This window comes from Erithacus rubecula, assembly GCF_903797595.1.
Source record: "Erithacus rubecula genome assembly, chromosome: 16".
NCBI classification, from domain to species: Eukaryota; Metazoa; Chordata; class Aves; order Passeriformes; family Muscicapidae; genus Erithacus; species Erithacus rubecula.
In genome coordinates, this window is record NC_136668.1 from 3231969 (window position 1) to 3304057 (window position 72089).

General features: G+C 37.2%; 1 protein-coding gene across 2 annotated transcripts; it reads left to right on the forward strand.

The window, feature by feature from the left end:
* Positions 1–1071: 1071 nt before the first annotated feature.
* GABRA1 (gamma-aminobutyric acid type A receptor subunit alpha1) lies at positions 1072–39946 on the forward strand. Of its 2 annotated transcripts, none has more exons than XM_079320041.1 (10): positions 1072–1467; positions 3713–3800; positions 7452–7564; positions 16743–16810; positions 20947–21167; positions 22726–22808; positions 27090–27233; positions 30766–30918; positions 33774–33976; positions 37094–39946. In XM_079320041.1, the coding sequence occupies exons 2-10, from the start codon at positions 3727–3729 to the stop codon at positions 37400–37402; spliced, it is 1368 nt and encodes a 455-aa protein (XP_079176167.1). In that variant the 5' UTR covers positions 1072–1467; positions 3713–3726; the 3' UTR covers positions 37403–39946. The 2 variants fall into 2 exon arrangements, with proteins under 2 accessions (XP_079176167.1, XP_079176168.1); XM_079320042.1 differs by lacking the exon at positions 1072–1467 and adding an exon at positions 1468–1594.
* The last annotated feature ends 32143 nt before the right edge of the window (positions 39947–72089 follow it).

The window sequence follows — 72089 nt, forward strand, 5'->3', positions numbered from 1 at the left end:
AAGCAGATGGTATTTCAAATCCTGTAGGTGCATATGATATAAGGAAATTTTTACCCCACAGATGCTGGTAGTGCTTTCTAAGGAAGAGATAGTGTTGGCGAAGGACTTCATGTTATCTGTAAGCAGAGCAAGGGCAGCTGACACGCTGTGCTGGAGGCAGCAGCGCTGGTGTCTCTGCAGAAGGCTCGGAGCTGGTGGCAGCGCCTCGGGCTCAAGGCGGCCGCCTGGGCAGGGCAGGTGAGCGCTGCCTGCGCTCCCGCACTGACACTCCCCGGACCTGATGCGTCCAACTTCGCGCTTGTTCCTCCGCAGAGCTGCCGGCGCCCGCCGGGCTCGTCCCCGTCTGAGCGGAGCGGGTCTGGGCAGGGGCTGCAGTGACGCGGCTGCGGGGCAGCTCTGTGCCCCTGGCTGGCAGGGGTGGGGCGGGCAGGGCAGGGCAGGGCAGGGCAGGGCAGGGCAGGGCAGGGCAGGGCAGGCAGGGCAGGGCACCGCGTGTCCGGGAGTGGCCGCAGCCCCCCCTCCCCTCCCGCCGCGGACCGAGCCGGGCGCGGGTCTGCGGGACCGGGACCGTCCCGGCTGCTGTCCGGCAGCGGGGCAGGGGCTGTCAGCCCGGCACAGCCCCCGGCTGAGCCCGAGTGCAGCGGGCAGACGCGGCACCTGCCCGGCACCAGTGGGGGAGAGCCGCCTGCTCCCGGAGCTGAGCTCCTGCAGGTCTCACCCAAAATGCGCGCTACCTGCGTTTAATTAGTATTGCACAGCATCCCTGTCCCCGTCTGCTTACAGCCTTGGTCTGCCGGCAGGTCCCTATAGGTGCACACACTCTATAGGCACACGAGCGTAGTGCTGAATCCTCTACACCCCTGGCCAGCCTTCATTCATATTTATGCCGCGACTAAATAAATATTCGATCAAAGATTGAACGCTAACGCCGATAGGTTATATTTTTAATGTACGAGCCTTAAAATAGACTGTTTTGTAAACTGCTGGTGTGTAAAGATGCTCGGCACAGCCTCCCCCGGCCGCACAGCCTCCCCCCCAGTAATAATAATGCTGCGGATTGTAGAAGGATTTGAGTCTGCAGCCAGAGAGAAAGGGATTAGGGCGAGAGCACTGGAAGTTAAATTGTGCTGCATATAAAAAATGGGCGGATTGGTCTCTAGATGAGAGCTTGGTACCACCTTCCTTTCTAAAATAAAATCTCTCTGGCATGAAGTCACAGCCTATTTCACATCCGGTTTACCCTGGGACGTATTACTACTGTCTTGGTAAAGAGAAAGCTTTTGTTGTATAGCGGCGGTCGGAATATCGGGAAGAGAAATTTGGGTGTCGAGCGCGGAGCAGCGGAGCAGCGGCGGCGATGGCCGAGGCGGAGTGAGCGGCGGAGCCGGAGCCGCGCAGCCTCCGCGCCGGCGGGCGGGCACCGGCAGGGCAGCGCCGGTCCGAGCCTCGGTAAGGGCGGCTGGGCTCGCACCCGGCACACACGGACACACGGACACACACACGGACACACGGACCCACGCCCGCACCCTCCGGGCGCTCCCGCCTGCGGGCACCGCGTCCGGGCGCGGGCGGCTCCTCTCCTCTCTTTCCGCAGGTACCGCCGGATCGGGGGGATTTTTTTTTTTTTTTCCCCTCTCTATCCCTCCAGCTTGAAAATCCGCAGCGATCGATGGGCATTGTCAATTATGCTATTTATTTATTTTTTTAGCGCGCACTGGTTTCCGCCGGTCCCTGGTAGAAGGGGTTTGGGTTTGGGTTTTTCCCTCCCGCGGGCGCGGTGGGAGGGGAGGGGTGGCTGCTCCGGGCCGGGGGATGCAAAGTTGAAATGCCGGGAGGAAAACAAGTCTCGATTCGAGCCTCAGAGAGGAGCACATCTCTCACAGGGAGTCAAAATGCATCAAAAGCCCACCCCCACCTTTATCCCCTATTTTTGTTTTTACTTCCCCCCTCCTTTTTTTTTTTTCTTTTTTTTTTTTCTTTTTTCCCTTCCAGTGGGCGCTGCTGAAGCACTCCCAGAAGCGCGGCTCTTGCTCCCATTTTGAATGGGAGAGCCGCCGCTGGTTTCTCAGGCAGTGCAGGTGGGGGAGGCCGGGGGCTGCTGGGCTTTCACGCTCATTCAAAGTCTTCATTAACATTTGCTTTTTCCAGCTGCAAGAAACTTTCCTTCTTCGGGATTTATAAACCTGGATGGGTTTATCGAAGCAGGGGGTGGTGTTGGGAGAAAGGGGGCGAGTGTGGAGCTCAACAGATAGAATAGTTCAGAATAATCCACTTTCCGTTCTTCATCCCGAGGAGCCTTTTGCAAAGGAAGAAGTTGGCAGGACCGGGAGAAGGTGATTTTTTAAGCCACAGATGTTGTCTTTCCCCTTGTAAAGGGGCTGATTGCAGGGCAAGTTAGGATGCAGTCTCGTCCCTGAAGATCTTTATCCACACTTTCCTGCCACATCCAGCTCCTTCCTATCCAGTTAGATTAGCTCAGCCCCTTCAGTGCATATCTGCCCATCATTTGGCTATAAATGCATTAATTATATCTCATTGCTTACATGCTGCTTTGTAGTGCTATTTTATTGATTTAAATTGTTCCTGAGAGTGTGCAGTGAATTGGGGGAGCTTTATTTAAAGCTACAACAACATTTCTATGTACAGTGCTTCATTTTCTCAGGCACATAAAAACCCCTCTAATTCACTGTTGGGGGAAAACACAGGCATCCTATTTGTTAATCCTATTTACGTAATGAATCCTAAAAATCGAATGTATTCCAGCACACATTGAATTGCTATGGAAAGGGACCTGCAACATCTCCTGGACAATTAGTTGAATCTGCAACACTGATTCCACAAATATCAGCTAACTTTTGATTTTATGGTTTATTAGAAAATAGAAGAAACTTTCTGAGTTGTGTTACTTTTTACTTAAATGTAAACTGAGAGTAACTCAGTGAAGTCTGGAGAGAGTATAGGAGATGCTTGGAGAGGAGGAGAAGGCTGCTAATACAAAAAACATTTCCTAGCATCATTCAGAGACTGGTAGAGATTCTGGAGGTGCTGTATAGGTTGTCAGCATGTGGTTTCATTATGAAATGTGCCCTTTAGCCCTAAAGTGTGCCTGTGTAGCAGCAAATCATAGAGTTAGAATCTGCTCATTTTAGTCCTTTTCTGATGCTGTACTGCAGGGGAGAGGAGGATTGTTGTATCTCTAGAATAAAGTTGCTTCCATCAAATCACAGCAAAACTGGTTGTGAGGAAAGCATCCCTGTCCTCAGCCACACTTCCACACACTGACACCTGCCCAGAGGTTGGGAAGGGCTCAGGCTGGTCCAAGTCAAAGGAAAAGCAATTACACTTGGTTATCTGGAAATGCAGTGGAGGTGCCTTGACACATTTTCAGCACAGGGGAAAACTGAATAAGAATTCTCACAGAGTCTGGGGACAGCAGCTTTTGCTTGTAATTGTTTTTGCCCAAGTTCAAGAGCAATGTATGAAGAGTACACCCTTACCAGAAAATAAACCCCATCCTGGGTCTGTGGGTCTAAAAGTAAAATGTAACCAGAACAGCCAAGGCCATGCACCCTTATCTGAGTGGCATCAGCTCTGCTGTTGTGAGGTCATTGCCTGACATCAAATTATTCTGCACAAGTTGCCAATGTCAGATTTTTTTTCCCTCTAAGACCTGTTTTAATGTGGGGGATATTAATGGTTATTTTCTTTCTAGTTCCAGAGTCCATCATGAAGAGATTCCTGGTGCTTTGTGACTGCCTCTGGGCCTGGAGCCTCCTCCTGAATGCACTCACTGAAAGAAGGTGGGGAGGTGTTTTTTAATGCCCCAACACATTTTAGGAACCTTTAATTTACATAGCAACATAAGACAAATACTGCACTACCACTAAGGGTATTGGGGGAAGTTAATCCCTGTTCAAGTCCCACCTAAATCTAAGTGAAGTTTAAAAGAAAACTATGATTTGTTTGCAAGAAACTTTTTTGTTCAAAATGGTGAAGAAAATAAGCAAAAGCTTTCTGAAACAAATTGAAACTAATCTACCTCTTAAACACCTGTGCAATTTCTTTCTATTCTTATATAATCACTACTCAGAAGTACAAATTCCTTCAGAGGGGAAAAAAGTATAATGAAGGGTTATTTTTAATCTTGTTTAAGTGCTTCCAGTAACTTTATTGTGCTTGCAAGCAAAGGCATAATTTAACTTCTTTGTTGGACAGGACTTTGTGCTAGCTTAGTAGTTGTATTGCAAATCTGAAGTAGACCTTCCAGGAGAAGGGAGAATGCTTGCAAGAAGAAGAATTTGTAAGATCAAAGCCCATGACAGTTGTGTTTGAAAGTTCTGCACTGAGTGTTTGTGGAATATTTTTGAAATCATAATCTAAAAACAACAGTAGTATTGAGAAAAATATGTAATCATACAACACCTCATCAAACAACTAGTAGCTAAACTAAAGACTATATAGCAGTTTAGAGTATGCTTGAAGTACTGTCTGCAATTCAAAATTCAGAGAAGACATTTAAGACTCCCAGATGTATTTTTGTATTATAAAAGACATTAATGTGCTTGTTGTTACCTAATGACCAGAAAGCAGTAAAAATATTTTTATTGTCAATAGTGAACCCTAAAAGGTCTATTTGTGCCTTGATTTCTACAGTGTCTTCTTAAGCATTTACAGTTCTAGAGGAACTTACTTTTTGACTGCCTTGAAGATTTTAAATTTGTGTGGACTGGTGATGGGCAAAGGTTCATCTGCACAAGCATTTCCTTTAAAAAAAATAAAATAACAGTGGATGATTCATGTAACAGCTGTTGTATCAAATAATGTTTTAAAAAAATACCCCTTAGTTTTTATAATACATTAAGGCAAGATTTGAAGTATTCCTGAAGTGCTCCATCTGACTTAGCTAGATAATTTTGTGAAAACATATTTATTCTATAGAGATTTGCTCATCTATCTATGCACATGTATTTATTGTGGCTGTAATGGGTGCATGTGCATTCTTCACGTGAAAATTAAAATGCATTGGAGCAGAGTTTAAAAGTCTGATGGTGTGTCAGGAATATAATGACCTGTAGATGGAGTCCGTGCACAGTTTTTTATGAGACTGGGGTTTAATGTAAAAACACAATTGCATGCAGTAATTTTTTCCTCAAAATGTACACACCTCACATGAAACAGATCTGGGTTTAAAAGCATTTTGTCATTGTTAGTTGCCTTGCTTTCCCTCTGGAGTGCTGTTAATGCTTTATGACAAAAAACAACTGGTAAATTAGATAATGTGTCTGTGATACAGACAGTCTTCCCATGTCCCTCCTGTTACCATAAAAAATCCCAGCAATAGGACTAGTTTGATATGTGTGCTTTGAATGAAAAATCACAATCACTCTGGAGTTAGAGTCTACTCTGTGTGTGCACACATGGTCAGAATCTTCCTGTTGTGACCATATGTTGGTTCAGCTTGGCCCTCACGGTGCTTTTTGTCTTTGCTGAAATGGTGGGAAGAGAGGTGGGGGCTGTGACAAATGTGATTTCAGCCTGGCAGTGGGGCACAGTGTCCAGCTGCTCTGCCTCCAGCCCACCTTCCTGAGGCCTCCTCACAAACATGCTCATTTATTCACCATCAGCATTTCTGAAGTGGTTTTGAATCCTTTTCCCACCTTATTACTGATGACCTTCTGCTATCCTTGAGGTATGCATGAAGAACAGCTTTTCTTTCTGACAATGAGTGTTAATATAAAATTTAATCCTGGTTGAAATTGAGGGGAAGGTATATGAGGCAAGATCCTTTAAAAGATAAAATGCTTGCTAGAGACAGCAGGAAAACTTGTTATTTGGTAACTTAGAGGAAGCACAAAAGATACTGTCTGTGATTTAGAATTCAATTGTAGGTATGTATGATCAAGAATTATAAAACAACCTATTTTTTATTAAATGAAGTTGTGTGACATGGTTAGAGGAAATTAATACTATTTTAAAAAAAACTGTTTGGTATTTTGTCTTTTCATTAGAAATAATGATTTATATGCATTAAAACCTCACACCATACAGAAATAAGCCAAAAAATACTAAATTTTCTGTGGATGTCAGTCCTGAAACCAATTTAAATTTGTAGTGTTAAATACTCAGACCTGTGCTACAAAATAAACTTGGAATCATTTCCAGAGTACCTATATACAGGATGTCCTTCCTCCTTCTCTCTGTGTTTGAAACAAGTGGAATGTAAGCCTGGCATGCACAAAGGATGTCTGACTGAAGCAGCTGACAGAAAAAAACAGGACCTGATAATTTCATTTAACATCATATTTCTCCTGAGAGGGTCTTTAGTGGTTAGAGCAGGAAAGACTGGCAGGGCACCAAGAACCCCAAATGGAAAACAGGCTGGCCAGTGGAAGAATCACTTCTGTCATTAGACCTGATCCTAAGGAAAGTTTTTGGTGCTGCACTGTCTCTCCAGTTCAGTAGTAATGTGTGCAACAGAATGATGTTTTGTAAAGCAGCACTTTTGCTTTTTTGCTTTTACCCCTGGTGACTCCATGTGTTTGTAATGGAAGTATTCTCAGCAGTGAATGAAAAACCACTACTGGGTTGGGGTTTAAGACAACTGTAATCTATGATTAAGGGAATCATCCACGACAGGGTATTAGGTAAAGGTCTCAGATTTAAGAAAAAGGTTGATTCTGGTGTCATCTATAGCAGACAGAAACCATTAAGCCTAAGGATTTCATTCTGATTTGTGTTGATGGAAGTAAGATTTTGGTAGCTGAGTTTGAAGAGCTTTAATTTTATCCTTCTTCAAGTAAAATTTCAGGACCTTTGAGTAAGAGATATACATAGGGATCTGCAAGGGAAGCTTTATAGACATGAGATTTTCATACCAACAGATGGTTTTGTTACACACTTGAAAGGCAAAGATGGAGATAGTCCTCCAAATCTAACTGTAATGGGAAAATGAGAAATAAAAGCAAAATTACATATCGATCTGTGAAAATATACACTCACTCAATCTACTTCTATATTTAAAAAGAAGATATTCTTTTTTTGTCAGTACTTGTCAGTTCTAAATTACTGTATCTTTCTTTGTATGCAAACAGTTTATAGCTATTATGAATTAAACACATTACTCTTTGCTGACAAATGAGCGTTTTCCCAAGGAAAACACATATTAGCACATTATAAACATTAAGGAGTAATGAGATAAACATTAAGGAACTGGCATTCTATTTGCTCACCATTTATAGAGGGGCACTGATTTTTCATGATTTTAAAATCTTACAATTTAAGGGAAAATGTAAGCATTCAAGAATTCTACAAAGCACTACAATCTTGTTATGTGGAGGAGGGCTATGTGACCATACACCACTATAATTGAGATTAAACAGATTTTGGAATTGCTGTTCTCTAAGATTATTGGTGGATTACTGTTTTTCAGTATTAACTGTTGTGTGTTTCAGCTATGGGCAAACCTCCTCACAAGATGAGCTCAAGGACAACACCACAGTGTTCACCAGAATATTGGATCGTCTTCTGGACGGATACGACAACCGCCTGAGACCAGGGCTGGGAGGTGTGTTGTGTTCTCATTTTCAATGTTGCACACTAGATAAAAAGCCAGTTAAAACATTATTATTTTTCTATAATATACTTGTTTCAATTCTGTTTATGTAGACACATAAAATAATGCTGATACATAACTTTTTTTGCTCCCAAAGCCATGCCTTCCTTGTCTTTTGCTTACTTGGTTTTCTCACTTATTTGTTTTTTTTTCTTTTGCCCAAAAGAAGAAGAAAATGGTTCACAATTCAAGACTAGCTCTGAATGTGTAGTAAAACTTTGAATGGATAAAGAATAAAAGATAAAAAAATGCAACCTGTGATCTGACAAGTGACAAGTTGATGAATGAGGCCTAAATAGCCCATATATCTATGACATTTCCATGAAGATTTGGGGTTTTTTTTAAAGTGGAAGTATCACTCTACCCTAGTAGATTGTCTCAGAGAAGTTTTTAAGATTTTTTTTTTTTTTTTTCTGGCATGTAAGGATTTGTTTGTGTAACGTTTTTTCTTTGGTTTGGTAAAAACTCTTTCTTCTTCTGCTCTCAGTGCTGAGTTCAGAAAAAGGCATAAAACCACCCAGCAATTTTGTCCTTATAAAAACATTGTTACAAAGCTTGGTCTTCATCAACATCTCTGTGTTCACTCTTTGATTTGTTCTACTGTGACATGATCCCAAAATTGGGTCTTAAAAGCTTACTGTTCACAAACATGGAAATTCTAAATGGATGAGCTCAAATCTATTCTTTCCAATGCATGGAAAGGTTGGCTTTAATTCTTTCAGATGTCTTTCTTCTTTTTTTCCTTTTGGACTCTTCAGATAAAATAAAACAGAGCAACCCACCCCACAAAAATGCAGTTCAGACTGTTTTCCTATAATCAATCTTAGAGGAACTGCAGTATAAGGGGGTATTACATGAGGAATTCTTATATCATCTCCTGTGGATGAAATGGAAGGGAATTGAGAGTGAGGTTATTTTGTGGTTTGAGGCTACCATCTTGCAAACTGTTCTTGAATTGTGAGCCAGGCTCTTTAAAAAATTGAGTTCACTGATTTTGAGGAATGGCTGAAGATGAAATTCTGATAAAAAGTATTAATTAACACATTTTAAATGTCTTGGTCTGCAAATCTTTGTGTGCAATTTCAGGTAATAGACAACAAAATAAGAGTAAATTTTTGCTTTTATTACCAGTATTATTGCCTGCTTTCTTGAACCCTTGACCTAGGGTAGATAAATGCTCCTTTATTCTTTGTTTTATGGAACTGTAGAGTTCAGTCAACTACACTATCACAGTAAATAAAGCACAGAAGGCAATAAATAAATGAGACTCTTTAAACTGAGTCTGGTCCATGTCTAAAAGAAAAATCTGAGCATATGATGATTTCTTGTATGAGTTTTACAGCAATCATGATTTTTCTAAGTGATACTAGAAGGGAAAACAAAGAGAGATGCAGGGAAAGGATTTTCACTCTCTGGATTGCAATTTAAGAGAACTAAGCATGTCAGTATCAACTCTTATGTCTGTGTCTTTACATTTGAGTTTCTGAATGCACACTTCAAAGGTGAACTCATGGAAGAATCATCTGGTCCAGTTTAAACTTACTCCTGACAGAAAGGAAATTAATCATTTCATAAAGTTAAATAGCATAAAGTTAAAAAGCAACAATGAATGATGGGTGATATAGGATGGAGGGAAGGAAGGACTGGAGTGGTTTCTCTAACTAAGGATTACAGAAATTTAAATAATCTTTGCATCCTTCCATTTTTGAATTGTGCTCCCTGTTCTTGCCTGTAACCAAGAACCTCAAATATCCAATTTTCCTTCTGCACAGTATATTATATTTTCATGGTGTCAGTTCAGCAAATTTCTCTCTTATGTTTGTCAGCTTTGAACACTAGAAATAAGAGTACCATGGCTTTAAAGAAAGAATCCCACATCAAATTAAATTGTGGGCAGTAAATTAATTTTTGAAATCAAGTATAGTAAGAAGCAAATATATTCTTTTGACTATTGAATAAAGCATTATTCAAAATATATAAATTACAGATTTCAAAAACTATGGACAAACACCTAGGCTGATGTTTTCAGTCCTGGTAGCAATTTACAATAAAGGGTGTGCTCAGGAATTTGGAAACTCACATCTTCAAACCCTTCTTCCTAAAGTATCTAAATCTGAGTGAAGCATCTCAGGACAACTCAATTTTGACAGTTGATTTAGATTCTTGGTATAATGGAGAAATGTATTCTGAATTGTTCCATGCATAAAAATATCCAGTAAGAAATCTAATTAAATATATAAAATATATAATGGGTTTTGGAGTTGGAAGTTCAGTAGCCTTCCATCATAGCATAACTTGATACTGGAAATTTTAAAATTTATGGAAAAGTAGTTGTTTCATTCTTCTTCCCAACATCAGTGATGGCTTCTTGTTAGATATTTTGATCAGAACACAATTTTTATCCACTTTGAAGCAAAAGTTAAGGAATTCTACCAATGTAACAATATTTTTAGATGCACAGAATTAGTTCTAAAACTGATTCCTTCCGTATTAGCAGTGATGTAGCTTTTGGAGAATTTAAGGGACCAGAGACCCTCATTACATGTCATGTTGGTAAACTTCATGCTATTAGGCACAGTAAACTGTGTATCACTGAGTGCATTGTAGCACTCTTCCCATCATCCCAAACTACCTATTCCATTCTTTCTGTGCCCTCTGAGAAAGAGCAGATGAGGTACAGTGATGGGCAGTGCAGTTACTTTGTCTTGCAGCAAAGGGCACATTGCAGAACTCTGGTTCTCCCAGTACAACCTCTCCTCCTGTAGTGCAGGATTCCAGATCCATACACCTGCAGGAACAGAACTGTGTGCATGAACAGAAACAGAAAAGACACCAATCTCTCTCTCTTACCTATGGAATAAAAGGGAGATGACAGTTTCTTCAGTAAGGTTTTTTTTTTTTCCTTTCTTGCTGTTATGTGTTTGCATGAAGAATTCAGTGATGAAAAGCTATCTTTAGTCACTGAAAAATTGCAATGAATTCTGAAAGGGGTTTAGAGGAGGAAATTCATCCTTTTTGAAATAAACACCATGATATTTCTCAGTCCCCAGTTTGCAGACATCCTGTTAGTGTGGGGAGCAGTTTTACTGTTTGGTAGAAATATTCTGGTGTGGCTGATGAAACACCATGAAGCCAAGAACAAACTTCTGGAGAAATCTCATTAAATATCAAATAAATAAATATTCATTGTAGCAGCTACACTGTGTATTCATGGGAAAGCCAGGGTAAAAGGAGGAGTATTAAGATAATGAAAAATTTCAAGGTATTTTGAATCACTTTGAGCATGCATAGAATAAGTGCTAGATTAAAATTAACTCTGCCCTTGCCTTTTTTATCTTCTTTTGAGGTATTACTTTAAAAGGAAAATGAAAAATTATATATGGTCCATAGTATGGGAATGGAAATTAACATCAGATAACCCAATAAGGCCATATCTGAAATTAAATGAGAACCTCTGAGCAGTTTGCCATTATACAAGGGGGAAAGAAAGAAAGAATTATTTCTCATTAACCAAAATATTAAACAGTAGGGTTGGTGACCCACAGGGAAAAATTAGAGTGATTGAATATGCTTGTTATTAAAAAAATGGCAAAGTTGACAAAATTAATCTGATTCTTTTTTTAAAATGCATTAGCACATTCTCACTTCTTATCAATTATTATTGATATAAATTATGTTATTTACTTGTTTTTCCTCCTTCATATGTGGGCTTAGTCACTTAGTCAGACACTGCTAGGAAATAGCATCTGTTGTACCCATCCATTAACATGAACAAATAGTTACATTTAGTTATTTATGCATGGAAAATAGAACTTCCAAAATGAATGTAAAAATGTTATGAATGATACTAGAGAACACCTATTGACTCTGTGAGAGGATTATAATTTACAAAAAGCAAGGAGAAGGATTTGCATAGACTAACATATTGAAGCTGAAAAAAGGAAATCATGTCAGACATTAGGGAAAAAAACCCCAGAGAAGTCATTGAGGTAATGGCATAATTTTCTGTGGAAACTACCTGGACTGTAGAACTAGAGGTGATCAAAAATGGCCTAAATAATAAAGATGCTAATCTCTATTCAAATACACAGTCCTGAAAAAAACCCCAAAGGATCAAACAGTGCTGGGAAGGAGTAAAATAAGAAGCAAAATTCACTGCAGTGCATAGTGATCTCTCTAGTGAAGAACTATGTCTAGAGTGGGAGTAAAAAAAAAATAAAAATGAAGTGCTATGAAGAAGAGTGGAAAAAATAAGTTCCTCAGGTAAATGGATACAGATAACCCTTTAGTTCAGGGTTATCTTCATGTGGGGCACAGAGATGATCCCTGGGTTGCCACCACAGCAGGTTTGAAGTGCCACAGTGGAGATGGGGAAAACTTGCTTAGAGCAGGTTGTAGTTGGTGATGGGATTCATCAACATGAAATCAAGGGCAGCTACAGGTTTTTTAAGACTTTCACCTTTGCACAGCACGTCTCATCTCCCTAAAACTAAAGGATACCACATGCCCTGGGACCTTTTAAATTAGAATAAAGGTAAATGTGGCTTATCCCTTTGAGAGGGATTTTGTAGTGAAAGGTTAATATTGAACAAATAACAATGGGTTTGATTTGACTGACCAGAATCTTCCTGAATTAAATTTGATTTTATTGTTGGATTGAATGCTCTGTAGATCACCCCAAGTAGATTATCAACTTCAGCATTGAACAGAATTATACTTATTTTATGCTGTCAGTAAGAGGTATTTGCTAATGTCTCCTGTGTGATATTTTGAGTGGGACTGTCCTTAAGTGGAAGATCAGTCAATCTCAGGCAATTTATTACATCCATGGAATGGAAGGGATGGGGAAATGAACCTCACAGTATTATCTTAATTAGATTTTAAGATTCAGTTGTATGAAAACATTATATATAAACATGATAAAATTTCTTCTTGTTTACTGAGGTCACAATTGAAATTGTTGGATTTTAACATATCTGAGCTAATATAAGGTTTAGGGAAAACAAGGGTTTTGTTTGTATGCATAATAAAAAGTTAGATTATTCTAGTCTAAATGAAAAGACCTCACCCCTACACATTATTCTGTAAGTAAAGAAGGACCAGGTGTTACACTTAACATTGTAAAAGTGAAGGGACTGATTTTCATCTTTTTTTTCCACTCTGTATGCACCAGATTAATTTAAAGACAACTGTAAAAAAGCCTTAGAAAATCCTAGGAAAGTTGATTTAATACAAGAGTAGGGAGGTAGGTAGGATGCGAGCAGCTTTGAGCCATTAAGTGGCATGTGCAAGTCCCAGTAACCTCATCACAGACTGCAGTGATGATCACAGGGCAGCTCACTCTTTTCCTTTTTGCTCTCTACTCTTACTAATGCAGCAGCACAAAATTCCTATGAGTGCATTTGTTGTGGCTCTTCAATCAAAATACTTCACAGGACACAGCTGGGCTGATTAGTCTAAGTGTACACTGTACAGGTATCAAAATTCCTTTAATTCAAAGCCAGAGGTAATGTCTCCTTCATATTAATAATTATAGCACAGATAGACATGAGACATACAGGAAGAACAAGTGCCTTATCAAAAAATAAAATTAACTTAAACCACCAAAATGTGCAATTCAAATAAACATTGCACTCAAATACTGACAGATCATAAAGGGAAATATTTAATGTATGGTCTCTCCTGATAAATAAGCTTATTTCCTGCTGTTTAAATAAATCTGTATTTATTTTGTTCTTAATTTATAATCCAATCACAATTCCAGCAATAATGAGATCCCTGGGACTTTAAACAAAAATATTTATTGTTACTAATTTTGAGTTTGTGCTAGTTTAGCATCATTAGCCAAACACAGTATTTGTAAATGGTGAAATTACAGTAGTTGAGGTTGAGTGATGCCTTCATAGCTGGAGGTGGATCATTTGCCCAAATCTGTGTCCCAGAGTGTCTGGCTGTGCTACTCAGCTCTTTTTTTTGCTGCTCAGTAACTACTTGCACCCTGTGGTTGCCTGTAGTCAAACCAGTAAGTCACTATCAGTTTCCTTAGGGCTTTTTACTGAAATTGTTACATGTTCCACAGATCTCCCTACATTACTCCTGGTTCATGAGATAGATGGCACAGTCAAGGGACACAGTTAATGCATCTTAAGGTCTGCTGGGTTTTTCTCCAGCAATCCACTCAGCTCCTTACCTGAGCCTGTTTTGGTCAATGACTGAGACTTTTCTCTATTTCTCAGGGATATTGGGAAGGTTTTGGATAGAGCTCAGGATCTGTGGTTCCTGAAAAAAGCATTCTGATCATTTGAAGCACAATTTAAGCCTTCCTGTGGTAATCAAGATGCAAATTGAACATGGGTAACTTTGATTCTAAATATATAGCTCCAACTGTATGAGTAAACACATGTCCTGTGCAGGAGTGACTCACAACTTCTGAAGCACTTAACAAAGCACAGTTGAATCATCTAATTAGTAAAACAGTAAACAAAAATTTCAAAACTTCCATATGGCTTTGGAGCAGCTAATCTTTTTCTCTGTTTTGGTGCACACTTTTTCATTGGTCTTGAAAGTGAGGTACACACCAAAGAAAAAAAAAATAATTTGATGGTCTGTACATTGGTTTATCTGCATTTCAAGGGATTAGGGGCACTGCTAAAGTGTGAAGATAACACAAGCTCTTCTGAGTTCACAATCTGACTTTTCTAATTTTCATGTGATTCATGTGCCACTTAAATTCTTTGCAACATTATACAGAAATAAAAAGTGTCACTTATTTTTTCATTCCCTTGGAAATCTTTCTTCTTGGTGCAGAAGTCTTAAGTACCCATTTTATGTCCTCAAGTGATTTCCTTAAGCCTCAACCTCTCTTCTATGACTGTCTCCCAAAGCCAGAATTGAGGATAGCACCACATGATATGGTGCTGATTCAAAGAGCATATTCTGTGTTTGTGCAAGGCAAATCAGCTGAATTATATTAAACAGAACCTTGCTCAGGACTCTTAAGGACCATCATTTTGTGTTTGAAGAGCTTCTAGAATCTTCTCTCTCCCAAAAGTCCAGAGAAAATGAGATGTCAGGAAAATACTTACATTTCTTTAAGTTAATTGAAAAGTTTGTAAGTAACAATGAGCTCATGTATTAATTCAGCTGGACATCTAAGGAGGAAATTTCACCTATTGAGTGCTTTTCTCAATAGCCACTGCATTTTGTACATCTCAGGCACAGATATCAAGAACAAAAGTAATATTAAGCAGTTCATCCACATCACAGTGTTTTACTTTCCTTGATTGTGAATAATACATTGGAAATGCCATCATTTTAATGAGTCCTGAAGATTACTTTTGATACCACCTAATTTTTGCATCAATTTATTAACAGGATATGGGTCATCAACTGCATTCCTAACAACAGTAGAACTTTTTGATTTTTGCTGTCTCACAAAAGGACATATTTTATTTTGTCAATACTAGGTATTTATAGGAAACTGTTTTCATTTTTATATATTTAGCAGTTGCACAGTTTTTTTTTGAATGAAAGACCATTGTGTAACATTGTTTCTCATTAGAGCTTTTGCACAGATACAGAAATGTATATTGTAATTGGCTGCATAACCCTGATTCCATATTTTACTTCCTTCCAGTGTGAATTTTCTTGTCAAATGGAACAAATTGTATTTAAACAGTCCAAAGTCTTTGTAAATCAGATGGTTGTATTAAATTAGGGGGGTTTCATTAGTTATTTTGCAATATTTAAATAACATTATACAGATCACTACATATATATTTCTTCATCTTAAGAAAATTTTTGTCTGCTGCATGTCTGCTTAATATACATGTACTATAGTATTTTCTTTAGGATTACTTTTAATATTCCAGCTTACTCAATTTATTTTTTTTTAACATTATTTCAGAAATGTTATCACTCATTCCATGTTTGAAACCTCTACCAAAATCACTATGCTCACTTGTGGAGCACAATATTAAATGCATTCAGCCTGACTTCACCATAACTTTGGAAAGCTGATGGGGTTAGCTGCACTCCACTCTGCTTGGATTCCTGCCTCCAGGTGGTGTTACTCCCTGCAGCTATATTTAATTCAACAGGGTTATTTTGATATCTGCCATCCTGGGTGAATATTTTCTGTGTGTGTGCCCTAGAAAACACCAGTATGTTCAGAAGGGGCTGATGCTCTGTGTGTGTGGAGAGGAGAGGAGAGGAGGGTGGGAAGTTCACTTGGGTGTTTCTCCAAGTGGCTTTTGCCAGTCCATCTACTAAAATCAGATGTTTGACCTCTTTCTTGAGATCAATACCAGTTTAGGCATCTCAGCACCCGTGACCACTAAAATCACTGATTTATTCTGAAATGTCCAATGTCATTGTGCCATGGAGCAAATGGATAACCTGGAAATCATAGAGGGGTCCAGCTTTATGATACAGCATATGCATGTAATCTGTTATGTGCATCTTACAGAAATCTGAAGTATCATTTATACTAATTTATCATTTAGAGAGCTTACTTTCAGAAAACATTTACACGGATGATTTCAGTAGGGAAGTTTAGCTGGTGGGCTTTTTTGCAAAAAAATTTAACTCCTTTTTATTTATTGAAGTGAAGGGTAACACAGCCATTTCTAACTCTTAGCAATAAAGTATATTCATGTTTGTGTACACCATAATGTATTCTGTCTCTTTATTCTGTGGTTTTGGTCCCAGTACAAAATATGTAACTCACTAGTCCAGGGTGGATTATTGGAGACCATATTTCAGCTTGCCCAGAAACTGAGTAAAATGAGATTACAGAGTGCTGTGTACAATGTCCAGCACTGGTTATAGTGTCAGACAAGAAGATTTATCAGACAAAGAATGCAAAGATTTCCACAACAGTGGAACTGCAGCTGCTGTACTGTTGCATCTCAAAAATTTCTGTGGAAAAACTGCGATTAAAAAAACGGTTTCTGACAATATTGACCGTGAAATTACTTCTACAGTAAATTCTCAGGATCGTTTTGCAGACCAATTTCAGAATGGCTAATCAAAGCCAATAATTTCTCTATTTATTGTGAGAATTGGTAGTGGTTAGATCTAATGAATGCTGTTTATAGACACTCACTGTCCTAATTTCCTGCTCCACCAGAGCGTGTAACTGAAGTGAAGACTGACATCTTCGTCACCAGTTTTGGGCCTGTTTCAGACCATGATATGGTAAGTGATGGCCTATATTTCTACAGCACTCATTTCCTCTTGTCTTTTTAATTTGGAGGATGAAAGATATATGCAATAACTTATTTACCCCTTTTAAGGCTGGGCTTTCTTGAAACCCTTGATCTGAAAATGCCATCAGTGTTTATGTGCTGCCATTCCTGCTGCTATGACTGCATTTAAGTGCCTTGAAATTAGAAGCCTCAGTGACTTTAATAATGTGTTTTAACAGACTTTATATTTGCTACATAATATATTATGAAATGGGATTTGGATCCATATTCTTCTGAGGGTGATTGCTTAGGTCCTTGCTGGCACATCACTGATCCAATTTGCCAAGAAAGATCATCATCTTAAAATGCAATTAACAGTTATGCCTATGGTGTGACATCTGTACAGTCTAACCTGTATTTTTATATTAAAAGCTACTGATCAATGGAAAGCGACTTTCCTAGATCTTGGCTGCTCAAAAGAGAAGATTAATGAGAGAATTAGTGTCACTTCTTTACAGAATGAATATTAAAATCAAATTGCCAGATAACTGAAGGGAATGGAGATTTTCAGAAAATGGAATGAAGATGTTGTGAGCCCTGGTCTGAGGAGATACTAAGATTTGTGTAGAAATATGGGAAAGGTATTTTAAATTTTGCATCTGAATGAGGTTTGCACAAGTGGGTTGCTGTTGAGAGGGGTAAAGCAGCCAGTATCTGCTGGGTGCTGTATTGGGATGAATGCTGGAAACATCCTAATTTAAATGAAGAAATGAAAGCAGTCCAAACTTGTAGCTCTAGCATTTAGATAAATACACTTACCTAAAGAAAGATTCAAGAAAAAAAAAAAGAATAAAATAAGTAGAGAAAAGGGAATAAGTTCCATTTCTGACTATGAAATTGTCAGGTGCTTAATTTGAGCTAAAAATGTAGACAGGCCTTAAACACCAGGTTATTACAAGTTTCTGACTACTCAAAATAATGTTAAGGAATGGAAAACCAGAAAAAGCAACTTTTAAAAGACATTTTATTTTTCTAAGTGAAATTTATGAAAAGACACTATTTTTTGATTGCTTGGAAAATTGCTATAAAATTAAAGTCAAATTTATAATTGCAACCAATGCCATGATACCCATACCATGCTGACTCCTGTTTTCCAGTCAGTTAAACAGGAGAAAGAATTCATCATCCTCTTAATAAAATGTGTGACCAAGAAACACAGAGGCAGGTGTTCATATATTTTGAAATCTAAAGAATTCACAGAAAAGTATTTAGTGTAAAACTCCTACTCACCTTCCATAAAAAGTAACGTGTGCAGGCTGCTCATGTTAAACCTTTGCTTGAGGAACTAGGTGTGAAATCAGAGACAGAAAGATAAATTGAAGAATTTGCCAGAATACAGAGTTTATATTAATTTCACTGTATACTTGTGCAATGTGCTCTGTGCATGGTGCTTCTACCCACTGTCAATAGTTCTATGGGCAGCATAGACACAGCCTGCTATTTTATAAAGAGGCTGTCTTGGCTTGTTTTTATACTAGGGAATAAAGTTAAATGGGAGAAAAGCACTTTTTAAAATGAAATCACCTTTTTTGGAAGAGCTGTGCAGGTTTTCAGGCATGTTCACGTGGTGGAATGAACTGAACAACCAGTATTTGGCTGTTCTCATACAAACTGTCATTTTTGTGAAATTTTTTGGTGTGTATTGTTGGAATAAGAAGCATTTCAAAATTAATTTTTTTATAAAGACAGATTTTTTTTTTCTAGTAAACCTTCATTCCCAGTTTTTCTGTAGAATGACCTTTTTCAGGAATGATGATGTGTTTTACTATCTTCCTGTACAGAACCTCATATAGGTCACAGAGTAGTCTACCCTGTGAATAACAGTCTTCAGAGAGAAGTATTAGAAGAGTGAATTAGAGAACATTTAAGTCAAAGTGTTATAAATATTCAACACCATATAATTTATTCAAAGTGCAGATAGGAATCTTCTTTTTTAACTTGCACACTGTGGAATGAAGAGTCTCCACTGTGGAGAATTTATTCCAAATTCCAGCTCACTCATATGTCTGCACACAGGTGACTGCTGTGGTGCATAGTCTAGAGAAAATCCTTCTGCTGCCTTTTTCTGTATAGAAGAAAGTCCTAATCATAGTATCTGATGGCTCAGCCCTAAAGATCAGCTGTCTGTCAGGATTCATTTGAGGAGAATTAATGTTCATTAATTAAGTGGATAGTGAAAGCTGAAGAGCTGAGATATCTCAGAAAAATTAATTCACTCTATATGGTGTGATGACCTGGGATAGGGAAAGGTTCAGCCTGCACCAGCATGACCTGTCAGCTGCTTTTTAATTGAATTTTATCTTATGCTGTCAGGACCCTTATCAAATCTTGCTGACTCCCTGTCCTTTCCCAACAAATGAACCTTGTGTGTGTATGAAGAGAAAAACCAGACTCTTTTCTCAGCCTGTGCCACTTCCCACTCACTCCCTTTGCAGCTGGAAATGGGAATGGCTTACCTGCTGCTGAAATGATGTCACCTTCTGGACATGTCTTTTACCTTTCCCATGTGTGTAGGAGGAAATTTTCTTTGCTGCTAGTAAAACATGGAGGAAATCCAAAATTTTAATGATGGATACTGTCTTTTACACCTCCTTCTCTTCTACTCTGCTGCACAGCTGGGAAAGGATTTTGTCACAGCTCAACCTAAGGCCATGACCCAGGAAAATTCTGAAGCAATTAATTGGCTATAATTGCAAACTGCTTTCACTGAAGCTGAATAAACTCAAGCTTCAGCAGTTCACTGAGCAAGTGATTAAAAAATGGAAATACAACTAAGTCTGCGCCCAAATGATTCACAGGTCTGGGATATAAATAAAATCATATTAAATTTAAAAATCCACCAAACAAACCCAAAATTAGAACACCCCAAGTAACTACATTTCCATGTCAAAAAATTTATTCAGACATTTCATACCCTAAAAGCAGGGAAAATACACATCAGTAAGAATCACCAGTCTTTCTTGCTGATAGTTGCACAAGGAATAAATAGCTCAGAAAAGCTTGGGCAGTCTGTAGTGTTGATGTTAAAAAGGAAAAACCCAAATCTAAAGGAATTTGCTGTGGAGACATTTTGCATGTCCCTTCCACAATGTTTTCTCTTTACTAACATGTCAGGACAGATTTTCCTTATACCTCTGTGTGCCTTCACTATGGGAGTTCTCTCTGTTTCAGGATTTGGCATCTCCATTCACAGGAGATCTCAGCAAAGGTTCCATTTCTCAGCCCTGTCTCATTCAAAATAATTCAGAACAACGTTTGTATAACTGCTTTTGATTTTTATATCTATCAAAGTTTATCAAAGATGGAAGGGGCAGGAAAATCCCATACTGAACTTCCATGTGAGGAAGGATTTCTTCCCTGGGAAAACACTGTACTGCACTGCATTCACAGTTTTTCTCATTTTCACCCCACATACATCTATATTTTATGTATAATATTCCAACATACCTTTTTTACTTTCACCCTCTCTCTCTTAACTTGGTTTCTGTTGCTTTTTCACAAATATTTCTTTCATTTTGTAGTGAGTGTTGGTTGTCCCCATGTCCACTGCTGCTCTCCCCCCTGGCCCAGTCCTGGAATCCCAGTGTGGAATCAGACTGTCACTCTTGGCCAAAAGGCCAACCATTTAGCCTGATGAGCCATCCCACATCTTATCAATCAGACCATGTAGTTTTAGTGAAATGTGAACTCACTGCAGGCTGATTACATGCTTATGCTAAGGAGACATTCAGAACAAAAGGCTGTAGTATGATCTCTCCCAAGGCTTATTTTACTCTGACACACGTTCCCTGTGCTATATACCTGCAGCTCCAAATTACAGTTCAAGTGGGAAAAAGGTGAATTATGTTTCCATTTTATTATATCTAACACATGGGCACTTTTGAGATATTTCCTGATGTTTATTCTGTTGAATACAGTAATAACCAGTTTCAGGTACATTGTAAGTAATACAGTAAACAAACATTCTGATAATGACTAATTTCATTTATAATCATCTTGCTTCTAGGGAATGGTAAGAACATACTTTTCTAGTTTTCATATTGTAACATATGATAAGTGTTTTCCTTTTTTTCTGAATTGATGTAGGAATACACTATAGATGTATTTTTCCGCCAAAGCTGGAAAGATGAGAGGTTAAAATTCAAAGGACCAATGACTGTTCTCCGATTGAATAATTTAATGGCCAGCAAAATTTGGACACCTGATACCTTTTTCCACAATGGAAAGAAGTCAGTGGCTCATAACATGACAATGCCAAATAAACTATTACGAATTACAGAGGATGGGACGTTGCTATATACAATGAGGTGAGCCCTAAAATATTACATTTTCATTTAGTGTTAAATTTTAACTTGTGAAAGCATATTTTCCAAATATTAAACTACTTATATTATTCCTAATTCCTGGTTTAATAATTATTTTCACAATAGGCCTTGGGATGATGGGCAGACTGAGCTGTTTGCAGTGCTTATTTTCCCTCTCCTGCTGTTCTACCTCTACAGTCCCTGGATGCATCTTAGTGCCTGATTTTAAAAAGGTGCTTACAGTATTAGGAATACATCAGTTTGCAGAGGATCTTAATTTGGCATTGCTTTCAAGGGTTCCATCAGCAAGTATAATAAAGACTGAAAGTTTAATATAATACTAAATTGTGTGCAAAGGTCTTTAATCTTTGGGTCCTATAGAAAGCTGTTTCTAAGAACTTACAAATGCACACAGAATTCATGGACCGTTCTTGATATTTCTTGTGCTTGTGATTATAAAGCATGACAGCATAAAAAGAGACATTTCTTTTTCCATTGACTAAAGCATTAGGAAAGTTAGGAGAAAAATTTTTTTTTGAGCTGACAGCTTTAATTGGAAATATATTATTGTTTTCATGGATAACTGAACTTTAGCTGTCCAGTCATTAGAGGAGTTAAATAAATCCTTTTGAAATAATGATGATATACAGTCATGCAAACATTCTGGATTTAAAACTACAAAATAAAAATGTAAATGGGTATGTTTTCTCTATAGAGCTGCACATTCCCTCTTTATGTCTCCCATGGAATCAAAACAAGGTATAAAGGGATTCTGTTGACTTCAAGTCAAGATGAATAACTTAGTGCAGAGATTGAACACTGAGTTTTCTTTAAAAAATATTAAAGGTGTTTTTAAAACCAGTACAAGTGTTTGCTCCAGGGACTTGGGATGTTCAATTTATTGTGCAACATCTTTCAAGACTGGCTAGACTGAAGTAGAATCATCTTGCCTGGTAGCTACACAAGTCCAGGTCAATTTTTCTTGCCTTTCTAAATGCTCAGCTGTCAGGGATTTAATCCACAGGAACACTATCTTGGCAGCACATTGTTCACATGTGTTTCTTCTTTTGATCATAACCATTCCTATTTCCTCACCTTTGCAAGTGTCTTAATGCAATATTCAGCCTACTCTTCAAGTATTACTGTTCATCCTCTGCTGATGTTTGGTATGTGACTGTTTGTAGGTCATTTAATCTTTTTTATTGAGATACATGTTTGCACTCAAGCTGATAGCAATTAAATGATTTCAGCAAATGTCTGAGCATCCAGAATGGGCCAATTTAATGATGGCAGGAAGGAAACAATTGCAGTTACTAATAGATTTTAATCCTCACACCAAATTAAAGTGCACCTCTGATGTACCTTGAGGAAGGGCAGAGGGGCAGAGCAGTTGCACCCTCAGCCAGGCAATTCAGGTCCAGTTGTAACTGCTAAATAATCACAGATAATAATTAATAAGAGATACTGTGCTGTACTTATGCTATGTGTCTTAATAGAAGTCTATTTGCTATTTCTATGAAACCAGAATAAATGTGTCCTTTTGCTCATTAATCCATTATAGATTGACTGTGAGAGCAGAATGTCCAATGCATTTAGAAGACTTTCCTATGGATGCACATGCTTGCCCCTTGAAATTTGGAAGCTGTAAGTTTATTTTAAATTGAGGTTTCTCCCATTTTTAGGCCACTTTAAAAGAATATTTTGCAACTGAGAAAACCTCAAGGTTTTAATGTTGTGTATTTTTCACATTTTTGTCAGGGTTGTATCTTTATTCTTTTATATATATATATTGTGGACCTCCTTTATGTGTCTTAAATATGTGATGCCTGGACATTCACCTAAGATGAAAATGACAGTGCTCTAAATATCTAAAAAAGTAATTTGCCACATTGAAAATGTTGTTAATCTTATAGTTGCTTTGTTATGTTAAAGTCCAAAATCAGTATTAAAGAAAAGCAATACATGCTGTGGATAACTGAGTTGGTTTAGGTGAAAACAGTTTTTCTACTGTAGTCTTGGTGGTTTTTGTATAAGATACTCATATACATACATGGAACATTTTTGGAAGTGAAAAATCTCAGAAATCTCCAAAGAGAGTCCTTAAACTTGTGGCATACATAGCCCTAGATGAGAGAACATAGTGAATAAAGTCATGTAATTGGAATCAGTGCAATAACTGACAAAGCTTTTGGTAAAAGGAGAATTTTCCCCAAAACTTCAATTTGAATAGCAACCAACCTGATATGCAACTAAACATAATATTTTTAGAAATAAAATATAAAGAAAAAAATAAGCCATGAAGATCTAATTTACTCTAGTTAATTTAACAAAAACAAGGATGTTAAAATATATGGAAGATGTAACAGTGTACAAATTGTTTCCTCAATGGCTACTTGTTTTATAGCAGAAATAGGTTGTTTCACTGATAATGGTTACTTGGTGGCTTGATCAATTTTAGAAGTCAACAAACAGAAAACCCAATTCATTCTTCACGTGGTACTGGACAGGAGATAATTTACTTTGGGCTGAACAGTTCTATGTTTGCCATGAGACAGCACCAATGTTTTGTCTTTAAAGGGCTGCTAATCTCCCAGATAAAGCTTGGAGAACAAAAAGCTCATATAACCTTGGAGTAAAACTGACAAGAATAGTTTGCTCCTTGAATGTTAAGTTTTCTTAGAGAGCACTTCAAATAAATCTTCCCAAATATCTTGTGAAACAGTGAAATGGGGGAAGCTTTACTCCAGTTTATAACAATACAGATACTGCAATGTGGTCTTGATTAATAAAAATCTGTGCACCAGAGATCCCAGTGAGATCAGGAGTGTCTGCAGGACCAAATTTCCTTTGCTGTTCTCACTAGACAGGCATTGTGTTGGAGCTGAGAGGAAGGGAGATGGCTAACCCTGCAAAAAATGCTAATGACAATTTAAACCAGCAACAGTTTCCAACCAAATTTGACTTACTAGACTGAATTTTATAGACTTGAAAAGACTCATATCACCACATCTGTGCATCACTGAGCCATCACCCAAACACCAGACCTTCCCTAATATGAACAGAATTCCCTGTTTTTTTCCTACACTGAGTTCTTTCTGGCTCACTGTGTCCCAGATTAATTTGTGTACTCTTCCACAAAGTGCATGGCTTTCCAGATTACTAAGGACTTTGTCTCACTTGAATAAATGACTACAATTTGCAGAAATTACTAAATAAAAGTGATAGATAATGTGGATTTACATAAAACTCCAGAACCACACCAGAAGGCAAGAACAAGACAGCTGAAAACATGCAAATGTAGCAGCATATTTTGTATCTAAATTGATTTTTTTATCCTTAAAAAATATTTTTGGAATGTATGTAATTTTCTTAGTTGAGCAAAACCATCACTGATGTTTCTGATAAAAAGACCTCCCACCACTCAAAGGCAATAACTGACATTCTAAGCTCAGAGTACAGCTGTGGACTGTCATGTTTTACTGGTTTTTTTCATTTTTTTTTCTTTGTTTGAACACTAATGTTCTGTGGCAGCTGTTCAAAATTGGCCCTAAAAAAACAAGTAGCTACATATGCTTGGGAGGATCATTAGACAAAAATCAAGGAGTTTTCAAGGAAACTTTTCATTCACTCACTAAATTCAGGTGAGATCCTAATCATGGGGAGGAGTTCCTTCTGTGAAATGGTTTTACTGCAAACATTGCATGAAGAATTCACTGGTGAAAACAGCCCTTAAAGCTGGATCTGTCCCTTCTTTCTCATCAGATCATATGCCATAATTTCTCTCAATATTTTGTTATTGATATAAGTAGAAATATCTCCAAAAGGACAAATGACTGGACCCAAGCAAGTTACAAAAGTGGGACTCACTGTTAAACATGAAAAAAGGACAGATCTTATAATTAATTGCCACTTTTTAAGTGAAAATAATATTTAAATACATTTTGGATATTTTTGTCAAACGAAAGCAATTAATTATAATCATCTTAATGGACTGGGAAATTTAGTGGAAAATGCATTTAATTGTCACAAAATCCATGCTTAAAGTGCAGACTACAATCTAATACTTAGCTCCCCAAGGCAGTTTTTGCCTAGCTCCATTTGTTTTAGATTAAATTGGATAAGAGATTTTTTTATGTTCTCCACTGTTCCTCATCACTTGTTGAAGCTGGATTCCCAAGAGCCTCACAATGAAGGAGTTGCACATCTCCTGTGGACTCTGCCAATATTGTAGAGACCAATAAATGACCCAGCTCCAAGGCTGAAGTGATTTGCCAAAGGGCAGCTTAAGCTAGAGGTTATTCCAGTGTAAATCCAATGTGACAAATGCTGAAGAAATTCTGGAACAGCAAAATGCCATATGTTGGCAAAACAAAATCAGAAAGGCAGATGCTCTCCTCAACTCCTACCACAAACATCTGATTGTCAGTTTAAAACTGAGGCCACCCTGGAAACCAGCAGTGACAGGAGCATGCTGCTGCTTATGCAGCAAACTATTCTCATAGTTTGGAATATTCTCATATTCTCATTCCAGAACAAATGCTCAAAAATTAATTTTATTACTGTCTTTATGTGACTACATTAGCATGTCAATTTCTGTGTTTACTCTGGCCATTCTTTTTAAAGGCAGAATTATTAAGATGTAGGTTTGCATTTGCCATTGACTCCAAAAACATATTCCAAGATATATTACAGTGCTTAGGGAATATGAAGCCTGAAGATAAAAGCACTCTTCAGCTTTAATAATGCAGAATCAAATGCCATGCAATTAATTTACCAGCACATTCTACCCAATGAACTCTTCAATTACTAGCTGCTATCTCTTACACTGATAAGGTAAAATTGCCATCTCACAAATATAGTCGAGTGAATCAGATTTCCCCCTTTCCTTTCCTCCTTGCCAGTCTGAAAAAAAGGGAAATTCTCATCTTGTAGGTAGAATCCTACTGTCATTTTGGATCCCTTAGATGTCCCATGCAGCTCCAGCTGCCTTTGGTGGGTGCAAACTTGGTGCAGATTCTGCCCATACATTTATTCCCATTCATGCCTTTGGATACTCTCTAGGTGTGAAGGATTACATGAGATGCCTCTGTGTAGTCAATTAACTCCCACCCAACTGCTCTGAGCAAGAGCTGCCAGATTCTGAACAAAATGACACAATTTAGTACAGAATTAGCAATAAAAATATCTGTGTGTAACTCAGTTATAGAAAAAAACCATAAATAACAGCACAAAGCCCCTCAATGGCATGTGTAGGTGCCACTGAATTATCTGAATTATCTCACTTAGGCTGCTTGGGCTTGGAGAGCCCAGAGTACTTTCCTTTTGCCTTGTTCCAAACTCAAGTCTTGAATGTGAGGACTATTCAGAAATAACCAAAGGAAAAAAAAAAAAAAAGAACAGAGTAATTGTGAGTTAAATTCACACTCTCCTAGGCAGCCTCAGAGTTGTTGGTTAGATCCATTTTACAGCAATGACCAAATGGGGAGCTGTATCCAGGCTGAGGAGAAGATCACTGAAGCCACTCTGAGAAGGACTTTCAGAGGCCCAGACAACATCACACTATGAAAAATTGGAAAGTCTGGGGATCATCTTTCTTTTCAATAGCTAGAAGTTACAAAAAGTGTTGGGGTTTGCTCATGAAATTCCACTTCTCACTCTCACTTCTTTACACAGGCAGGAAACACATGAGAGAAAAATATTTTCATGCCATGGAGGACCAACCTTAATCCAGCCCTACAGCAGATATTTAGCTATTTTGTAAAAATCAATTGTACCCCCTACAGATAAATTTCAGTAAGATAGTTGTGGTGTTCCACAGATAATTAAAAAGAATTAAATATTCAAACCAGTGCTCCAAACGTTGTGCCAGAGCCATAAGGCAGCAGAGAGTGCAGAGCTGAAATCAGTGTGTTTGTCCTCCACCAGATGCTTACACCAGAGCAGAGGTTGTGTACGAGTGGACACGGGAACCAGCCAGGTCAGTGGTGGTGGCTGAAGATGGATCTCGGCTGAACCAGTACGATCTGCTGGGGCAAACTGTGGACTCTGGAATCGTGCAGTCCAGCACAGGTCTGTGCAAAAAATATTGGGGAGGGTTATATTTAACTGTCAAGATGTAATCAGAGCAGGATTCAAAAATACAGGCGCATCAGAGTGAGGGGTAAATTATAGTATAAGTACTGCAAATTAGGAAAATATGACTCTGAAAAGACAATACAGCCTGGAATTATTTTCCTACTTGAGCTGGTGGTAAAAATATTTGAACAATTAAAAGGCTTCCTACAGATCTAGCCTGAAAAAACAATAATTTATGTAATAAAGAAGAACTCTTCATGTTCTTCTCATATTAACTGCTTACTATATAGGCTGATAAAAATAGCATAACAATATGAATCCTCAAAGATCACATTTCTGGAGGCAGTGAAGTCACTAAAAGCAAGCACTTAGTTTCTCAAGGAAGTATTTAGAGAATGAAAAAAAACTGTCATCAAACTCAAAAGCATCTGAAAACACCCAAACATGATTTCCTTTAATGCTTGCACCAGCTCTAACTCCAAAAATTTAATGGGATGCAGAAATACAGCTGACATTTATAGTATGATATTTTTTAACTGTTTGAAGATGTAAATTTTTAAAAGTTTATTTTCTAACAATTCAGATGGTCTAAATACAATAAGAAACTGAGCCCTGGACATGAACAAGAGCTCTGTTGACCAGATTTTGTCCATTGACCAAATGCTGCTTCAGGTGAAGTGGTTGCATTGCTTTGGATACACCCAATATTGTGACTTAGAGAGAAGTCATCCTATAACTGCATAAACCAAATTTGCTAATGTGCTCTTGTTAAAGTCAATGAACATTTAAAGGAAAGTGAGTTACTTTAAGGTGAACTGTAATTTGTGTCTGAATTTTTGATATTTCTTGTTAAAATATATTCATATGCTCTGTTAAGCCAAGAGAAGCTCTCACAGACAAGTTTCTAGGTTCCTACCTGGGAGCTTCTGTTCAGGTGATATAAAAGTAAGTGGTATGGCAGTAATAGAAACTTTGTGCTGGAACAGCATCACCACAACTGCTCCCATTGCTGAGCACTGACTTGTGCTCAGGCAAGCAGGGGGAACTCTTGACTCCCCACAGATGGAAATTCTGCCATTGGCTTTTCTGCAGCCAGTAACTCATCCCAGCTGCCCTTTGCTGCAAAGTCAGTGGGATTTGAGGGGACCTCTGGGAGGTTCTCCCACAGAGACCTCTCAGCCTGAGGGCTGGCTTTGCTCCCTGCCTGCTGCAGGGGCTCTAAGGGCAGCAGGATAACCAGGAAAGACTCTTGAGGGAACATAACTAAACCAAATGGAAATGCCAGACATGGTCCAGGGTAATTAGATAGTGTGAGGAGCATGCTATCAACTGTTAAGAAGGGCAGACAAGAAATTTTCAAACAGAACTGAACCATAAGCTTAAAATTTCTTTATGCATTTCCATGAAGAAAAAACCAATTTGTTTTTCCCATGCTGCTTCAAAGATTTGAATTCTGCCTCCTTTTCTACCTGAGGAAACTCTTTACCATTGTTATCTATAAAGTTAAAGCAATTTAGTTGAAGAATTTTTCCTTTGAGACATTGAATTTGCAAGCAATTAATATGTTTCTTCCACAGCTGTGTATTCTTACCAGGTAGTAATTTAAAAATATTGTAAATTTGTAAATACTAAAAAGATTCTCTAATGGGATTGTTTTTAGTTTTGGTAACTATTCCATTTAGTTCTTTGTACTGTTTTTCAGCATCTACACAACATCTTCATCTCAGCATATTTTATTATTAAGTATATTCACTCCTCCCAGCATTACCTTTATCTGACTCCCAGCTCAGGCCTGCTGCAGTGCTTAATAGACTAGAGTAATCCCTGGCTTTTTAATTGCCTTTATGTCTTGGATCTTGTTCTCATTTTCCAGAGGTTAAAAATACTTTGATAATTTAGGCAGCTAAATAAAGCTCCAGAGTACAGTGCTGTGTTCACTCTGTATTCTTAGCTTGCCATCTACAATCACTGAATTAATTCTGGCATACTGTTGTGCACATTCTATATCTGATTGCATTAAAATAGTTTCCCATGTCATATTTTAAGTAGATAAAATTAAACTATTGGCTCTCCTAGCTAAGACTGGCACCTTTTGTAAGATCATAATCTCTGGTACAAAGGAGAAGAAGTTTGTTTCAGTCAAAGTTAAAGAAAGGTGAGCAAAATTCAAGTAATAATTCCCACTATACTACAGCCACTCCTATTTTTAAAATAAAAAAATGTCCTTGTATATTCTTTGCTTTACCTCTCAATTTAAAATTTATCCTTTTTTCCACTGTCTTTTATATTGAAAGAGTATTGTCCCATCTTATAAATAAGGTTTCCTTGGAGTTAGAAATTGAGCAAGATTGCTCAAATGAATGTTCTTCTGGACTCTGCAAAACAGAAATGGGCATTTGACATCCTCTGTGCATAAGCAGTCAATTTCTAGATGTAGTTTTTCAATCAAGTTTGAGCTTTTCCTATACAAGAACATTTTTTTCCTTCCAGCTGCCTACATTTTAAAATAGAACTACAGTAATTTCACATAATCTCTAATCTAGACAGAAGTTTTCATTGTTACATCTACTTGTTTAATTCCTAAGATGTTTATTGCATCGTAAGAAGAATCAGCCCAGTAAAAAAACCCAACCAAACAAAAACCCCCAAAACCCCCACAAAAAAGCCAAAAAAACCCCAGAAAAACCCCAACCCAAAACAAAAACAAAACCATCAAAGCAATAGGTTTTTCAATCTTTGGAGAATATACTATTCTCCAAAATCCATTTAAAATTATATCAAGATCTGAAAATTAGCATTATTTGCTCCTCAGGCAAGAAAGGTTTATGGAATGACAAGTATGTTAGAATATTAAATATATTTATCTGTATTATTAAAAGTATAAATAAAACTTATTTATGTAATAAAACCAATTAATTTTCCTTGCATAAGGAGTGCCCAGCTCATACAATTTTGTAGCTCTAAAAGCATTAGTGCTAATGAAAATATTGTGTGTTCTTGTTGTAATAATTTATTTCAGGAGAGAATAACAACTTACTATGGCACTAAATTAGCAGAACAGGGACACTTCAGAGTACATAAAGCACTGACAGTGGTAATGCAAAAACCATCATATCAGCAATTACATCTTAATCTTGGCCCAACAGAATCACTTTTGGGAGGCTGTCCCGATTTAGGCTTTAGATGATGTTTACAGGGGTGTGCTGTTGTGGCTTTTAATCTTCTAATGGAATAAGAGCTTCTACAAGAGCTTTAAACAGCCACCAGGTAATGCAGACTTTCATTCACTACTCAGCAGAGATGAAAATATGTAAATTTAATTCACATTTCCCAGAAATGTATAGTTTTGTATTATTAGATAAAAATTTAAAAACCCACCAGGTTTCTTAAGTGTTTTCTTCAGAGCTGACTTATTTTCATTTGAGGTCTTCTGTTTTATAATAGGGGTGAATGTAATGCAAAAATATTTCCTACAAAGACTTCTGATTAATAAAAGTTTTAATGTTCTTTTTTTTCTTGGTTTTAGGGGAATATGTTGTTATGACTACACATTTCCATTTGAAGAGGAAGATTGGTTACTTTGTCATCCAGACTTACCTGCCCTGCATCATGACAGTGATACTGTCCCAGGTGTCCTTCTGGCTTAACAGAGAGTCTGTTCCAGCCAGAACTGTATTTGGTAAGCAAGATCTATAAATTTCAGAAATGTTATGGCAAAGTAGCTGTGTGCAACCTGGTATTGGAGAGCAGTGTGAATCTGGATGTGCTGCAGCACACAAGAGCTAAAAAATCTCATTGTGAAGATATAGGTCCAAAGCTTTTAAACTATTTTGAATTGAATGTAAAAAGAAACCCGAAAATACTTCAAGCTATTTGCTACCATTTGAATTTCCCAAAGCAATCAGATTATGAGTAAAATGTATCTGACAATGGCAATAACATGAATCATGGGATCATCAAAAAGGCTTTAATAAATGGGTAGCCATCATTTGACACCTTTAGGCCCTTTGAAAATTCTTATTTTATTTTTTTCCTAATCCCTTTTAGGCTACTGTTGAGATCAGCAACAATTTATTGTGCTTACAGCAGTCAATACATACACTCAAGGAATGCAGTGAGAAGGCAATCTAAAAGATTCTCAAGTTTATATAGCTGATCCCTAGGGTTTATCCACTGCATGCAAATGCTTATTGTAAAATTCTTATATTATTTCATATTTTTTGGAGATATGAACCCAAGTCAAGCACATATTAAAAAAAACCAAGACAAAACAAAACAAAACAAAACAAAAAAAACCAAACCAAAAAAAAAAACCCCAAAAAAAACAAGAAAAGAAAGAAAGAAAAAAGAAACATATTTTCATTTAGGAAAGCTAGAACCTGAGATTTCTGCTGTGTGACCTGGTGATCTGCTGGTGCTATCAGGTGGGGCTGCTGAACAGCTCTGGCAGGAGGCAGAAGCACTCCCAGCCAAGCTGCTTTGCCTCATTTTGCTGCCTCAGGGCATTGCAGTGGCAGGAAGCTTTGGGCCCTCTGGCTTTGCCAAAGAGAATTAACCAATTTATGCTGAACATGGCAAAGCCAGAGAGTCGCTGTTGAGAAATGCAGCCTCTGAAGCTCTTGTTGAGCAGGAGCTATTTTTATGGATCTGTTCTTGCACCCTTCACAGCTGTGCTTCAGTTTCCCAATTTCTCCGGAAATCAATCAAATCTTGCACAGCCTTACACCTTATGAGCCAAGCAGTGGCTTTCTGTTGATATACAGATGTGCATAAACATGTGCATGTTCTAAACCACAGAACAGTGGTTTAGACTACAGTATAATTAAATTTGATTTACATAATATTGTTTAGAGTAGCAACTAAAACTAATTCTGAATTTTTAACATCAGCTTTGCTGAGAACTCCTCTGCTAGGGACTTTTATAGTCAAAGCTATTGAAATTGTAAGCATTTTACCTCTTTTGGAACATACCATTTAAAAAGAAATGTCTGATCATCAGTTTGAAATGCTGTGCTTCACTCTCATTAGATGGAGAACAGAATTTCCTAGTCTCAATGGATAATATATGATACTGCACAATTTTCAAACTGCTATCTTCACAGGCTCAAGAACCCACAAATTTCTCATTTTTTCTTTAAAAGCCAGTTATTTAGTAAATACTCTTGGGTTTACTCCATCATTATGTATCAAGTTAGCTTTTTCATTTCAAAATGGCAGTGAAACAGTCTCAGAACATCTCACATGAATGCATATACACACAAAAGCAACTCCTCTTTTAGCCCACTTAGTACACAGATAATAGAAGCTATAAGTCTTTTTTCTGCTGCTAGGTAAGGGAAACATAAGCTCACTAGTAATAAGTCAAAGAAAACATTAGGTTGCATCTCAGGAAAGAGAAATTGCTTCCTCATTAGGCACTAATAATTCAAGCTCTTCACTCTACCACGTAAGTATGTTGTTCATTAACTGATCTATTTTAGACTGCTGTTCATCTCCAGTAACACTCAATGCAGTGAAGATGAACTTGCCAGACACATTCAAGACATGACAGTGCAGTTGTCAAGGTAACTTGTGGACATGTGATTTGATGCAAATATCTTGCACTCGGAGATTCATTTTTCCAAACAGCTGCAAGCAGAGTGAATTCAGTACAGTCCTGCTTGTTCTCTGGGGCCAGGAAAGAGGAAAGGTTCAGCAGTGAGAAGCTCTGATATGAGAAACGAAATTACATTGTCATTGTCATATAAAATCTATGCTATGTTCAGGGTGTCAGTGAATAAAGGGACAGAAATCTGTATAACCATCTATTCAAAAAGATGAAATAGCACATAAATCTTGGTGCCCTTGTGTCATTGGATACTGCTGGGAACCAAGAAAGCAGCCTATTCTCAGGCTGCTCAAGGACAAGAAATTATAAGAATGATTAAACACCTGCTGGAGACCCAATGTTCTGCAGAAAGCATGTTTTCAAAGAGGTGTTGCCTTCTTGGACCAATGAGTCTTTTCTATTCTGTTTTGTACAAACTACCCTAGATATATATATATATATAACTGTAGTGTTTCTTTAAATAAAGCTCTCTCTTTTTCTTCTCGGTTACATGAGGAACTATGCTGCATTATCCTTTTTGCTGCTCTCCCATAGCTTCAAATGCAACACCCTTGAATATATCTTTGAAATATAATATCCCAAATAAGCTGAAACAAGTTTTTAGTATTCTGATATTTAGTATTCTCATAACTGCTGCAAGAAAGAACTAAAGTTGTTAAATTGTTACATCTAGTACAATTTGCATGGCATGAATAAAGAAGTGCAACAAAATCCTTCAAGTACCAGAAAGAGTAAAGTAGTTCCTAAGTTATATTTCCATTTCCAACTGTATTCTATTATAACAACATCAAAGAATAAAATCCTGCAACATCCACAGAACTTGAAACCTGATATCTTCATCTAGAAACTGGGGTGCAGAAAAAGCTACCCCACTCTATCAGTGAAGCACAGAGAGCAGCCCCTGGCACGAGCTGTTTGCTTTGCAGGAGTGACGACGGTGCTGACCATGACCACGCTGAGCATCAGCGCCAGGAACTCTCTGCCCAAGGTGGCGTACGCCACGGCCATGGACTGGTTCATCGCCGTCTGCTACGCCTTCGTCTTCTCCGCGCTCATCGAGTTCGCCACCGTCAACTACTTCACCAAGAGGGGCTACGCCTGGGACGGCAAGAGCGTGGTGCCAGAGAAGGTAACAGCTCACACTGACATTTTGACTTCTGCAACTGAGCAGAAAAAAAGATCAACGTGTCTTTTTTTTTTTTTTAATGAATTTTTTTTCTGTTTGAACAAGTATGGATGTCTCAGTGCAAATATAGGGAAAGAAATCTTGTGGTTGCAGTATTTGATAGTTCCCAAGGTATGGTGTTCCCCCGTCATGAAATTCAGAAGGGCTGCTCTGTCATCATGACCAAATAAGTGATCACAGGAGTTCTTTTTCCTCCCTTACCTATAGGAAAAATATATTTATTTAGAAGAAGGAATTTAAAGCTGTGCTGGGAGTTTGCAATCCTGATCTGTACCTCCCTAAACACACTAGAGAAAACTCACACTGATTCCTTTTGGTCTGGGATCAGGCCTGGTCCACAAACCACAGGTGCATCAAGAAACTGTTGAAGACATTTAGGAGATGAAAGAGGAGTTTCCTATGAGTTACCCTGTCAGCTGTTTCTGTGAGCAGCTCATTCAGTTGAGTTAACTTGGTGAACTGGTAATCATGAACATCCATAGACTAGGGATTCAACAGAACAGGTATTTGGAGGAGCAGGTGAAACTCACTGGTATGCAAAGTTTTTAATTCAGGATTAAATGTGTATATATTATTTATGTATATTAGTTGCATAAGTCAGTGAAAAAACCCCTCCAAATTAAATTAGGGCATTTATACAATGGCAACTACTACAAAAGTATTGTAAAACAAATGAGTAAAGTAGCAAAACAAACTTAGAGTAATGAGCTGCACAGCTGCTGCTGAATGTTGAGTTTTCACTTATTGATGATACTTTCAATGAAAATAACTTTTTTGATTCTTTGTTTTCCTATTTTCATGACATTTGCTATAAAAATGAACTGCATTGATAGAACCCTATCCTTAAATATTAAATATTGCCTTGCTAATTTATCCTCCCTTGTAATGTAGTTACTATAATGAGCTGTTTCATTTGTCACAAAAAAAAATTACATTCTAAAAAAAAGCCCTACACAAATAAATATTGTTTAAAACATTGCAAGATGTATGGCTTTGTGCTCATTAGCAGGTAAGGGGCTTTATGTGTCATTTGCTAGTACCTGATGGTGTGAGTTTTCTGCAGTGAGGAAAAGGGAGCTCATGATGATCAGAGTATCACAGCTTAATCAAACTTAGAGCTCTAATTAGCTGTCATATGGCTTTTTCATGAAGTTGAATTTGACATGAAATATTAAGACCCAGGCTGGTGTCAGAGTTTTCTGTGGATCAGATTTCTAATGACATTCAAATCTGTTGAAAGGGTTTCCTCTGATACTTCAGTGAAGTTGCTCTTTGCTGGATTTATTGCTGCTCACCAGATATCTGATTGAAAAGCAAACAGGACTGCCTTCACATTCAGCAACCATATTAGCAGCCTCCCTACCTGGGAGGGGAGAAAATGGACATCCAAAAAATCCCCAAAAAAACCCAACCAACCAATCAACCAGACAAAAAACCTGACATGCCCTTTTTCTTGCTATATTTTTTAAACCTGTTTGTTCCAAAGATTGAAGCTTTTTCTTGTCCTGAAGCAAAGAATTTTATTGCCATGAATTAAAGCACATTTACATCAGAGTCATTAGGTGAAGCCCTTTCCTTAATAAGTAGCATAATTTTAACATTTGAGCCTACGTTTCCTTCCAGCATGTTCCTCCACAAGCATCTCCCAGTTGCCCTCAGGCCTTTGCAGTTTTGTTTCCTGTTCCCATGTGGAGTCTGTGCACTCCCTGACATATTCATCTCTTGAACAAGATTTTTTTTATCAAAACTAAATTACTAGGGTGTCAAAGGAGGCATTAACTTATAGTTGATCTGTCATTAAAAGTACTGTGACCACATAAACAATATTGCCTCCCTGGGACAGCTGCTTCTTGAAAACATAGAATTGTATTTGCTGTCTTATGAAATCCATAATATATCAAATTCTACTGATATTTTCTCTCCAACAATATCTTCCCCCCATCCCAAGAGGATAAATTAGATAAGATTTACCTTTTCTTTTTTTTTTTTTTTTTTTTTTTTGTGGGAAATACTGCCTGAAGATTTTTCTATGCTGTTGGAATTGGTTTTCACTGTATGTTTTGTTGTTGGATTTTTTTCTCATAATTGGAAGAATCCTTACACCTTCTTAATGACCCACTGCTTCTCTCTTCTGTGTTTATTCTTGGGCAATGGCTGATGAAAGGGTTTGGTCTGGCAGAAAATGAGACAGTTAAATTCTAATGGTATGCCCAGATTTCCTACAACTAGATCCCAAAAATAGAATACTAGAAAATATAAGGACCTAGGGATAAAGGAGGTTTAAACTAGCTCAGTAAGTCCTCCTCCCCTAAAAGATATTCAATATATTCTTGCTTTAACAATATAAGTAGGTGGATGAAAAAATCATACAGACATTGAAGTCTTTGCATATGGAATGCCATTTCAGCCATTATGATCCAATTTTAAGATTCAAACAAGAGCATTAAGTTGCTAATCCATAATACATGTGCCTTTGTGTAAACCATCAGTGAGTAGAATACTGACAGGTTTGCATCTTATTGAATAAACCACTCCTTTAGTGTATGGTTACACGATAATGTAGTGTGTATTTTTGTATATAAATTATGTTTAAACTCTTCATATCACAATATTTTTCCTAAGGTTGAAAGGCTACATTAGGAATTCAGAGTCTTTTAAGTTTTTGTCCTGCTCAAAGGAAACAGTTGTTTGTGGGAATATCAAACTGTGAGTGGTTTGTCACTGCTGATTGCCATTAAAGGTGATTTTGCCAGTGAGCCTTGCTACCAGGTCTCATTATTTTTATCTATCCTCTAATTTGGTTTGGTAACACAAATACAAATTTGGTTTGGTTTGGTATCTATTGTCTAATTTGGTTTGGTAATACAATACAAATGGATTATTTTGTCTCTATTGTCACCTAAATATTTTGCATGAGTTATATATCCAGAACTAACTTCTCTCTTACAGCTTATTGCACTTTGTGGTATGAATTCGATTAATTGCAAAATGTCACAGTGCTTTTTCATAATTGCATCTGTTGAGAAGGTATTGAGAATGAAATATTTCTTCTTTCTTCAGCCAAAGAAAGTGAAGGATCCTCTCATCAAGAAAAACAACACATACACAGCTGCAGCTACGAGCTACACCCCTAATATTGCAAGGGACCCTGGGCTGGCAACCATTGCTAAAAGTGCAACAATTGAGCCCAAAGAAGTTAAGCCAGAAACAAAACCTGCAGAACCCAAGAAAACTTTTAACAGCGTCAGTAAAATCGATCGGTTATCAAGAATAGCCTTCCCACTGCTCTTTGGAATCTTTAACCTAGTCTATTGGGCTACCTACTTAAACAGGGAGCCCCAGTTGAAAGTGCAAACTCCACATCAATAATGTCAATTATTCATGTATAGTTCTGTTTTGTCTCTTGCTCTGGGAATTGCTTCCCTTTTTCACATACGGTAATTCCCATTTGCTTCGTCGCCTCTGTCTTAAAGAAAACAAAGGTTTCCTTAGTTAGCAAAAGGTAAAATATATCTGTATATTTAAAAAAAAACTGTGTGTGAGGGAGTGAACATTTTAAACTATAGACTTTGGAAAAGTGATTTTGGAAATGGAAAAGAGTTGTAGAGTGATGGGAGAGTGAAAAAAAACAAACAAAAAACCCATTTGTAGCAAGCTTAGTATTGAATATCCCCAAAAGATAGTGTATATGTATATGAAAAAGATATTTTTATTCAGAAGATTGTAGGGAGGGGAGGGGGGGAAATATTCTTTATGACGTTCCTGATACACATCCTAGACTATATTATTTATTCAGCCACTGTTTATAATCTTTTCAAGGATGTAAAGCTTTCCATTTGCTGTATTCCATAAGATATGGTATTTTCCTAATCCATTTTTTCTTCTATGTTCCAAACTACCTGACTTATAATATTAAATAGTCTTTAATGAGAAAGGAAATCTACTCACTCTAGGTGCAGTTTGTCACTGTATAGCACATAAAATCTAATGGTAACAAATGCTTTAATCTGCTCTCTTACTGCAAGCTTGTTCTAAGCATTGAGTTGTCACTAGACTAGGTATAAAACTAGTTGCACGACCAAGTGCAGATCCCAAATTTCTACTATCACCTGTGTAATTCAAACAATTCCTGGATGCTTTAAAGATAGCTTTTATTCATATTCATCACTATGTTTTAGAGAGTTAAATAAAAAAAACAAACAAATTTTTTGCAAGCTCTAGATATGTTGAATGTATTCTTTTATAAAATGATACATTAAAAGAAGCTTTAGACTGAGATTTATGAATAGCAGAAAGATAAAATATAGTATTTAAATAATATCTGTAAATATGCAGCATGAGATTGTACATTTTTTTACTTTTTTAAATTTATGTTCTTAAAACGTGTAGGATTCACCTCTTAGCTCTTAATATGTTATTAAATGCTCAATAAAACATATTTAGAGCCTGAATTAAAGGAAAAAATTAATCAGTGGTACTGGAAAGCTTACCAAAAAAAGCAGAAAGTGCTTGGAATTTATTCCATTTGTAAAGTGGTTAAGTGTACAGCAGCTTGCAATTTGACAATGTCATCCAATGTATACTATTAGAATAATGACTGGTCTGCTCAGGTCATGCATAAACACTAAAGTATGGGATTATATTTGGTAGGTAAAAATGGTGAAAATATTTGTTAAGACAGAAGTTCATCTGTATATTACTGCTATATTTGCTGAAACATAACTGTTACAATAAGTGATGTAATATATGTAGCATTAAATACAAAGAAGTCATACATAAAAGAATGTACAGGAAAACAGATTTTATTGAGCAAACTTACTACATTTCATTTTTACTGTAGCAATATATTTGTAGGAACAATATGTAAGGGCTTTAAATACAAGATGTCCATTTTGCAGGTATTGTGCTCCCTTTAAAAAAATTCCAGTCAGTGTCTATTGATATCTAGTAGATACTAGTTACTGCTAACTCTTAGAAATAAACTTTCAGATAAAGTTTTTTCAAAGAGATTGGAAGAATGGTGGATATTTGAGGAATCAATTTTAAAAATATATAATTTATGCTATTGAATAGATTTTGAAACATGCTACATGAGCCTCTAGAGAAACAGCTCCTGAGAGTCAAGTTTAATAGGCAGTGATTTCTAAACTCTTAATAAATCAAAAAGTTGACATTCTCTATCTACAAAAGGAAATATTTAATGTCTGATTTAGAGTTTTTTTTCTTCTTTTAATGCTTCATTGTCTAACATTTAGTCCTGTCTGAACTTAATAAGTTATCTGATTGGATCTTATTTAAAAGGGGATGTTCCATCTCTGGTATAATGTGTAGATATATGTATAGAAAAAAATAAACTATGGCTCTTTAACTTCTGTGTACTTGTTTATCTTGTTATTTTTGGCGTTAAACTAGAGTGTTCATTTAGGGCATTTTATCTTTCTAGCAGTTCATAGCTACCTTTTGGTCTGCATTTTGCACACTAGATGTGAATATTACTTAACTAGTCTGCTTTTTGCTATGCAATGATTGCATTATATCACCTCTTAGTTAGTCTATGCCAATAGTATTATACTGTATAAACTTGACTGCACACTTTATCAAAGACAAGGTATTCTCTATGTAGCTTTTTTACAATGCTTTGCTAAACCATGTAATAATAGTAAGTCTTCCTTGAAAATAATGATACACTCTTATAGAGGAGAGTTTCTGTTTACTCCTGAGATAATTTTAAAAAGATGACATTGAATGTTTATTGCACCTCAGTGCAGTGATGTGGCAATAAAACCTAAATCTAATAGAGGTTGTTTATGGCAGAAGCATGTATTGCTTTACAGAGTTTAGCAAAAGCTCTTTATTTTATGTCAGACTGTAATTCTATTATAATAATAAAGCTAAAAATGTTCAATAATGCAAGTGAATGTTTTACTTTGGTTTTCTTTAGTTACTGCCTATTATGACACGTTGCTTGATTAGCTACTGTTCATTCAAAAACTTAGATTCCTTGGATTTGGTAATGAATACAGTTTTAATAGATGTGATTTTCTGACAAGTGTTTTCCAGGGACAAATACAAATGGAATGTTGCCCAAATCTGATTTGACATTCAGAAAAGATTCACTCTGTAGCATGTGTATCCAGTAAGGCAATTAATTGCATCGGATGAACAATTGTTAAGGTTTTGTACCACAACATTAGCTCATACAAGGTAGGAACAAAGTAAAATGCATTTTCTCCCAGGCAAAATGGCAGATAAACCAGAGATTGAGAGTAAAAATATTACTATCCAAGCTAAATATTTAACTGGTTAAATAAACACACAGATCTAAGAAAGACTGTTAGAAAATAACCTCAGACTGTATAAAATAATATTTCACTTATTAAAATAGTTGTAGGGATATCTTTCAAATGAGATATGTATACCTCAAAAATTTTAGTTTTCAACTGCTCTTTCTTTCCCAAAAAGAAAAAAAGGAGAGAAGAAAAGTCATTCCAGTGCATTCAGTCCTCAAACCTTCTTGGAAATTATCTTGGAAAGCAAGGTTTGTGGTCTTCTGTAGGAAGAGACCTGTACAGACACATAGATTATGAGGATAAAAAAGGCTGACAAAATCATATATTTGTATGTAACAATATTCATAGTGTTCTCAAACATGAATCCTACAGAAAGATTCTTCAAAATGGAAGGAAAACCTGGAAGGACTCAAATTCTCTTAACTTATTATGCTTCCCCTATTCTAAATGAGGATAATTCAGTCTGAATCCCTGTTCTTGCCTCCCACAACTGATCCACAGGGATGAATCCCTATGAAAAGCCACATAGGCCTTTCTGGAAGAGGATGGTAAAGAAACCGTTTGAACACCCACCTCCTGTGTTCACATGCCAGATGCAGAGCATACATGGGGATTCTCACATCTTTGTCATTACTCAGACATTTTTAGGCAGATTTTTAAGTAAAAATGAATCCAAATGTCTAGAGGCAACAAGATTTGAGGAAAAATACAATTCAGTTTCACAGTGTGGAAGAACAGCCTCATCAGGGGACAGATTCACAGCCACCAGCCAGTCCAGCATCCTGACACAGGAGTTCTCTGTTCTGATATTACATCAACAGAATCTCCTTCAGTTTTCCTTGAATCATCCCTAGATGCTACTGCAGGACTTTCTTAGTGATCAAGAACTTTTTATATCAATGACTTTTCTAATGAAATTCTTTCTCTTGGACTTTAAGACGTAAAAAACCTGATTTTCTTTCTGTCTCCTCTTTTTTATCCATATGATAAATAATAACAATCTATGAACCTCCTGATGCCTGGAAAATGGGGCACACATGCTTCAAGGAGCAAGTAATAAGATAACTTTTTTCAGCCTGTGCTTTGTATCTAAATGACTGTCCAAATAAATTAACTGGACAAAATCATACTTTTAAAGTATAAATATCAGTCATACTTTAAAATATAAAAATGCTAGATCTCCTCAGATCCACTGAAGAAAAAAATCCTTCTGCTTTGCATAAACATGATGCATCTTAAATAAAAATGTGTTTACAGTCCTAGGAGATGAATTTTGCAAGTGAAGTGTCAACTTGTCAAGCTGTTGCTGTCATGTTCCATCCAATTACAAACTATGTCAAATACAACTAGAGAGGTAAAAGCCTTGAAACCACAAGTTTCTACAGGCTCATTCTCTCTGGCCATAGGCCCATCCAAAGGGGCAGGATGACTTCATAGATGCTGATAAATTTATTTGTTTAAACTGCTTTAAGGCATTTGAAGATGCTCTGAGTGGATTTTGCACAGTTGGTACAGGCATCTCCTGCAAAGACTGGAGATACTTCCCCTCAAAAACCTGCAGGTCAACCAACAAAGAGCACAGCTTTTCTGAATGTGCTGTCAAGGGAGCAAAAATGTTGGATGAACTCTTTCTTCAGCCAAGGACATTTGAATGCAAACAGATACAATGAATTTCTTTTCAAGTGTCCTTATGCATGCAGTATTTAATCAGCCTCAAGTGGTACATGCCTAAGGATCTAAACCAGCCCCAAGATGCTAAATTTGTTTAGCAGTGATTTGCTCTTGGCTGCCAAGCACACAGCCCTTGCTACACTCTTTGATTTTACATGTATCATCTGATTAGCACCAGATCCCTGCAGTGCCCCATAGGAAAAAATAATTCAGCTGCCATAGAATTAATGAAAATTACTTAAATACCTCACTTACTTGGAGATCCTATTCCATTACTGCCCATAGAAGCAGAACCACACTTCAAAATAGTAGTTTGTAAGCTTCTAGGATGGCTCTCCATTGTAGTGATATTTATTAATGTAACAAATTTACTGAAAGGATAGAAAAACTACCAGAAAAAAAATTAAAGAGAAGAAAATCTTTTATAGTTACCTAAAACCAAATATAAAACGTACTGAAACTACAAAAGAAAGATCTTTTCCCCTAAATTAAATTATGTTTTTATTAAATGCTTTGTAAAAGCAGTAAAATGGACTTTAGCCAAGAATCTTTCAAATGAATACACCTTTTGAATCAGAGAAAAAGACAATAGAGGTCATAGTAAAAACCACTGCCAATTATTAGGACCTGCTGTAGGCATATAAATTGAAGAAAGAAAATGAACATTTTTCAATTAAACCTAATAAAATAAGAGCTCATGTCTTTTTCTTGATGGATTTTTTAATTTTAATAATTCAGGATGCATTTCAGACAGGGTTTTGCTTTGATTTTGTTTTTGTACAAAATCACACCAAACTCAACTTCTGTTTTCATCTTTCTCCTGCCTGAGGATCTGTGGCAGGCATGAAAATGTAAGGGACACCATTCTCCAGGGTAGTCATGTGTCTGACAGGAAATAAAAGCCTTACAATAAACATTAGCTTTAACATAGCCATGTAAAGCATTTTTGTAACAACAAATAATGCTCAGCTACACCTCATGGACATAACAAAATATTACACAGATTAATGTAAAAATGTGGGCTTCATAGGGTTTGGTTTCCATTGATGTGCACCTTCCTGCCTTGCCCCACCTGCCCTGATTTGTAGGAACTCTGCTAATTTAGACCAGGTAAAATGGGGCTTTGGGCCATTAGGGCCTTTCCAGCTTGTTCCTAACCAACCTCTCATCTTCTCTGTGGAAAGCAAAGAAAACTTTAATGAAGTAACTGCAGCAATGTATCTCCTTTCAACAGTTAAAGGACAGTGTGAACTATGAGAGTAATGAATGTACTGATGCAATGTTTAATGGCTGCAAAGCCTGAGTGTTCATGTCTGCAAGAACTTATTTTACATCCATGTCATCTCATCCCTCAAAAGATAGCCAGATTTGCAGAAAAGGTAATTATTTTCCTGTTCCAGAGGATGTCAGCCATGGCTTCACTAGCAGCTTTCTAAAAATGTATTGGAGCTGTGTTCTGGTCAGTGAGTTCCTGAATATCAATGTGTAATGGTTTGAAAGTAAAACCAGTGAGACACTCTAAGTCAGAAATACAATTTAATGCCAAAAAAAAGAGAGAAAAATAAAATACATGCAGTAGTACAAAAGAAAAACTACTGACAGAGCCAGATTACAACCTGATACCCCACTAGTCGGGGTGGTGGTAGCAGTCCAGATGAAGGGTCTTGTTCAAGCAGTGATCCTCTAGAAAGGTCTGGTAGCTCTCGTCCTCTGGAAACCAGTGGGTAAGGGCTGTCTTGGTGTTCTAAATCGTAGTTTTTATTTAGGTGGGAAAAGCTTGGCTCCTCCCCCTGGCTGGAGCATCTCCCAGTGGGATGATGTAATTTTATCAGTCATGCACTGGGACTCAGTGGCCCATTAACAGGAGATATCTCCTGGAGGGAGGATGGATGGTGGAAAAGATAAAGAAGTTGCCCTGCTTGGTTTTTAACAGCTGGCCCATTAGCAGAGGATATCTCCCACAGAGATAAGAATCACTGTCCCACTTGGTTTCACCAGATGGTGATAGAATACACACTTTTGGGCATATCTTTACATTGTAACTTCGGACACAATACTTATATTCATCTCTGATCCTAACCCAGAGTTTCTTTTCCAACAAAGCTTGCAGGGCCAAAAATTCTGCATCCATTTAACAGGTTTTTAACAGACAGATTTTTGGCTTGCAACTCCCAGACAGTATAGAGAAGAATAATTTTAAGACTACTGAGACAGAAAAGAAAGGTTATTATGGACAATACAGAGAACTGGTAAAGCAAAAAACCTTATCATAGCTTTAGCTGGTAACTAACCATCCATCATTCAATCCCCTGACAGCACTGGTCTGTTCCTAGCAAATGACTTCATAAAACAACAAAATTCTTTCAAGTGGATATGAGCAGAATTAAACAGGTGCCTGATGCTTTTGAAAGCCTAATTATTTCTATCCATGTACAAATGACTTTAAAAAGCATACTGGTGATGCTAAAAGCAATTATAACATGAAAAACATAATTAGATTTTGCAGCAAGTTCTGCTAACAAAATTTTCTAAGTTTGAATTCTACTAGAGTATGCAGCTAAAAATCTTCCTCTTGCAGCTACATGAACAATGCCATAAATAGTTAGGTGGCAAGCCACAGAAACATGGGTTTCAAGACTTTGAAAGTGCAAAAGAATTCTAGGTTATATTCATATTGCTGCTAAATATTTTCTTGATTTTATAACAGAGGTTGAAATTTATATTCAGAGTTTTTGTAGATCTGCATGGAACCATTGATCAGACGAATTTAAAACACAAGTTATTTGTTATGTTCCTATATCAGGCCTTAATAGTGGCATAGGAATAGTAAGCACAGACATATTCTTACCACATTATTCTACACTGACAGAATTTATCTTTCAATACAACTTTTATTTTTCCTAAATACCATTCTTGGTTGATTGAAAAGCAAAAGATATAAAAAGCAAGAAAATTAATTTTCTTACAGCCTTAGGTTCAAAAGGAGCAAGTAAGCTTCAAGAGATATAATCATGTATCTAAAGAAAAGCAGCTTTATCTAGCTACTTATTTTTTAAGAAATAAATGGAAAGAAGTTTATAAAAAAACATGATTCATTTATTTATAAATGTCTGGAGATAAGAAATAATAATAATTCTCTGATGCAACAAAAGCTGACGTATTTATTACTAAACATAATGTACTTAACAACAAGAGTTGTAAGACAACAGGCTGTTTTACTACTGCCTCTTGATGGGAATTACATGAATAATGAGTCTCAGGAGGCATTTACCAGTGATAAAGGTAAATATTGGCTCTAAAAAATGCCAGACAAGCTATTATATCTCTGTATTGCAAGCAAGCTACACAGATTATTAGCTATTATTTTGTTTTATTATATCTAGCATTTAATAGCTGAGAATGTCTATTTAAAAGATAAAACATTGAAAGCATAAAAAATTGAAAGTGCAGTCAGTGCAAAAGCAAATAATCATTGATTTCTTTTCACACCATAATTGTGGCTGGATGGCATGCAAGAATAAAGGAGAACAAGCTTACAACAAGGTCAGTGCAGTGAATGATCTTGAAAAGAAAGCAGCACAGAACAAACAAAACTGCAATGAATCACATTAAAATCTCAGATGGAAAACATAACTTGTTTCTACTACTGTTTGTTTCTATATATGAACAGAGAAGAACTTGCCTGATGTATACCAACAATTTTCTGTCCAAGAAACTCAGATTTCTGCAGGTAAAAAACCAGGCAGATGAGACCACAACCTGATAGGTGCAATCACTGGTAACTCAGCATGTCTGAGATTTAGGAAACTGTTCATCTGAACATAAGTTTCAGTCCACTGCTGCAGTCAAGAGAAAAAAATATTCACCATACATGGCCACAATACCATATTTTAGGTGATACAACCCAAAGGCTTAGCTGTGATTTAACTGTCCAAGGACTCAAATCACCAAGTCTTTTTCTCAGGGGATAAGTTACTTTTTCAATAATGTGGAATGGTAATGATAATGCTGAGCTTCTTATAGATGCCCATGTTTTCCTCTTTAAACAAATGACATGTAAAAGGAAGAATAGTTTGCAGTTCACTGGATTTGAAAAAATCATGCAAGGATCTACTCTGCTCTCCCAGGAATCTACAATGACCTTTATATTCTGAAAAAAAAAGTCAGGTTATCAGCCAGGTATTACTGCTGTTAGCTCTAAGAGCAGCCAGGATCTGTATTGTGCAATTGGGACTTCTCAGCAGTGAATGCTGTGCAAAGAGCTAAGAGGCAGGTAATTAGAAAAAAGGCAGGAAAAGCTGGAAACCTCACCACACTAATGGTAATGTTCATGTGTGTTAGAAGTCTCAGCACTGAAATGTGCTATTAAAGCCCAAAATTTTAGCCTGTACTAGGCAATTGCCTACAAGCACATTGTGGCTAAGGCAGTTTTAAAAGAGAATTCTAAATTAAAGATAAATACGTTTTGTGGAAAGCTTTTTCACCCAGCATGTTTCTAGTGAAAAATCAAAGACATGAAGATTTTTGAGATAGATGGTTCTCCACAGTTTATGGAATTCTTAGCAGAAGCCTAAAATGTCTTGACAACACCTTTGGGTTTTGTGGTTGCAGGGTACATACATTCCCCTTCTTGCACTGAATTTCTTCATAAAGAAGAAATTTTTTTAAGTTTGAATGGTCTCTCCGTGGTGACTGATTCCCAGCTGTAATGTATTTCAAAAGAACTGTCTTAACTCACTCTACCCATGAGTTCCACTCTACAGTTGTCACTTCTGATGTTCCAGAAATCACCAGCCTTACTTGCATTTCTTTTGCCACTCATGTCACCCCTGGCCAGTACAGAGCAACAGAGGTCAAGGGGCAGAGCTGTAAAAATATGCCAAGATGAGGAAAATCAGCTCTGCAGCCCAAAAGGCAAAACTACTGATGCAGAAGATTACTAAATACAACCAGTTGCCTTGTGGCTCTTGAATCTTCCAAGGAGGACACTGTGAGACTGCTGTTCAGTAAATATGAAACAGTCTTAGTGTGAGACAGAAAAAAAATCAGATTTTTCTTTTTTCATTGCTCTAATTACTGTTTGGGGGGAGGGGATGGTAGAGTATTTATTTATATAAAATACATTATGAGTATTTCTATGGCTAACATAAAGAGTGCAACACCTGCTGAGTCTTAGAGAAATTTGCATCGGCTCTGGGACTATGGCAAGGGCACAAAGTCACTGAGGAATAATAACTATGTCTTAAATATGTGTATTTAGAGCTTAAATTGTGGCATGATGAGGAGGAACTCTCAACCCTAATGAAACAGTTCTAAACTTCTAATCAAATTATTAAAATGCTTTAAAAATTTTATTAATTTATATACATATGAATTTTCTCCCCAAGTTCAAGTGATTCTTCTATCTGCCATAGCTTTAGTGTTAATTTGCACTTATTGATGTCTAGACACCTGCTACACAACAGAATACCACACTACATAATTTCCTGAGAAGGATGAACAGAGTCATGGAATCACAGTTCCTCCTAAACTTTGTGGAAACCAGTAGAAAATTTGGGTTTTGACACTCACTTCAAGCTTTCTTTTTTCCTTAAAGCCATATGTACAACATAATTATGGTTTTAAATGACCCAGAGCAAGCTCTTCGTGAGTGATGTCCATCTCAGTAACCCCCAAAATTTTGTTCCAATTTCCCATGGAGATAAAAGGTGAGTTACTCAAATGTGTGAATGACATTGATGAACATTACCTGGAGGTCTGATTCTAAGTGGATATTTCAGTATGAACACAGATGCAGAACTCTTCACTCATTTCCCACCTTTTCTTCTTTCTCCACAAATTCTTATTATATGGGTATATTTTGCTTTAGTTTTGAAGTTTCCTACAGAGCTGTTTTTCAAGCTATACCTAGACAGAGTTCTCATGAACTAGGAAAGTTAAGGTGGCCAAATGTGATGAATAAGCACATGATATATCTTAATCACAGTCTACCACTGAAATGTGGGTGCCTAAACCAGTTTGGAGTCTTAGCCCATGCAGGCTGAAATGTATTGAATTTCATCTCAACAGATATTGTTGAAATAATAAATCATGGAAATTCTGTTCTCAGTGGTATTAATGGAACATTTGAGCTAGAATTTCCTTGCAGATTTACTCAATTTTGCTAAACCTTCAATAGTGTGCTTTTGTTTCACACTTGCTTTTACCAAGACATGTTAGGGCAAGATATAGGGAAGAAACTCAGGAAAAAAAAGTAACATGACAGATTGTTTCATGCCACAAGGGACTGTGGGATTAAGAACACAACAAGCTTGTGGAAAGATTTCATGGCTGCAGGCAACCTGTGTCAGAATTAGAGAGCAGTAGTCCTGGGACAGCAGTGCCCCAGAGCTGTGACTTGTAACAACTGCATATGGCCTACATACAAAATAAAAAAATAAAACAAATCCCCATTTAGTCATCTCCAATCTAGTCAAAGGAGACAGTAAGACATAGAAACAAATAATTAAGTAGTTGCTGCATTCCAGTTCATTCTGAGACACCTATCCTGAACTAACATAGCCTTTGTATGGGATAAAAATTCAGCTTCTGGAGCAAAAATGTATTATTACTCTCTGCTGAATCATCAAACTGGATCTTTTTCACGAATAAAAACTTCCTTTTGGTTGTCAGATTTTTAAAATATAATTTCCCCCCATATTATAAATTGTATTTGGACTCAATAAATGGAGAAATTAGTTTGACCATGGTGAGTGTTAAACAAATACTGGAACTTACTTGGATTAGATGATACTTAATGAGCAGGTACAACATCAGCCTTTGTGTAGTCCAATCTTAATGAATCAGTAACATAACATTTGAGAAACCTGCATTAGGAAGATCAGTGTAAAATTGCTCTAGTTTAAACTGTGTAAAATAAACCATATGATGTGCAAGACTGAACTATCAGTATAAAAAATAGCCTGGTAAATACTCAAACATAAAATTTTACTGCCTGTGCTCCATAAGGTTTTCTTTTCTTTAAAAGATACATATATACTTTATTTTGAGTAATATATTTTTTACTCTAAAAAAGATTTTGGTGACATGATGTTGGTATTTTATTTCTAAGTTAATAGGCAATACAAGATGATATTAAAAAAAAGTGGGTCTATATATGATCAATAAATGCAAGGTTGATAATGTAACAATACTATTATTGTGTTATCAAATGATTCACAAGAAATAGTAGACCAATAAAATCCTGCTCAATTTCCATGAGTTAATAAAGTATATTATAAATGTTAGGTATATCCTGCTATATAAAACATTCTCATATCTGCAGTCTGCCTTGTCTTTTATATGAATAGTATAAAAATGTATTCTGTACAAAAGACAAAGAAAAAGCAGCACAGATGATGGATTTCAGAGATTCAGCTGGAAAGCATTAAGAAAAAAGCCCTTTGTACAATACAAGGAAGATTCAAAGATTTAAAGTTGCAGCAGAAAAAAATAAGAGGGAATAACCTTCCATCTACCAGTAATGAGATTTGAGAATATTAATGTACATCCCAGTACTTTAGTTGTATCAGTATTTCTACATTTTTGATTCCTGTTAAGAAAGCAAAACCTAAGTAGTGATTTGACTTAGGGCTCTCTCCAGCTACATCACAAAACTGTGCTAGTGCAGTAAATGAGCCAATATAAATATAAATAAAATGGGATTTAATTCTTGACCACTTTGGAGAAGAGACATATGAAAGAAAAAGAACATGAAAAACATTCCTGCACCCTAATCAATATAATTGCCATGATCATTTCCTGCCTGACCCAAATACCCAATGAGAAATTTCAGCCCTAATTAGAAGTATCAGTTTGAATCACCCGTCTCTAGACTCACATTCAGAGTTGACAATTAGGAGGGTTTTATCTGTGAGCTTTTTGCACCTCAATATAGAACAGAGATTTGCAGGTTATATGGTACTGAGTCATGTGTGGGGAAAAGTACATGCCAGAATCAGGCTGGGATAAAAGAAAAGGTTTTTAATGAGGTAACATGTTCAATTGTATAGAAATAGAGGATTCCAGGGAGATCCAGTGGCCCTACTGACAGCATGGGCAGCAGCTTTTAGGCAAAACTCTATCATCATAATCTTATGAGGTGATTAAAGACAAAGACTCAATTAATAAGGATTGTTATAATGTGATTTGAAGTGGATTATAGTATCATTTTACTTCCTGGGCTTAGCAGACAGAAATAGCAGATGAGTACAGGATCCTATTACCTAGCAATAAAACAAAAACCTATATGCCCAAACTGGGAAAATAAAACAGAAAGCAAGCAGTAAAATTACAGTCTAGACTTATGCTGCTGCAAATAGACCAGAGTAGGGATTTGGGAGGTGCTGCTGAAAATTTACAAATTTCAACCTGATACAATGCAGTCATGAAGTAGAAAAACAAAAATTGGAATCAGAGATCCAAAGAGAGGGAAGTGGAAAATAAATTTTAACAAATCTATTTTTTCATTTTAGGATGCTAAATATAGAAATCCTGTTCAATTCTGGATGAGAAAACTGAGACAAAAAATGAAGAGAAGTTACCCCACAGTGCCTGAGCCACACAATTAGTGTATATCAATGTCCTGGTTTAAGGCAAATTTGAGAGGAAGTTTTTGAATGGAGCCCTTAACCAGTTTGGGGAAAAAATATTTCCTCAGAAAGAAGTGGGGAAAAAACCCTGTTTATTTAACTGACAAAACACTTTCTAGCACAAAAATGAATACCAAAGAGCAAAACCTCTCAGTGCTCTGGAGGAGTAGACAAACTCAGAAGAGTCTCTCTGTGCTCTCAGCTCTCTCAGGCTGTTCTCAGTCTCTCTGTGCTCTCAGCTCTCTCAGGCTGTTCTCAGTCTCTCTCTGTGCTCTCAGCTCTCTCAGGCTGTTCTCAGTCTCTCTCTGTGCTCTCAGCCTCTCTCTGCTCTCAGCTCTCTCAGGCTGTTCTCAGTCTCTCTCTGCTCTCAGCTCTCTCAGGCTGTTCTCAGTCTCTCTCTGTGCTCTCAGCTCAGCTCTCTCAGGCTGTTCTCAGTCTCTCTGTGCTCTCAGCTCTCTCAGGCTGTTCTCAGTCTCTCTCTGTGCTCTCAGCTCAGCTCTCTCAGGCTGTTCTCAGTCTCTCTCTGTGCTCTCAGCCTCTCTGTGCTCTCAGCTCTCTCAGGCTGTTCTCAGTCTCTCTGTGCTCTCAGCTCTCTCAGGCTGTTCTCAGTCTCTCTCTGTGCTCTCAGCTCTCTCAGGCTGTTCTCAGTCTCTCTGTGCTCTCAGCTCTCTCAGGCTGTTCTCAGTCTCTCTGTGCTCTCAGCTCTCTCAGGCTGTTCTCAGTCTCTCTGTGCTCTCAGCTCTCAGGCTGTTCTCAGTCTCTCTGTGCTCTCAGCTCTCTCAGGCTGTTCTCAGTCTCTCTGACCCTGGGAAATGCCCCAGGCCAGCCCAGGTGAGCCACAGGTGTGAGCTCCTGGTGCTCCAATGGGTTTCCAGTCCTGAGCAGGTTTGAACAATTCTAAGAAAAAGGGAAAAAACATTCCAGGGGACTCCTTTGCCTTAGCTAGCCAGAAAAAACAACTAAAAGCAAAAAGAAGCTCTCTCCCACCACCCACTGCAGACATCACAGTCTGTGTGAAGGATGGAGGGGAGTAAGAGCAGCCTCTGATAACAACTCTGCACCTTTTTCTCTTCCTGTTTACTCCTGGAAGTAATCTTAAAGCTGCAGAATTCAATATTCAACATTTACAAACGATTTGGGAATACAAGCATTATAAAGTCACCCAAGACAATTATATGACTTAATATAGACCAGAATGATTTCTTAAAATATAATAAATTAAAAATTTAAAACTGTCTCTGATAGAATAGAGAGATTAAAGTGTGTGGTACAAACAAGAAATCTGTGCAGTAGTTTGGACAGCTATATGTAAAATGACATGTTACCACTTTTATTAAGAAGCAGTAATCAAGCAAGTTGATTAAACCAATTAATACTATACAGTAAAGTCAAATTAACTGCCCTGCTAGGATACCCTCTGTAAAGGTGGAATTATTTGTCATAAAAGCCAAATTCCTAATCTGAAATGAGGAAATTAATCTCCTTCATGACCAAATCCTACCCACATGTCAATTGTAAGCCTCTAGGGCTAATTCTCCATCACAGCACACACTGATGAGAAGCACATGAGCAGACCAGTCTGGGAATCCTCTCTGTGTCATCTTGATTGATGACCAGCCAAAGAGACATTTGTAAATGCTTATTTGCCCCCCCATGAGTTTCAGACAGCACAACAGCTCAGAGTCCCAGACAATACTGTGGCTTCCTAGAAAAAGGCACTTTGATAGAAATGAGAGCTCTCCAGGAAATGGCTGCTAGCAAAGGAAGAGAAAGAAAAGTTGATAAGGGAGCCGGACACACAGATAAGAGCAGATTAATATCAGAAAGGGAAGCAGTTTTTCCAAGTTTTGCCCAGAGTCACTTCTATACTATGCTGCATCTCCATCCCACTCAGGATATAAAAATTGTATCTCAGACTCTTCCCCCATCACCCCTCCACTTCATCCACCCCTTCCCAGTCACTGATTATTTCCATGTCCTCTCAGACTCTGAAAGATGCTGAGACAACAGATTGGAGGCTCACTTTCCAGCCTGCTGAACCCTCATCCAAAGACTTGAGAGAGATTGCATATAACCTCTTTATAAAATTAATCTCCATCCCTGACAGACCTTGCACTCAAATATAAAATCAGTCTCTTCTGAATCCCCATGATAATCAAAGTGCTATAGCCCATGTTATAAATAGATTTAAGTGATCTTAGCCCACTTGTTCCAGCCCTCTTCCAGACAATCTTTCTAACACAAAAGGATTATCATAAATGACCTGGAAAATTGTGTTAACCCACAATGGCTCCAGAACAGTTATAGTGCAAGACACCCTAAAGTAGTTATTTCTGTCCTTAACACTTATTCATAAAAGAAAAATCTGTGCTTGGGAGCATTCTTTTATTTGCTTTTCTTTCTCAAAATCTTACTTACCTTACAGAAAAACATTCTGAAAACAACAGACACTGACATCTCAAACCAGGAGCTGTTTTTCTTCCTCCTGCTGTTGGACCCCACATCCCTGCCCTGCTGGGACACCCTCCCTCCTTCCCCTTTCTGTTTCCAGGTGTCCTGCCTCTCCTCCATCCTCCCATCTGGGACACAGCTGCCTCACCCCAGCACCTGCAGCCCCAGGGATGAGCACACCTGCCCACAGGAGCCTGCAGGGCTCACAGCCAAGAGGACTGCAAAGGGGTACTGATCTATTTGTTCTTAATTCTGTAGTTGTTTTTATTTGGCTTGCCTTGTTATGTACACTAGGGAAAAACTGTATTCCCATCCCCATATCTTTGCCTGAGAGCCTCTAATTTCAGAATTACACTAATTCAGAGGGAGAGAATTTATATTCTCCATTTCAAGGGAGGGCCCTGCTTTCCCTAGCAGACACCAGCCTTCAAACCAGGACAAACTCAAAAACTGAAACACATCTTTCCTTATTTTGACTTTAAGATACAAGAAGTCAAGGTTAGTTCTAAGGCATTTTCTTCAACATATAACTGAATCCAGGATCTTTGCACAGATACATGCCAATTAGCCTGTGACTGATGGCTGTCAGACTGGATCATAATCAGAATTCTTTAGAGCAGATATTCAAAGAGACTAAATAAAAAAAGTTACAGAAAATTGTGTTCTGTTAGCTTACAAAGATTTTATTGTTGCACATGCTCCTTTATTCATTTTGAAGACAGGCATTTATAGGCACAGTCAGTTTTTCCATAGCAGAGACATCTAGTGAGGATTATAGATTAATAAAGTCATGCAGGAAAAATTAAATAAGTTCACCTACACAAAATAACACCCTTTATGAATATCTGTGGAATAGCTTAAAAAAATGAACAAGCATATGCAAACAAAACAAGTGTATACAAATATGCAGCAAGCATACCTGTAGTATAATTCTACAAATCATTAAAAGGGAACTTAATAGTGGAAATGAACATTCGTAAAATTAAGAATGTCTTCCTCAGCTAGACTTCTGATAATATAATATTTTGTTTATTTAAACAAAAGGAAGTCAGCAGAAATGGCCACCTGTTCCTCCTGAATGCCTCACAGTTATTGCCTGAGATTGTTCATTTTCCCTGCCTTTATCATCATTTGCATCATAAGCAGGGCCATACTATGTTATTCCAGGTACTATGCACACACAGGCTAAGGAATTTAGTGTGGTCTTACTGATTTTTCAAAGCAACTTGAAAGCTAGGTTTTTTTTAATCAGTCCTTCAACAACATCAACAAAAAAGCATTCTTCTGTTTAAGGATCAGTGTAGCTGAAAATCACCAAATGCATTTTCACACCTTCCTTCATTCCCTGCTTTCAACAAGGGTCTCACTAGAACAGTAATGTTTAAATTTATGTATTCTAGAAATTCTGTACACTGAATTTAACCACCACTGACTAGTCCAGAGAATCAGTTTGGTACTCACAGGAAACAAAAGCAGCCATGAAGTGACAATTACAGGTAAGATCACATCATTTTGGACTGAGAACAATGGCCCTAATTACCACTCTCTTTGCTTAAAAAATACCTCTGTGTTTCCCCTCTTGCATGTGTTCTCATGGGGACCAAAAAAAGAAACAAAGTGTTCTGGAATGTGACAATTAAACACAGTCTGGGAATGGCCCTGGCTTGCTGTGCAAATTTCATTGTGCTCCTAACTATAGATCAGCAGTCATAATTGAAACATCACCAAGAAATTAAAAATGTTCCTGCTATGAAACATAAATAAAGCTCTGTTTATTCAGCCACAAGAAGGATTGTGACACAAAATACCCTTCTACACTAATTTAATGAACTCATTTCTGGAGAGGATTAACTGATAAGATATTAATAATTCTTTGTGAGATAAAGTAACAAATTAGGGTATACTGTGTGGATTAGTAAATAAGTAATTTATTTTTCCATAATCAAGACCCAAGTTTAAGCACTTAGTAAAATGGGTTATTGAGACTCTGTGCTACATTTTCCCACCATTCCCGAGTTTCAGCATATTAACTTATTATCCAGAACTGAAGGGCATTTGAAAAAAAAAGAAGATGCACTGGGAAAATAAGTGGAAAAAATGTTACAAGCTTTCATGATAAATATTTACATGTGAAGTGCATTTTGTATTCAGATTTCAGAAGCATTTGAACTATAGAGTCCAACTCTTTTCAGAATCACAAGATGATAAATTGAGCCTTTTATGTCTGTTCTATTTGTCACGTGAAGCTTTTATGGAGTGGTAAGTAGGAATTAACTATATCTATATAATCACAGAAAGATTGTTGATACAGATCGTGGAGTTATTCAGACACTCAACACTCCAATAACATTATACATGATAACTCAGTACTCCATCATGAGGATAGAAGCTATAGACAAAAATCTGGAGATTTTCCCATGATTTCTAGCTGAGATTTTCAATCCTGAAGTTTCATAAACTGCTTCAGATCAATGAAAGCTTTTGTTTCAGGTAAAACTACCTATATTCAGCATGTTTAAGCTGCACATCTGTGCTAGAATACCAAAACCATAGAACCATTGTACAAACTCCAAACCACTGTCGTGATTTTGGGAGTTCTCCTTGTGTTATTTGTTTTTTTGCTTTTTTGAATTCTACACATTAGTAAAGAACTGTTATTCCTATTTTCATATCTTTTCCTGAAAACCCCTAAATTTCAAAATTTTACTAATTTGGAGGGAAGGGGTCTACATTTTTCATTTCAAGGGAGGCTCCTATCTGCCTTAGCAGACAGCTGTCTTTGAAACCAAGACATTACATAACAAAAACTGGCAATTTTTCAGTTTGAACTAAAACAGCTCCATAATTTAAAGCATTTTGCTCCAAATCATCAATAGGAGTGATACACCTGGATCTGTTAAGCAATTCTCTAACCCTGGTTCATCCAGGACTTAAAGCAAACAGCAAAGGGATCAGCATCCAAAGCATCTTCACTGTGCTCTTGCCAGAGAAGCAGAGCAGGCAGACCTAAAGTCAATAAATATTACAAGTTCATAATCTCTTGAAACTCACTTTGTTCTTCTGCATTAGCATTTGCAATCAAGCTGTTAGCTGCAATTTCTGAAAACAAATGCATAAATAATGACTGATCATGTAAATTAGGTCATCTATTAGAATGTCTCATAGAACTCTAATTTAGAGGGTGCTTATACTGTCTATAAATATCCTAGGGTGCAGTCTGCCCATGGCAGGAGGGTGGGGAAGGTCACACCTTTCCCAGTGCCTTGAGCCTTTGAGTTTGAGGATGAGGAGCACTGTGTGTGTCCCCCCTTTTAGATCCCAACAAGAACCATGTCAAAGAGAACACCCACTCTCTTTTGACATTCAGGAAGAGCACAGAATTTAGTCCAAATATTTTCTTGTATTCTCAGGGTTTTTAGCTTCAGATTCCTTCCTTTCTGGTATTTTTCTCATTAAACTGAACGTTGCTAACAACTAGCCAGGTGCAATGATTAGCCCAAAGAGACAAAGAGCATCAGCTACTAAAGGTTCAAAGACAGAATATATATTTGACTTCCACCTTTTTCACCTAAGCCTCGATATCTAAATGACCACAAAACATGAATGCTGCTTCTCTGATATTTTCCTAATCTGTCTGTAATGCTTCTCTGGGTTTAATCACCCTTGTTTTTGCTCCCTACAAGTGGATGTGGGTCCTAGAAGCAGGTGTTTAGGTTTCCAGCCTACTTGATTCTTCCAGGAAATGGCACAAAACTGGCTGTCAGATATCCTGTGTCCATATAAAACAAACTACTGGGCAATTCATTCACAGCACAGGGCCAGAGAGGGAGGCAAATGACTCCAACCTGGTTCCACTTCCACAGACAAAGAAATCTTACACGTTGTTAGTTACCTAGCTTAAATCAATGAGAATATTCTAGTCACATTTGGAAGTGTCCAACTGCAATTTTTTTTATAAATTTCTTATTCCCTTCCTACAAGACAAACATTTATCTTTTTGTGAAATACAGCTCCTCTATCACAAAACTTCATTTCAACAGCTGTTATTTTACAGATGTCTGCTGCTTCTTTGTGCTAAAGCTTCCATATTCTTTCCTCGGAGTAAACTTCAGACACTCAAAACACACCAATGTTTATATCCAGACACCTTATTTTGTTTCTATTGCTCCATACTTACCAATAGGTACCACAAACAGAGAGAGAGTACAATCTGGTAACCATGTGAAAAATACATTATGATACATTACTTTTTTTCTGGCTATCATGTTCCCTATTCAGTTTATAATCTACCACAACCCTTGAGCCATCACTTCTCAGAGACAGTCTCCCACTCTTTTAAAATTTAACACATTATGTTATTAGCTATCTAAATATAATGAAATGCCTATTGCTCTTTTTCTGATTTACCTGAAGAATTCAGGTGATTCTGTGCTGGTGAACTTTCTGATTTTTTCATTTGCCACCTGAATTTATGGCTCCACTAAAAACACAACAGAACTTCATCTGTACAAATAGTGTTGCAGTGCCAGTGCAGTGATAACACAACTTTATAAACTTTATACAGCTTCCATGCTTGGCAACAGTCCCATGGTGGGATCCTTGGGGTTTTCCTGTGCAGGGCCAATAGCTGGATTTCAATGATCCTTTTGGATCACAGTCCATGATTCCCTGTAAAAATGTGCAGTTTCCCCTGAGATAAAACTCAGAACAAGTTGCATTGAAGTAATGGTCAAAAGAACTTTAAAAAATATCTTTTGCTCTATTGGAAAATGAGGAGGGAAGGGAGACAGACAAGGGGAAGGAGCTGTTTCAATCCAATTCATAAATAATCTGTCATCATCTATTCTGCTCAAGCCTAAACAGTGTCACCATGCCCCTGTTTATTTTGAACTTGTCACTTAAGGCAACCAGACAAATTCTTGATCTCTTCATCAAGCATCTCAGTGTAAACTTTGATTAATTGCTTGTGTTTCTTTTTGGGAGTGAGGAAATTGCTGAACTGCAGTGGCAGATGAGAGGAAGCTGTGAGAGGCTGCTCTCAGTCATGAATGTTCACCTGAGATCCCTCAGAGGGGATGAACCTGTGCTGGGCACACCTGCACTTCCTTGGAAACATGAGAAACTGCTTCACCTCAGCTCAAAGTCAGTTCAAGGCCAAAAAAGTAAAACTTTGAGAGTACTTATAGATTTCAAAAGAAAGTGCAGCTGAGGCAGAGCTTCCCATCTCTCTCTCACTGAGCTAAAACAAGGGTGCTCAAAAAGCCTTTGCCAAAACAAGAGAAAAGTTCAGAAAGCATGAATAGAATTTTTCTGCTGATGTTGCTGGGTTAATAAAAGGAATTACACCTCCTTGAACGTTTTAAAAGGCCAGGACACATAAAAATGTGTCCTGATGGAAAAGGACACAAACTAGCAGCCTTCCCTTGGAGGCCACTGTATTTTTTTGAAAAGTGAGGAGTTGGAAGTGTCATCAAGAAATATCCTCAGTTTCCCTTTTATCATAATGAAAGTCCTACTCTTATCTGGGAGATGCTCTTAAGTATTTTTCCTTTTTTTTTTTTTTTACCTCCTATTTTTTTAGCTACTTTTTATTTTCTCTGCAGATGGAATTACTTTCTTTCAGCTTTTACTAAGCTGCATGCCATGGAACAAGGTTATCATTGATAAGTGAATTGAAATAAATGCAGTGCTTCAGTTTGCAATTCACTAAGGCTCGTGTGCCTGGGAGCCAATACTGTGCCCACTGAACATTAAATTTCACAAAAGGTTCACAAAATCGTGGCAGGCTCAGAAGTGGATGACTCAGAGTTCTGAAGCTGAGTGGGAGGAGGTCAGAGACCAAAAGGGAGAAACCTCAACCATACATGAAACCTGTTTGAGTATCAAATAGCTACACAGGAGACAAATTGAAAAAAAATTAAATGAAGAACTGGAATTTCTCAATTAGCTTGGCCATGTTTTTAGGATAGCACTGTGTGTGTGCATATATATATATATATATATATGTGTGTGTGTGTATATATATGTATAGGCTTAAATACATCTATCTTTTAAAAATTATTTGATCTCATAGAAATATTGCATATTATTTCTGTACTTCCATTCCTTGGTGAGGAAGGGTAGTCATAAAAAATTTATTTAGTGAATTTGGAAAAGGTTGAGACATATTCAAGGCTATGTCTTGTGATCTTTCCCTGTCCAAAAGTCCTGAAATAAGTAATCTATTTCATGAGTTTAATGTGGAAAGTAGAATAACCTGTAGAATCCATCAGAAAAAGCTGAGCAATCAAGGACCCTTTTCAAACTGCATTTTACCCTCTGTTGATACTGTGCCTGTTCCCTGCAAATTCCAATGCAGAAGTTGTTTCATTGACTTAAAAACCTTACTCAGCCTTATCTCTTGAATTAATATAGCTGGACTCTGATTTTTTCTACAGTACATCTTATAAATTGGGAAGTTTATTCATGCAAATGACTTAGGGACAACTCACCCAACATTTTGATTTATAACTGATTCAATTTTCCAATTATTTCCTTTGCAATTAAAACAACCATCTCAAATACCAGTGATCATGGAGAACATGACAAAAGCCTCCCTGGTTTCCTGATTTTAGCTGTTAAGTGTCATCCCCATCCCCCATAAGAAAGAGGGGCATGTTGGGGTATAAAAGAAGGGAAGAAAATAATTATTTAAAAAATGTGTTTGCCAAAAGTTAATAAGTCACTTGAGTAGGTAAATTGAAACTTCTCAGGAGTGGAGAAAAATCCTATAACATGACTGGGTTTTGCTACTTTCACCATTCTCCAACCAGATGTGCTCTTTTCCAAAATACATATTTTAACTGAGTTTTTTCTCATGGTATTACATATACAGAGCAGAAAAAAACTTCGTGTTCCTAACCAGTTTCCTCAAAGAAGACATCCAGCATTTCACCATGGCAATCCTAGGAATTCAGCAGCTTCTAAACATCAGCAGCAAAATGGCTCTTCAGCTTTAGTCATTTTGAGCAAATGTAAATAGCTCATCATTGCAGAAAGACCAAAGCAACCAAGGTTCCAAACCATGCTGGGTTTTATCTATTACATAAATTATTATTTAAATATTTCATCTTCTTTAATGTAAAATACTGCTAGGTGCTTTTACTCCCCCAAAGAGAATTGAGTGGGCTTTCCCTCACTCTCCCCGTTTCATGGACCTTTTTACAACTAGAAAGTTCATAAAGTGGATCAAATTGTGATTCTATTGAAGTCAGCTACAAATTATCATTGACTTTGAGAGGATTTCAAGCTTCAAAGATGATTACATGCCTATATGCAATGTTATCCCTCAATTTCCTGTATCTCTGTAGGACTAGGAAGAAAGCATAAACAGGTAGACTGATCTCCAGTGGACTGATCTCCACATTTCTCAGATGGTCCTTCTTCAAAGATTCTTACATCTTTGAATTTTTAACTTTGAAGTGCTTAGACTCAAGGAAGAAAATATGATTATTCTCTGGGAGACTTCAACTATCTTAAGTTTTTTTTTCCTTGAAGTGTTCTACTTATAGCAGTAAATTAATTATATGCAATTAGAACACAGCAAAAGTCTCAGAAAATAAGAAGCTGACAGAAAGCTACAAAATCATAATGAAATGGAAGCAAAACTATTTATGAATACAGAGTTCCATCTTTCAGTCTTAATGTTTTAAACCCTGCATTGTATAAAACAATTATATAATTTAACTTTGCCAAGTGAACATAAATGAATATGCATGTATATACTAAATTAATTAACTGACAACTTTATGTTTGCTTTTCATGAGTATTTTAGTAAATAGCCTATTATGAGAAAAATTGCAGAAGCTGCAATGTTAATATCAAAGTTACAAAATATTAACAAAAATGTGCTCATGGAAGCAAATTCATATATATGAACATCTAGTAAAATAAATTCTTTGTATTTTCCACATTTAAAGAGAAACATCTATATTTAAATCAGTTAGGTGAGAAAGTAAGCAGTAACTCAAGTGACTTCAGCATGTCTGTGTAATTTTTTAGAAAACCACTATTCTTGTTCTTTTAAAATAAAGTCTACCACAGTTTCATCTGGTACTAAATAATGGTATATATATATAGTGTGAGGGACATAAATGGCAATTAAGTGGCAATATTGAAATCCTGAAAATCATGTCAGGGTATTTATCCACAAGGCAAATTCCAGCCACTCACTTAACCCCCAAAGCCTTGTGATGTTTGCTGTGCAAGCACAAATATTGTCTGCCACCCTCAAAAAATTACAAAATACTTAACCAACATTCACACAAGAGGAAAAATTCCATTTGTATAGTTTCACTGATTTCAAAGAAGCAAAACTCATTTACTCACTCCTGTCTCTACTCCATCACTCTGTGTCAAATAATGATAGAAATGGTACAGGAGACGAGGAATGATCATTAGTTTGGCTAGTCACAGTTGTTTTCACCATTACATTTACAATTAATACTGTTCTTTAAAGTTTCTACAGCATAGAATTATAGAAACACAATCTTTATATTCCCATTAAGGAACAACCTTGGGAAACAAAACAAAGACCCTGCTGTTGGCAGAGAATGCCTCTGCTGCTGCTCATTCCTTGATGCAAAGAGTGGTATTGAGAAATGAAAACAGTAGCCTGGGGGCTGGGAATGTCATCTGTCTTCATTAACCACCCTCTCCAGTGCTATGGACTCAGAGATAGCCTGAGGGGAAACAATGTGCACAGAAAAATCTCCTCCAAATAAATCACATTTTTTAAAGAAACAAGTCAAGCACTCAAAGAAATGGCAGCCAGCTGCTAGTGTTAAAAAAAACTAATCCAGTCTTTACTTTTTATGTATACTTTTCCAAGGCTTTCATCTTTTAATGGGAAATTATTACCATTTGGAAATGAAAACCAACAAGCAGCAGCCCTATTTGGCACCATCCTACATTATATTATTCTAGTAGTTATGCAGTTTTGAGATGGACAGGACTGGCACCATCACCAGTCTCTTATTAAAAACTTCTTGTGATTTTACTGGACTTCTCTCAGGCAGCTCCACACAGCACTGACTCCTTTCCTTATTTAGCTGCTCCACACAGCACTGACTCCTCTCTGCAAGTTTCCTTTTCCTTCTGGCTGACTCCATCCTGTCCCTTACCCAGCCACCTAACCCTGTCATTCCCTTGCATGACCACTGTCCCTTCCTCCTGGCAGCACAGCCAGCAGACTCCATCCCAAACCAGCACACTCTGGGTCTCAAGCTCCAAATGATGACCAGCTAACTCACTCTTTCATAAAGCCCATCCCAACTGGAAGGGCAAGGCTGTTCCCACTCCTCAGTAACCAGTACAGCTGTAATTCATTGAGGAAAATTGCCTTCTGCAATAGAAGTCTCCATGTTTTGTTTGGTAAAACTCTCTTCTAGCTGATATAAATCTTGGTACAGTGACTGCATTTTTGCCTCTCAGTATTAGGTGTCTAACCCCACTGAACTGCCAAGCCAGATACCTCTGTCTGCTCATAACACTGAACAAACCTTTAGGATAACTGATATTTCCACATTTGAGCCATGTTAAATGCTATAACACAACTGAACTAGACTTCTTCATTTAGAGAAGTGTTGACATGTAGCTCATGGTGAAAAATTATTATTCTTAGGACTTTCTGTTCTCTGCCATCCAGCAGGAGCATGGCTTGCCTCTATCAACAAACACCTGTTGCATCATGGACTGAGAAAAGAGTGAGCTGTGCTAAAAAAATAGCAATGACTAATCCTTATTTTGTGGGTTTTAGCTGATGTGACAGTCACCTCCATATGACTGTTTCAGGGCTCTGCACAGACACAGCACCTGCTCCCACGCCCAGCGTGACTGTGGGTGCTGCCCACGGGCTCCAGCACAGAACCAGCTCCCAGCCTCTTCCCATCTCCCTGCTCTACAAATGGGCTAGGAACCACCACCATCTTCAGATATACAGTAAAGTCACCACTCTTGCTGCATTAATTTGTCCATCTCAAGTATCTGAAACACAAAAAGCCAGCAGTTTCTTCTGCTGAATGCTGTCTTGAAGTCAATTTTTGAAGAATGGCTCACTCTCCTCAGCTTAGTGAAATGGAAGCAGAACCTGACACAAACGCAGAATTTGGCCAGAAGGGGAAGTTTTTACTTTTGCAAAAGAACAGATGAGCTTCTAAAATACCATGCTTTTTGGATCACCTTCTCCAAACCCTCTGGATTAAACCAGGAATCTTACAGTGTGGCACTGCAGAAACAGCTATTGCTATAGCTTGCCAAAGACTTCCAAGATGTAATTTTCTGTATGCATGCCTGGCTCTTTTATAAAGGTGTTGTTGCTAAAAGGAAGAAAGCTTGTCTGAGAAGGGGTAAATTGATATAATTTGATTATAGCTGCATTTATTTTACAAACAGAAATATCTGCTAAATCACACATGAGCTGCTAGCTGGGATCAGAAACAGGTTTGCCCTGGCAGTGGTGCTGCACAGAAGTGCTGGGAATGCCCAAGAACAGGATCAAGACACAAATGATTACAATTTATTTCAAAATTATACTTCCTATTTAAGTTGTACTTAATATACAACCTTGCTTTGCAATTCGTAGCTTTTCTTCATACATAGATATTCTGAGAAAATTCTTCCCAACGTCTAACTACAACAACAAAACAGAATTTTCATATGAGGGAGTCCCAATCATCACACATGGCATTGAGGAGCCTGCATCTTGCAGGCCATACTTCTTCTTCAGTTCAAATTGCTGCTGTGTTTAGAAAAAACTGGTACATCATGATCTTCCCAGCCAAGCTGTGGGACGAGTGAGGGAATGGCTTTAAATCAGCTTGGTGCTGGTTTGAGCTCTCAGGACTTAGGAAAAAGGCTCAGTGAGCTCAAAAGCTCAAAGTGTGCCATGGAAAGAAACAGGCATGTGCTCTGCCTTTAAAGGGTTAGAATTTCCTTGGGAGCCTAAGAAGACACTGACAGAATTGCTTTAACCAAGAGAACCACTGATTAAGCAGTGTGAGTCTGATAAGACATTTAAAGGAGATAGAGTGAAGGGTACATGCAAAAAAGGATCTGCCATGCCTTACTCCAAGATCTCAGTTTCCAAAAGTGCAATTCAGTATTCAGGGTGTATTCTCTCCAAAGCCTACACACCTTTTTGGACATTCCAAGTTTCTCACTGCAAAAGAAAGTCTAGGGACTCCCACACAAGTTCTGCCCAAACTGAATCTTAGCACAAACACTCTCATCACTAAAACAAGGCAATCTTGTAAAATGTAATGTTCATAAGACTTTCTGCTGTGAGATAACTGAAATATATATATGGAAATATGGGGACATGTCATGCTCATGAAAGCACACCACAAACATCTAGAGAATAAATTAACTCCTGAAAACTGAAGCAAACTAAAATAACACACTACTTGCTAGATAATCACATGGTTAAAGAGTTCCAGCTTTAGAGTGTCTAAATAAGTAGGAGCAATGGGTGTGTCTGAATAGATGAACAGAAAACTGAGTTATCTGCACAGGTCTCATTACATCATGTGACAAGTGAGAATTCAGCATGTAGTATCTTTATCTATATTACCAATATTCACTGCTCTTTAAACTATGCTGCCTTTTACACTATGGACAGAAAACCATGCAAAACCATCAAGTCTGACAGGTTGTCTCAAGCAACAACTTCAGAAGCTTCCCAGTATTCTTACAATTCTCTATCCAAAGCACTACCTGCTATGGATAGAAAAAAAAAATACTCTGTTGACAGTTCTGTAAAAACTCTCTCCTATATATCTTATTTTTAAATAATTTTGGGTGAAGCAGGCCTTCTTTAAGGAGAGCCAGGGTGTGAGGAGGGGTCATCAAAAGTGGAAGAAGTAGAACAAAAATTATATGAAATAGTGCAAATGAACCACAGCAGAAGTATATGATAAACTGCAGACTCATGAAGAGTTGTTAACACAGACCTGGAGTCTTTAAAAGGCTCACTGCTTTTGTCAAGCTGATGGCACACTTATTTTAAATGAAAGTGTTTTTATAGCAATGAAACTTGCAATTGCATTAATCAGTTTCTTTTTTTTTATTTTTTTGAGAATCAATCAAATAATTTGATCTTTGTTCATATGTCTAAACCAGTATAATTGCACTGCCCTGCATAACCAAGCCCACCTCAATTAATTATTGTAGGCACTTCTACTAAATTAAATGAGGACAAGTAGGCATTTGGGTAGAAGCACTGCACAGAATCCTTTGGCAAAGATCCTCTGAGTCAAAATTTGAAGCTTTATTTCTACTGTATTGAAAACTGAAACTACAACCAGCCTGATTGAGGCCACTATTTATAAAATGGCACAGCAGTGACTTTTGGACATTAAATGTTATTTATTGTCATGCAGGAAGTTATTATGAACCACATACCTTGTCTTGACACTGTGGGAATTGGAAGATTTTGCTTGTCTCAGCTCCTTTCCAGAGAATTCTATTCTTTAAAGAACAGAAAAGCCTAAAGTCAGTTCCTCTGCAATTAGGACACCAGTTGAGAAAAGACACCATTGCCTAGAGGGTGCACAGGAAAGGATCTTATTTCACTTCCAGGATGTTAGATGTTGTTGGAACTGTCATCAATAGTTATGTTTTCTCTGGAATGTGCAGTTCTTAATGCAAAGTCTGGAGTGAAATTTGCAGAAAAATCAAACAGTTTCCCCCAAATTATGCTGCAAGGGTCTAAGAATCAGTTGTACAAGTGCTTTGAAAATGGGGAGATATAATGTCTGATAAAGAGTAACATGGCAAAGGGAGAACAAGGACACAAACAAGTGGAAAGAGCAGACTAGGAAAAGGTTCTTTACCCAAACAGAGAAGAGAATAAAGTAACATAGTTTACCTAAAGTAAACTGTCCTAGCAGGAAATTATATAAAAAATGTCCCTTACTTTTCTTGCTGCTCAGTAGAAGATACCAAGTTCATAGGATGAACTGCAAACTGAGAAGCAAATAATAATTAAGTATTGATGGAAGTATGTAATTAGTTGGTCCTATTATATATGATTATTTTAGAAATCAAAATAAGTCATCTACTGCATCATTCTAGAATTGGTTGAATTGACCCTTTTCAGTACTAGAATTGGACAAGTTAATTGTAGCAAACATTAGTTTAATTCATTCTTTTAAATTATTTTAACAGATTAATTAATTGAACTGACATCTAAGCTATGCAAATTTGCTCATTTAAAATTATTTAGTGAATGATTTATGCGCCATAATTATCCTGAATAAAGGTAAATATTTAAGTTCATCATCTAGATACCTTGAACATACTGACTGTGTAAACAGAATGACACGAATGTATCCTGACTGTTGGAAGTGGCCTTCTCCTAAAATGACTAAAGAAGATTATATAGTTTTCAAATTGAGATAATTAAATAATTCTACTCTAAGACCCTCTCTCCATGAATGGAGATTGAAGAATGAAGAGACTTTCCTTATAGACAGCAGGTATGAGACATAACAAGTTGCAAGATCTAAAATTTGGTATGAATAAATATCCAGGAAACACATATTATTCAATGCCAGAAAAAATTATACTTCATGACTACCCTTTAACTCATTTCTGACTCAAATTGTGAAGATGAAATGCTCAAATGCAGATGAAGACACAAAGACTCAAAAGCAATGCTGTAGTCTGCCTAGTCTGGATTTAGTCACATTGTCCTCTAATTTATTTATTTAAATATTACACCATTAGAGATCTTCATACACTGCTGTAGCTCAGTCAGTGCTCTGGATTTCAAACAAAACTGAAAATAGAATTGGGCCTACTGTGATTTAGCTCCAAATCACCAGCTGTCTTCAAACTCTGACGTTAGGAACATATGCCATTTTTATTTATCACAGCCACCCTTCTGGAACATGTAAGAACCAAACATAGGTGCACAATTTGGCCTGGAAATTAAAAACACTTGTGGAAGAAGTTAGTGAACAGATTTGGCTTGTGTTAAAACTGCTTTTTACCTTGCACTTCTCTTACTATGGAAATAGGATAGTGATTATCTAAATAATGATATACATCACAGGATTCTGAATGGGTGAAAAACTCAATGTATGGCCATACATGGCTCTTTGGTCCAGTTTTCAGCAGAAAGAAATCAGGTAGGAGCAGGTTTGTGATGGTGTCATCTGTTAAATAGCCCCTCAGAGAGAATCACAGCTGGATGTGAAACATCAGTCACCAGGGAGCTCTTATTTACACATGTGATTGAAATGCCCAGCAATAACATTGTGATAGAAAACTGCTTTTGCCATGACTGCCATCTGTTTCCCTGCCAAATGTAGTCCCACTGATTTAAATGGCACTAAAACTTACCACACTTTTGCACAAAATATGAGTCTTCAGTCACAGCTTGCAGAAATCACTGAATTCATTAAATTACAATTAATATTTATTTTAACAACATGTGATTATTTCAAATTTGTTTCAAGGTGACCGCTCAGTATTAAAATGAAATAAAACAAAAAATAGAATAAAAGCCCAGCAGTCTCCCCCTATCAACCTGCTCCAGGCAGTTGTACCCAGCCAGCCTCTTTTACTGACAACAGCTTTAATTAAAACACGTTCTCCATATTTGTGGAGAACATTTTGTCATCTTAGATTAAGATTCTGTTGTCCTCCTTACTCAGACCAGTGAGGCACACATTCAGCTAAAGTGAAAAAGCACTGGGATCTATAGGATTAGAATCTGGAAGTCTCTATTATAAGCCAAGTACTCAATTTAGTCCAGCCATTTTTTCATTGTGCAAATGCTCCCTGCATACAGATTTGACTTGGCATAAAGAGCAGCTTTGCACAGAGTTCCTGCATGTTAATGCAGGCAGGGAAAGGATGCATTTGTGATCAGCTCAGTATGGCACTCTGTTTCCAGAGACACTCCCTCAATGGAAAAATGCACTGGCTTTTGCACACACCTGAAGTGTATTAGAGCACTTTTTCCAGTATCTAAGCATGGATTTCACTGTAAAATAGTCTGCAGAAGAAATGCAAATTCCAAACATCATTGTCTCAAAGGTATACCAGAGCCTTTCAGGAATATGGCAAGACTATTCCAATTAGGAAACAAAGAGGAGCAAATGCAGGAAAATTTTGCTTTCCCTCTTTTTCCTTTTTCTCCCTGCCTGCCTGCCAACCTCACCCTCCCCGCCCTCTCTTTCCCCTTTCTTTTTTTTTCTCTTTTCTTCCTCTGTTAGCTCCATTAGGAGGAGCTCTTGCAGTATTTGGCCTCGATTGGATTCTGGTTCATCTAGTGCCATCCAAACTGATCATCACCCAGTCTGAAGGGACACAATAAGGTTTAAAAATCAGAGAGAATACATTGCAAGAAGTATGATTTCAGCCATACAGCTTTCACTAATATTACCTGCAGACAGTGGACTGTCCAGTAAAAAGCAAAAACCCACTATAACAAAAAGTAGCATTAATATTTTTGTTTTTCAGGGCATATGCACACCTTCAGAAGTTCCCATAACTTATTAGCCTTATATATCTATTTATTGAGATAAATAATAACAAATATATATTTATTTATGTTCTGGAAACATAGATAAATGCTAAATCATGAAATACAGAAACAGTCACTGATAAAGCACACCCTTTGCATGGTAAGAGTGAAAATATGTCTTCACAGAAAAGTAGCAAGACATTTTGGCATTGCTACAGGTACTGTGGCACTGTATGGTCCAATTTCTGGTATGTTTGTTAACTCTGTTGTAATTCTTGGTGGCACTGAACTGGCCAAGCTCAATGGACAATATTCTAAAGGTGATTCTGAGAGATGAAATGGAATTCATCCAGCTCCTACCAAACAAAGACACAGAACAAATGTGCAAACTCTAATTTCTGCACACACTAACGACAGAACATAGGATCTCTGCATGGTGATGGGTTGATGAGACAACATTCAGTTCTTAAAATGATAATTTCAGCACTACTGACTTCAGCAGGCTTGAATTGTTAAATAATGGGTACTGCTACCCTGGGTGTGTGTTTCCACTTATTTGACTGACACCTCTTGAAGAAGGAAACACTTCCCCCCACAAAATATTCAGCTGCTGAGCACCCACTGCAAATTGCTTCAGATGCAAAACTGTGTGTAAATCAAAGGAGAAAGGATGGGAGACAAGAGATATGTAAATGCCAAATCACATGCTTAGATGCTATTAAATACATTAACAGAGAAGTGTAAACCTCTTCCTGAGTCCAATCTAGAAAATCTCTAGATGCAAGAATTTAAAAGTAAATTTGATTTAATGTTTTAAAAGCAATTTTCATAAAAATTTTAGCTTTGGCTGTGCTTACATTCAATGATATAGTGGTTCTTTTTATGTAACTTCACTTGACAGAAACGAACAATTTAGCTTTTTCAGTAAAATAACTTTTTGGAGAAAGGTAGGATACAGCATGTCATAAACCTGTCAGTCTGATGAAAATATTTAATAAGAGGATGTTTCAGCTAGTGCTTGTTTTTTCAAAGTATCTCATTTGAAGAAGCTTACATTTTAAGTTTGTCAAAATAAGGATCAATAGTAAGGAAGAATAGTGTGAAATAAACATTTGTTAGTACTGGAAAGTGTTATATAAGTCTAGCTACTCAAGCTTTTTCTTTTTCTCTTCAAGGCAATAGACAGTTTAATTTCAGTCTCACGATCAGGATTCTCTTTCCACATCATAAATACTGAAATATGGAACTCAGCTAGATTAGAAGAATGCTGCATAAGTGAGGAAAACAGAGTTAAACTTGATTTAGCAGTTCAGTAGCCTTTATGTGAGTGGCTCCCGTTGATAATATCTGATCCATTTGCACAACCCTTTTTTGTTATAATTCTGCAGAAAAAGATTTCTAGTATTATTTTTACTTCTCCCTAATTGCAAAAGTATAATCTGATAAAGAAAGAACTACCAGTTTATGAATGGACAATCACTTAAAGCTACACACTCTAGACATTTTTTTCTCAGAAGTTGTTGGCTTAGACATTTTACAATATCACCTTGGGATGATAAAATCACATAAAATCCTTCTCTCTGTGCAGTGCAGAAAGGTCTGCCTTTATTCCTGCAGCAGGCCTTCCACACCACCTCAAAATGACACCTCACACAGTTACTGGGAAAGAGCTGCATGCTAAGCTAGGGAAGGAAAAACCACATCAGTTTTCACCCTCTTCAGCTTCTGCCATCTGCTGTATTATGTGAAACCTCCACAGATCTCAAAAATTTCAATGCTTGAATTCAAAAAAGGAATATGATGGAGGGAAAAGTTTGTGTAAACAGCTTCTCACGATCTCTGACTATATTGTTCTTTTTTTCTGATAGACATATGGGTATATAGTAAGTAAATGGTGGTTTGTTTTTTTTTTTTTTGCTATATCTGCACCATTTGAAAAGACATTTTAAATGCATTTCTTCATTTTCTACAGACTAAAGAGAAAGTGACATTTACTTAAGGAATTTGTAAAAACAAAGTCTGCAATACTGAAGGTCTAATTTCAAAGGCAAGTGTTTTCATAGTTTATCTCAAATATCTATAAACAATCCTGCAGAATACATACCAAAACTTGAAAAACAATAAAACTAAATCCCTTCCAAAGGACAACAGTTTTTAGGCTAACAAGGACAAAGAATGGTTTAAACTCTAGCCCTTCTAGTGAATTAATTTACTCCTGTTGGTTGAAAGCAAATTTTAAATATAGTTGTGTCATAAGTTTTTGTTACCTAATATAAATAAACAACAATGTTAATTTTAGCTTTCCAATGTCCCATTCATTTTAAAAACTCCAAAAATATCAGCTAGACATATACATTAATATAATAAAATAATCCGAACATCATTTCTTATATGACAAATTGTGAAGAAAAGGAATCAGCTAGGAGCTGTTTTTCTCATTGACTCAATACTGTTCTCCTGAAAAATCAAAGTAAATTTATGCTTGATATTTTTCATTAATTAAATAAACACTTCACAGGGAAAAATCTAATGAGAGATTGTATCCTGTGAGTCAAGCTTAAAGAGCATTTCTGCCATCAAGGCTATTGGTAAATAGTTTATGGAGTGCCATTGTCAAGTACTACAGAATAAAAGCTCCAGACACAGGGGCATTTGCATAGCAGTGCTTTGATTTACCAAAACCCTCCAGAATGAAGAGAACAGTGATCCACTGCTGCCTCTCAACAATTAAAAGCTTTTGAAAGAGAATGAAAAGTTATGGTGTCCTGAGAACCTCCACAAAGGCTTAGTGTAAAACAATTTTACAACTATCTGGAAATATTAGGACAATTCCTGTCTCAAAGAGCAAAAGTGGAGATGGTTACAGGATGTGATGACTGATCTTTTGGTTCTGACTGATTGCTTATGGAAAAGTTGACTGTAAAATGAAAATAGATAAGTAGCTTGTATTTGATGAAAGAGGGAAGGAAAAGCACATCAATAAAGTTATAGGGTGAGGAAAAACATTTGTGAGGCAAATTACTTTTCACAGTGGTATTCTGGATTAGTCCATTAAATATTTTAGGGCAGCAGCTAGATGCCAGAAGAAGAGACTGGAGAAAAGCCTTACTAATTGCATTAGTGCTGCAGTGAAGTGGCTGCAACAAACCTCTAAGGTTCCCTGACTTCAGGGTCAGGGTGGCAAAAAAAAAAGGAGCAGGAACGTTGGAGTTGCCCCAAAAAGAAACACTTTAATTGAAAACAAAACAGGGACAGTGCCCAGGAAATAAGTGCAGCATAGGGACAAGCTCCAAAGTCCAGGACATGGGGTAGACATAGAAATATATAAGGTAGGTCTGGGGAGGGGCTGAGGGTAAGAAACCAATCACAAACAGAATTAGAAACATGTAAAATTAGGAATTTTGTATATGTAAAATTAGGAATATGTAAAACAATGCGGTAAATCACCAATCAGGGGAGATAACTGGGACTGCTTAGCATAACAACCTCAAAGACTTCTGGGA

What these genes read in the sequence shown, in the direction of transcription:
- GABRA1 (XM_079320041.1), top strand. Translation starts at nt 3,727, where the DNA reads ATGAAGAGATTCCTGGTGCTTTGTGACTGCCTCTGGGCCTGGAGCCTC. An exon ending in CCCCTTGAAATTTGGAAGCT is followed by an intron (nt 22,809 to 27,089) that starts GTAAGTTTATTT and finishes GTCCTCCACCAG; the next exon opens with ATGCTTACACCAGAGCAGAG. An exon ending in AATCGTGCAGTCCAGCACAG is followed by an intron (nt 27,234 to 30,765) that starts GTCTGTGCAAAA and finishes TCTTGGTTTTAG; the next exon opens with GGGAATATGTTGTTATGACT.